The sequence below is a fragment of the Odontesthes bonariensis genome, chromosome 23 (assembly GCF_027942865.1).
Source record: "Odontesthes bonariensis isolate fOdoBon6 chromosome 23, fOdoBon6.hap1, whole genome shotgun sequence".
Taxonomy (NCBI): Eukaryota; Metazoa; Chordata; class Actinopteri; order Atheriniformes; family Atherinopsidae; genus Odontesthes; species Odontesthes bonariensis.
Window position 1 is genome coordinate 13,108,616 of NC_134528.1, and position 72,089 is coordinate 13,180,704.

Here is a 72,089-nt window from a genome sequence, read left to right on the forward strand (position 1 = left end):
ACAATGATACAAAGAGGAAAAGCTGTTAATTATCCGATGAAAAAGCATAGGCTATATTTTTGTTACCTCACTCACTCACTGTTTAATGGCATAAGAGGAAGTGCACAGTGGCTTGAGATTTGAGACAACTTACCTTAAATCACCTTCACCCAAGAGTTTATTTTTTAAACAACAGGTAAGAAACTAGATATCAACTCAAATCCCCTAAGAGTTCTGATTTCACAGGCCCCACTGCATTACATAAATGCATCACTTTATTCACTCAAACAAAATTGCCTTCAGAAGTGGAAAAGGTGATCAGATTCTTTAATTAAGACTAAAGCAATGTAACTGGGAAAACTATTTTAACATGAATGTCAATCTTAGGAGAGATGGTTGATCAATGGCTCAGCGGGTCTCTAAGTATTAGGGACCAAAAATAGCAGAATTTATTTCACTGTTTCATTTCAGCAACTTCCTTTACTCCGTTTAGCATGTGCTCTATTTGCGTAGTACATGAGTATGGACAAAATGATGCCTCAAATCAAATACAGCAGTTATCGAAAATAGCAATCGTATCATTTGACAACAGTTATGGCTGTAGCTGCCTCATTTTCATCAATTCTTCAAACCTCTGACCATTGATACAACATCTCATTGTACAGTATGGTGAACAATTTAGGACACGCAAACCAAGGCAAGGCAAGGCATCTTTATTTATATAGCGCATTTCATACCACAGGCAACTCAGTGAAGCACCATTAATAAAGATCTACCAGTTAGCTAGCTAGCATTAATCTCCTTCCACTGCAAGATGGTGACTTTTGATGGTAAAAAGTCTATAGCTGTTATACATGTTTATACACAATATGCTCAAAATTTACAAGTGAAAAATCACTTGTGAATGTATGAAAGTGCACAATGCAATTTCTTTATTTTAGCAAGCCAAGCAAACAAGCTCAGATATTGGCCTATATAGCTTGAAACTTTCCAAGCTAAATACAGATTTGAATGCTATTGAGGTCCAGATGTTGACCAGTTTGAAGATGTCGGTGTAGCTGAATCCTGTATGTATTTATAAAAGATAATAACATTTCTTAACAAAATGAAACAGCGGAATAGGAAAAAAACATAGAAGTTAACTTAACAGCATGTTACTGCAAGCAAATGCCAGTCAGCTGTAGCCAAAGAAAACACATACCAAGGAGCAAGTGTTTGAACAAAAACTCTTTCTTAAAATATTGAACCAAACATTTAAATACTGGAGGTTAAAGATCATTACAGGTTTCTTAAAAAAGAAAACATTCTGCTTAACTTTGAAGAAACAGACAACAACCCTGCCCTGATAACCATAAAAGCTTCACTGGGATTAAAAAAAGAAAAGAGAAAACAGCATTCATTCAGGGTCTAGAAATTGATGTTCATTTTAAACACCAGCAGTAATAATACATTATTTGAAAATGCCAGAGCAAATCCAATGACGACATATTTAAAGCAATGTAATCAACGATTGAAACACACAGACATAGATTTGAATTGAAAGTTCAATTTTGTACTGTTGTGTGAGGTTCTGTCATTTACTTAGTTTGAAACAAAAACATGTTGGTCATCATCTCACAACACAGCAGGCTATCCATTAAGATCTAATTGATCATCAGAAGGAATGGAAAGAAGAAATGGAGTTTATAATGGTGAGAGAAACCATTTTGTCTCACTCCCATTACAGAGTAACAACATTCTTGTTTAGTTATTATTCTCCTGTGACTATGAAAACAAGAAGTGAGGGGCCACATGCTGCACTTTTCTATTGAAAAACTTTCACTTCTTATAATAGACCTGGGCCAATCTTGTAAACCTTTAGCTGCCTGTAGATAGAGAGACTGAGGAATTTGTCAAAAAAAAAAAGAAAAATGTATAACAAAAGGAAAGGATTCAAATCATCTTAAATCTTGACAGGAAATAACATGTGATTTGTTATCATTCTCTATATAATTTCATACAATCTTTTATCACAGCTGAATTGCTGTGCTCTGTGTATGATATCACAATAATAAACCAAATTAGGGTTACATGAAGTACAATAGAGCCTTCGTATCCAGTAGTTAATGCAAGCCCTCGTCACTCATGCCAGCTCCCCTAAAGCAAAAGCGCATTACAGCTAGCTTTAAAACTAATAAATTAATTTCATAATAATATGTTCAGCTGGGCTCATAATAAATCATTATGGGACTTATTGTTCCCTTGAAACAGTATTGAGCCACTGACCCCAATCAAGTGCTTGTAACAAATATTTTGAGTTACAAGCTGGAGTTGATTAATTTCACCAGATTTACGAATTCTTTGAGGAGATAAACTATAAATGTCTGTCTCTGAGGAGAAAGTAATGAAGCACAATGATGGACAAATAGGGAAACTTTTTATGCATTCCATTCTATTCTGAGTGTTAACTGTATTTATATACGTGTATATAAATACAGTTTATATACACGTAAATACAGTAAATATTTTTGAGATATTTGACAGTTCACCATATAGTATATACAGTATACATGCAATATCACAACAAACAATCCAGAGTTATGAAACAGGGCTTATACAGCCTAATATAAAGAAAGAACTAAATAGTTTTCTTTTCTGGGTTAACATTTTATTTTAGAAATGTCATTATTTTTGGGTCACCTAAGTGGGTATGTCAGTTCTTCCACAAATCCAAGTTAAAATGGAATGCATACACATGGTGCAAGCTGAGTTTCCAGTCAGAAAAATTTGTTGAAACCTACAGTATATACACCTTTTTGAAAAAGAATTGTATATGGACTTTGGTCATATGCCTGGCTCCTCCTTTTTTAAATATGACCTGTATATAGCTCTTAGCTCTGAAAATTCAAGATTTGCCATGGACTACACAATGAGGCAGTGCTTGTGCAAGCTGCCGGAACAATATTTTCTTGAGATTATTCTTCTGCCCACGTTTACAGCAAAAATTTCTCCTCTAAAAATAAAAATTAAATCTTTTTATTTGTGCAAATGTACAAGGTCAATACTTCAACATGGAATTAGGAGAAAACTGATTATTGTGATTGTCCAACTTTTAATGTTTAATGTACAGGTGTTAGTATGATAAAATTCAAACAAAATCAAAATTTTCAAAGTTGGACTAACACTCAGATGTGTTTTTATAAATTCAATATATATTCAATAGTCCATTGTTCCTGTCCAGGTATTTGACCTGGAAGTAAGTTGGGTCAGCACACAGAATAACTAATTTACAACACAGAAATAACTGTAACGAACAGTATATATCTAATTTGTAAAAAGAAAAGCTTACATAATTATCGAAGCTGTAAAGTTGCCCAATTCAGCGCTGGACATGGAACTAACTTTCAGCAAGCTAAAGAGTTTTGTCAGTTGTTTATGTCTGCAAAGTAATAGGTCAACTGGAAAAAAGACCAATTCTAATGTGATGATGAAAGGTGGCACATCACAACCTATTGTATCAGAGTTGTACATCCCCTTTACCTCTGACAGTAGTCCCATTTAATGGCCAAGCTTGGCTTAACTGTGCATGTAAAATAACTGAATCGCGAACGAGTAATTCTTTCGTAAGGTTTCATGAAAGGCCACACATCTATACTCCTTAGATGAAGCTATAATGACAATGACAAACAATAATCAATTGATTATCTTTGTGTGTGTGTGTCTTGCCACACCCCATTATCTCATCTTAGGTGTGCTCTTGAATTGAAATCATAGCAATATTTCAGGATGATACGCAATCAATCTTGCAATATGAAATGTTGGTTTATCTTTGTTGACAGGGACGGTAAAGTTTTTATGTCTGAAGACAAAAATGTAGCTTCTTATGTTGAACTTCTTGAGTCACATACTTGTCCCTTCAAGATAATTGTACTGGTTAAAGTGAATGCTTTTGTGCTGGTTAGAGGTTAAATATGCAGCCTTAGAGAAGCACTGGGTGTCATAGAGCAACAGTAACAAACTCTAAAACAAACTGACCCAAAAGCAAAAGTTAACCTAACATGGAGCTCATAAAACTACATAGAAACCTATATCTAAGTAAAACAGAATGAAAAGCAACTAAATGGAGTTCCTAACCAAAGAAGTTGAGTTATTCAGGTAAGGAGAAGCTGACAGTTTTGCTTGTTCCGACAGAGAATCACAGTCATGTGATTAAGGCGCCTTTTTAAAAAAAAGAGCTTATAGACAGGAAATTCAAAATGAAAACTTTTGTAAATACCAAACTAATTACTAGCAGAAAAACAAATCCTTTAAAAAAGCTTCTGGGTATCTTAATTATCCTATCAATTGTACACAAGCACATTTATATTAAGCTAAGGTCCCTGAAATGTCTGTATGTAATTCATCAAATGTCCCCCAATATGCAGGATTAGGGAACTGATTTGTTAAGTTAACCTTTAATTTTTTTATCAATAGCACTGAAAGTTTGAGGGGTTGAAGTAACATTTGGAGGTACTTTGGTCCTCTAAGTAGTGGCTTTAAATGTATCTGTCCCATGTTAATATCACCATAAAGTTTAGATGAAAACCTATATGAAAACCAAAAACACATTGATGTCATGCTATTTATTAATATAAAACTACAAAGATGACAGCAAACTCTGTGAAGTATTAACAAAGAGAATAATAAAGCTGACATTTAAACAAAGGATTGTTGACACATACTCAAAAGCAAATACAACTGAAGTGCATCGTCAAGACATGTCAAACTACATGAATTTTTCACCATTTCTCTCTCTAAAACAAAACCAAGCAACCTTACATGCAATTTACACATCCATTCAGCTCCATGGGGTCCAAACCAATCTCTCTTGTCTCCATACGGCCAGTCTCTCTGCTTCAACCAGCAGCCACTATCAAACCCATTAATCCATCCGCCGAACATGACTATGACTGATCTGTCTGCCAAACAATCAATTTGTACCCCTCACACTCTCTATTCTGGTGTGGATGTACGAGATATCATGAAATAGTATCAACAGTAGTTCCAGCACACTGAAATAATAGAGTGATAAGGCGATCAGCATTTGACCTTGGAGGACAGCTAATTTATCTCCCCATCTATCTTAATTATTTTCTATGAAATGGATACAGAAGAAAACATGAACATTTCATTTGTTCTCAGATGACAATTCCATTTTTTTTAATCTAAGTATAATGCCATTTTTTTAACATGATGCTGCATTTTTTTTTTTGTCAACAAACATGACACCAGTGAAAAGACTAAATAGTTTGTTGAACCCACCTTTTAGGTCAAAACTAAGAACCTTGGTAATTACACTAATAAGTAAAAATTTCAGCAATGAATAAATCAATACACAAACAAATGATTAAACAAATGTAGAAATATACAAATAAATACACATTAAATTCTAAGTTAAGTTAATTTAACCCCAAATAACACAGAAGGAGAAGAGAAAGAAGAAGATCCAAATGTGGACTTCACACCTGGTGATCAAATGGGAGGCACTGAGAGGACAGTATAACTCAACAACACTTCCTGGTTTGGTGTAGACCATTTTTAGAAATCAAAAATACTTGATTAGGGTTATATAACGGCTGTGGCTTAAACTAAACTACCTTCTTTTTTTAACAGCACTATCTTTACCTTCTTTGATACCATTTTCTGTAAAATAACATGCAGTTTCTCTCACAACCTCTAGGTGTGGCATATTCTTTAGTTATTTATTTACTCTTTTTTTTTCTTTTGTCTTTCATAAAGAAACAATCATATTTGGTAATATAATTCCACTGGAAAATATGTTTTGAGAATATAATTTTGGCAATAGATTACATAAATAAAACAGTGGCACTGACATTATAAGTGAGGTCGATGTTTCTATTCAGGATGCAACATTATATAAATTACGCTAATACGTTAATGCAGTTATCACTCCAGTCCACAGTGCAAGGCTCAGAAATTGTTTTCCAAACACCAAAATCAATGTCTACAAACCTGCTGGATTACTTTACGTTTATGCCAGTTTTACTATTTTCAATAAAAACTTGCCAGGAGGTATGAGGGGACATTATATGGCATTAATTTGCTTGTTATGCAACAGACCTGAATTTAAGCCCCATCAAACCTAGCAGTTTCTAAAGTTCTTTCACTTTTCTACTTTGCTGTCGCTAGCAATGAGATATCAGTATCAAAAAAATCTTTTAATAGGGATAAGGATAAAAACTTCACAGTTACCCATAGAAATTGTCAAATACGTGGTTAGTTTTAGAAATTGAAAAATACATGGGTGAAGTTTGCATAACCTCACTTTAACACTGTGATATACAAAATAGCAGGAAACGTAAAAAGTTTCAGCATGTATTATGATACTTAAGTGTTTTTGGTGGACAGACATTTGCTTTGTGGAGTGAAACTGGGTTGAATATATTGAACAGGTGAACACAACACCTGATTTTCTTTTAATGCAACTTAACAGAATTTCTTCATGTTTAACATTATAAAAATAAGAATCGTTTGGCTGTTTGTTTAGAGATCTTACAATTCATGGTTCTGTGTTGTACATTTTTTCTGAAAAAGAACAAAAATCTCTTTGATTAACAAAAACAATTAACGTCTAATAATAAAGGCATAACAACTGAGAACAAATTCATGTTGCTGGTCTGATTTCTGACTATTTCTATAAAAACAATTTTGATGAACAGATCAAATTAATGGAACTGAATATTTCCAAAGGGGATATGACAGGGTGACCTGTTTTTAACTTTATTCGGGCAATGACATCTGTGGCTCTGCCTGTCCGTCAACAATGAATCACTCAAGGCTGAATCTGCTGTCAGCTCCAAAGTGCTGGTAAGCAGCAGTTGGAGGCACTTGTGGATTGTCAGTCTCAGTTGGACTCCGTCAGAGGGAGTTTTTAAGTCTGACAGACAAATCAGAATGTATGTGGAGCGCTGGCTGTTGGTTGGCTCGTGGTACAGGCTTTAATATGTTCCTTATCTATTCTTTAATATACTCATTCATTAATACTTCCAAATTGACTAGGTTACTAGAGTATTTGATATTAGCATAAGAAATGAACACTGGTTGTAGTACATTTGCTGAAAATACAAAACATTTTCATAGTTAAGACAAAGATGCACCTTTCATCTATACCATACACGCTATAATAGTGTCATCACTGAAACACCAGAAGAGAGACTTTGCATAATAATGAAAAATGAAAAAAAAAAAAAAAGCATTCAGGAGTTTGGACACAGACCTTAACTGTGAGTTTGACACAACCCTGTCGGATGCTGGGCTTCCAGCAGCCTTGCAGATAAAGCAGCTCATAGTGAGCCATGCGAGAATGCAAAGCAGGCCATCTGATAGCAGTGAGCAGAAGGTAGGAAGGAGGCATGTGTCTGGGAGAGGCAGCCGAGGAGCATTTGTCAGGAGGCAGTGACAAAAGGGGGTTGAAGGGGCCTTGCTCGACGCTATTCAGAGACAATTTGTAAGCCCGGCTGTTGAAGCCGGGCCAAAGACTTGCGAACAGCTGGAGCCCTGCCGTGATTGATAAATGTGGGCCTCCAAGAACTTCATTTTGATATGAATGAAGACAAAAGTGCGACAACATTCTGTGAGTGTTTAATATTACCGTCATTAAGTGGAGGCAGTGGACAAACGCTCTGTCCTCAGCTGGGGATACACACCGCCAAAAGGGAGGTCAGAACCTCCTGGTAATTAACATTTTTATGGCAAAAGACCCTTTTTGTAGCAGATTTGTTATTAATTCAGGTTTCAAGCTTATTAAAAGGGCATTTAATCTGCTTTCAAAGGTCTAGATTACACAAAGGAATGATCATTAAAAAAAACTCAGCGTTCGCCTTTTGGTTGAAGAGAATTATTTTGGTCAGTATTTTTGTTCAGATTACTTTTATACGTGGTCAAAATATCATAAATAAAAGTAAACACGGAGTTGGAGAGATGTTACTTTTTTGTAGCTGCCACACTACAAAGAGATAAAGAGGCCGCTCTGATTTAATTCCACTGCAGGACATTTGTCATGCTAATCAACCAATAACCTAATCTTAGCATGTATCGACAGCGCGCCATTAAAAGAGTTTCGTTTCTTCTCTGTCACAGGCTTTTGCAGATGTTGTGACCCATGCTCACATGGGTCAGTGAAAGTGCGGATGACCAGCTATGATCCGTTCACTCGCTGGGTTCACTGACTTTTAGACCTCTTTATTAACAAATGGTTTATATTTCATCACATTGAGAATTGAGAACTTTTAATCCACAGTGAAGTTTTTAAGTGAAATATATGCAATAAAGTAAGTAGACAGATGAAATTCAATCCCTTTTTCTTATTGATATTGTTTTCTTCAAATAAACTCTTATATCAACATAACACAGGATTTCTCGTCTCTTTTATTGGACTGAGAGTAAACTATGCACATTCATCCCTGACCTATTTAATGGCTGGATAGTGCCAAAGACCTATACATGAAAATTGAAAAGTTTTCCATCATTAAGTGATATATATGGCTGTGACCAAAGTCCATAAAAATTGGGAATTGTTCTATTCTAATTTAAAATTCCATTTCAGACACTCCTCGGAGTGACAAAGGAGAACATCCATCCAGTAATACAGTCGAGAATTTGCTGCCAGGATTCACGATGAATGAGTGAATATTGATGAAGTTGAAAAACTCCACCGGGTCTCTGTTTCCACATCACTCCAGTGGAGGATGGGATGGGGGGAAGGGCGTGCTCGCTGAGGGTTTCCATGGAGAGAGGCACCTTCCTCAATATTCAGAATCCCAGTGTTTTGTGCAGAGTCTCAAAAGGAGATCAATCTCACTTTGAAGCAGTGGGGGCTTCATTTGTTTGTGAAGGATGTGAGGTGCTGCCTAAATGACTGTGCCAATTCTTCAAAACCCACTTGCAGTTGACACTCAGTGGCTCTGAATTCATTGTTTTTTGGGGCTCAAGTTCACAGACACATGAGTGAATCCAGCCCACTTTGGAAATGCTTTCTTATGATAAAAGGTTTAGACAGTTGGAAGTCACGTTTGTTATTCATCTGAACTCTAACATGGGAGAGATCAGAAATGGGAACCATACAAAAAGAAAACACTCAACATGAAGTAAAAGGAAAATTTGCTGATGACAGGAAAAGCTAAGAACAATATTTAGATTACAATAGTGAGGTGGATATGCAGAGAAAAGACAAAGACAACTATTAAACACAAGCACTTTGGTCAGCTGAGGCTGTTTTAATGTGCTATATAAATACATTTTTAATTGAATTGAATTGACAACATGATATCTACAGTATATTGATCTGAATAGAAAAAATACATATTTTATATAATCTGCCCATTCATAATATACCGTTCTTCAAACACCATCAAACACCTTGTGTATAGCTGGTGGGCTGCCTGGAAGCGCAGAATTATACAATTATATATGCATGTCAAAAAATCTTTTGGTATCTTTTGTTGGCTTTAAGTCTTAATCGTGTATTTTTTTATATAAAAAACTAAAACAAACAAATCAAAAAACTTTACACATACATTATTGTCATGACAAGGTGAAATGCAGTGGAGTATATAACTAAAGGATCTGAAAGCTAAGTGTATAGTATGTTGTTTCTTTTTTTTCTCTCCCTGTTCTTCAAGTTGTTATCCTGAAAAGTTGATATTTTGTTTTCCAGAGCATTTTTTGTCAAAATCAGATTTTTGGAGAAACAATTCTTCTTGTTGAAACATAGGAGAGATTGAGAAACATTTAGAGTGACTCAAAATGCATCCGTGAAAAGGCCAATTTATGACTCTTTGGTCTGAAAACCACCATGTCTCTCACAATAGTGTATTCACATCTCTTGCTTTGTTCAAAGCAACAATAAAGCAATTTAGAAATACTGCATTACAAGTTATGAAGTTATGCATCAAAATCCAACAAAAGTAAAATGACATCTGTGTTAGCAGCAAAAAAATGGTGAAAGTATTAGATTTGAAGTACTGGTTTGTGCTCTGAGAAATAAACTCACAAATAAGTTTATTGCTTGAAAATGTAATATTGCATTCATCCAAGACACATTTAGATACACACACTGCAACTCATAGATAACTGGTGTAGAATATATTAGACTTTCTGTAGTTTTATAAATGCAGGCATTATGTAAACTTAAAGGGTTAAGAGATGAAAGAAGAAAAAGTTCTGATGCACAATACTGCTTTTAGATTTATCTGATCATTTTGGGGAGATATTGGATCTTTAGAACATTTAGTGAAATGAATCAAGTTGGATGGGTTTTTAACACCTCATACAAATCAGATATGTTACCCTTACACCACATAGCTTTTTGTAAGACAACGTAAAAGTCTGGAAACCACTTAATTAATCTCAGTAAAAGTGTGCTGTATTATAAAAGCGTTTTACACCACTAACCGTATCAAATCTTCACTTTAAACATAACTTAAACTATTAGATATATAGCCTAACCCTAACCCCATTGAATAAGAGATGTAAACATGTATAGAATTTAAAAAAAAACTCTATACTCAAGCCAAGTACCTCAAAGTGTACTAAAGTATATTTACAATGCATGAACAAGTTTCTTTTCACAAAAGGTTTGTGACATTTGAAATAAAATCTTTGTGAACTGTATTTGCTTCTAAATTGAAATATTCTGTAAATTATTCTATGTTCAGGTTTTGACACCCATCTTTATTTTGCACAGCTTTTTAAAAGCATAATTTTTTACAGTTTTGGTGGAAGTGTTGCAACAGTGTGAATCTGCCATGTGGATCCCAACAGGAATAAGAACTCCCTCAGATGCCTGTGCTTAAGTAGCAGCGCGCTGAGCTATTCTTCTCCCAGTTTTAGCAGAGCAATGGCCCATGCGGTTCCCTCACAGTGTGTTTAGAAGAGGACTCTCCATGTCTGCTCAGCTGTGCCTGGTTTACCAACACTATTGATTGCAGGTGATGTTCTGGACAGAGTCCATCTGACCTCTGTTGGGGCTTAAATACATCATTGTCCAGAGAGGGGCCTCCTGAGACAGCAGTTATACTGTGTGTGCAGTGCTGCACCTTACTCGCAGACACACTGATGAAGTGGCAACACACACACACGCACACCCACAAAAAAAATCAACAGGACACATGGATAAGCACTTCTTACTCCTTTTCACTGCTCTGCGAAATCTAAAAATACAACTGGATGACAGACAAATGTATGTTGGCTGATATTTTTTCCAAAGTGAAGCAGTTCTTTTTTCTACGTTCAACTGGACACATAAATATGATTTTTTTTTTTTAAACTAATTCAAATCAAATACATCAGACAATCGTCCCTCACTTGTCACTGTTGTGCTGATCTGTTCTTCTTTGTTGCCTTGCTTCAAATTCTAATTGGCGTTATTAATCAGCAATCATGTTAACATTCTCCCTAATCTGTGTGCCAAGCTTTTGTTCCATACACACCTCAGAGCCATTGATGGAAATCCAGTGAGACATAGGTTTACCTGCCATGAAAGTACCTCAGCAGCAGTCAGAACAATGTGGGGAGGGAAATGGGGAAGTACACTTTAAATTAATTAACATCGGACCTCTTGTAGCACGTCATTTCTGTAAACAAATGTTCTAATAGGTGGTAATTAATTAAATATGACAAGGTTCCTCTCTGTTCCTGATTATTTTTCTTTCTGTTGTTCCGTTTTGATGGTTCATCTCTTGTTAGGATGAGAGGCTGGTGGACATGTCAGTCCTCATGACTATGACAATGAGATTTTTGCTAGGTCTTTTTATTCTCATTGGTAGCAAAAATAATGGAGTCTTAATGTATTAGCATTTACAATAGTGCTTGAAAGTTTGTGAGCCTTCTACCATTTTGCATGTTTCTTCAATAAAGAATCTTTTACTAAGGATAATGATCCAATATTACATATCTGCATGTGGCAAAAGCAATGACCAAATCTATGCTTAAACTCGTATTTTTACAGATATACTTTAAAAAAAGATGTAAGCCTTCACAAATATTCCTGCAATAATTGATGATGTATTGCGACTTTTTTTGTTCTTCCTTTTCCTTCATAACTCTTAGAATTTATCCAGTAATATGGTACAAATGTCATATAACATTCTTTTTAAATGAACATATAAGCAAATAATTTGAAATTTAAATAAAATAATTTGAAAAAACTTAATGGATTTTAAGCATCTAAGAATTCTTCATGAAACATGATTTTCATACATTTATGTAGACATAAAAAAAAATGAAAATGAGAGTGTTTACAGTTTTAAGAGGTAACAAAGTCCTTATTGGGAGGTTGGATGGATGACAGCAACACAACATGTCATTTAGGACAGCAAGATCCAGATCTATCTGAATCTGCAAAATTTTATGTGGCTATCTTCCTGAAAACAAATCATTTAAAAACAAAATAAGAAAATCTAACATATAACTAACTTAAAATAATTTGCAACTCCAGCCATAGTTTGTGACACTCCTCTAGTAGTCATGAGAGCAAAAGCATGCAAGTGTCAAAATGGCATCCATTAATATGACATCGGGGTGGGAGAATGATTGATTTGTAAAGCTAACTATGATCTTTTTCTAACAGTGTCCAAACAGTTGGGCTTCCTAACCCTAACCAAGCAGTTCACAACCTAAACTCAACCAAGAAAGCAAAATATTTTTTGTAACTTGTCTTGTTGCCAAAGCAGCCAAATAAAGCCTGCATTTTAGTGATGGTGGTAAAAAAAAAGAAAAGAAAAGAAAAGAAAAATCTTATCTTGTGCTGTGCAGCTTCATATTGTACCTCATATTGCTCATAGGGGTGCTGGTTGATGAACAACTTATCAGGTTGTGATGAGGACTTGTTACTTTTTACTCTATTCAGTTTTATGCTCCACTTTTACATTTATTCTCTGTTTGGTTTAGTCAGAAAAAACACTTTGTTACGTTTAAGCATCTACTTTGTTAGACTTATTAAAAGATCACATCTTGCCTTAAAAAAAGACCCTTTCACTACGTCCACGACACAATATAAATCTTAACTCAAAAAGGTTACGAGAGTGACACGTCCAACCCCACTGGCAATCATCACAGAAAGTCATGCTTGTTTAAAAAACAGGGCACCACTTTTTGTTTTCCTGATTTCCATTTCATATCTGCACCCCTCACACACCCATCTTTGCATAAGAGCTGCTCATGGGTGATGATTTTTGAATCGATTTGCCATTCTCACAAACGAAGGGCACAAAAGGCTGAGCAATCAGTCCAAGGCTGGCTGCTTTTGGCCCAGAGAAAGGAGAGATGCTCTGCTGATGGAGGGCAAGCATGGCTGATCTGAATCATGAAGAATAATGTTTAGCCTGGCACATGATTAGGGATGTTAATTTTTTTGGAGGGGGGTAGGGGCAAAGGGGGCTGGCACTTGTGATGTCACTTTGGCTATTTGAAGAATCTGGCAGGGCCGACACTGGCGAAACGCTGCTCAATTTGCCGAGGCTCCTGCTCCATTTGCCTGTTAATGAGCACTGTTGTTGGAGGTACCCATGTGTACCATGTCATGAGGCTAGCAGGCAGCACCTTCACCTGACGCTCTGACCACAGAGGAAAATGGCAGCCGCCGTGACAGATGTTTTCACAGTCCTGGGGAGAGAGCCATGGGAGACCTGTACAGTCAGAGGGCCTGGATGTATTGCTGGCAACAACTGCTACAACATGTGTCTGCCTCAGTGTACATGCAGATCGCACTGGAAACAAGGAGTCGGCTCAACATCGACATCAAAAATGAGAGTCTCCCTCAGTGTGACTAAATGATGACAATTTAACAGTTCAATGCATACAACACGAGTTTAAAGAACATGTTTCAGTTTTACAGTTGAAAATGTGTCTCCTTGTGTGGGATTCAGGAGCAGGAGTCCTCACAGGATTGATGGCCAGGGTAAACTCACTACGTCACAGCATGACAACAGCACTTCATTACTAATGAAAGGATGAGCTCTCCACGGTCCACTCTTGTGGGTTTTTGAATGCAAGAGTGGAAAGTCCTTACAGTTTTTTTGGCTTGTTTCTACACCGCAGACTATATTTGGAACTATAAGGCTTTAATATCTAACATTTATTGGTAGCAATGGAAACAATAAAGAGACTCAGGTGACATGCAAACGGTAGATGACAAGGTTGCCTGAAAATTTTCAACGGGCGTAGATGTGGTGTAATTTAGATTTAGATGATTTCCAAAGATTCAGGCTTTTGACCATTTGAATTAACCAGAGGTACAATGTGTCTCCTTGCAATCCTTTTATCCTTTGTATCCAGAAATACCTTTATGTGTTTACTCCAATGCTTAAAAACTGAAGTTTTAAAGTAACTTTATTTCAAACTTTCATTTTAGGATTCAGATGTTGTTTCACACATTACAAACTACTCAATATATGTTAGATATCACTGAACAACTGTTTAAGATTAGCCATTAAAAAAATTACTTTGTTAAGGTTAGGCCTCAAAACTATTAAGTTAAGATTAGGAATACTCGTCATTGCTTGCGTTGAAACAGACATTGTAATAATGTATTGCATCAAAATATTATTTATTGCAGACCCTTTGCTAAGCAACTGAAATACTTTGAAAGTTGTGTTGGGTGGCAAGAGATATAATACAGTATTGGTGTTCATCAGCACAAATGCTAACTTTTCTGTTTCATGACAATTTTCTTGTTTTCCCATTAGACCTGGCAGATTTATGTCATGTTACGCCTCCTGTGACCAATCCTACATTAGATTGCTATCGCTGAAGGGAACTATTGACTTCCATTAATTTCCATATGGCATATTAATCAACTGGCAAACTATTGAAACTTGTTTAAGTTTTCTAATCAGTCACCTTGAACTCTGTCAAGTCTGATATATTGCAGTGAGGGTTTCAAAAAGTCTGCCAACTTATTTCTGTACCATTTGGAAATGACTGGAATCAGTAGCTGCACACTTAAAAGCTGAAATTCATTCCGGAATCAAAATGTTTTCTGGTATCTTTTAGAAAAATGATCCTTTAAACTTCAAATACAGCATAAAACTAAATGAAATGAGATGAAATGAGATTAAATAAGATAAAATTAAGTAAGAACATTCATCAATTATTATTAAATTCAAAAGGGAAATTATAATGTTGCTGTATGGAATTATTTTTGTTAATTAATTAATAGTCAAACTTTTTATGATAAGTAATTATAGTTATACTTGTATGTTTAACCCATTCAATTAAAGGTTTTACATACAAAAGTCACAACATGTAAAAAAGCAAATATTAGTATTTTTGATTAAAGTTATTGTATTTTTGTACATTTTTAATGCAAAGCGACTACTACATGTAGCACATAATGTTCATGACTCGCAAACAAATACTGGGATGGAAAAAAAATTAAGAGTAACTACAAGGACTATGGGAGAGGACTAAGCCTCTGGGCTGAAAGTTGAACATTGCCGTGGTTACTTATTGAGTAAAATGTGCCAATACCTCAGGCATACATTGCAACACTATTACACAGTGCATCATTAAACAGATCCATAAAACAGACATGCTACCAGACTAAATTTTAATGACAAAAGCGCTGATCTGAGATAAGTATAAATACAGTGTAATTCAGCAAGGTTTCATGCCTGGTTAAGCATGTACATCTTTTGGCGGCCCACTAACTGATACTACTTCAGTGCAATATTTCAGAGCACATCAACATCTCAGTGAAATTAACTCTGATGTGTGAGCAGACCCGGGTCGGGTGCTCTAAGCTGTCTCGTGATTATATCGAGATAGATAGAACAAGTTGAGCAGGAAAACTCCCCACAGTCTACAAGCTGTCCTGGCAAATTTAAATACACCTCTGAGAACGAATGGCAGAATCGTTCTCTAATGTTTGCGCTGCTGGAAAATAGGTAATAGATGCAACGCCCCGAGAGTGTTTTCGGAGGCAGTTGGTTTTTCCTGCGTCTGATTGCTAAATCTAGGGTTGATATACAGATGTAAATATGCTGCTTAGAAGCACCCTCCTCCTCTTCCATCCCTCCCTCCCTCTTCCCTTCCATCTGCCAAACAATAGTTGAAAATTCTCAATCCATGAGCAACCATTGAACATTAGTGAAGTGCAAATTACAGATGTTTTACTGTCTCTCCCCTCTTTTTTTCCTCTGTTTTGATCTGTGCATCCCACTGTCACTCAGTGTCGCATGCGCGTCCCTCGCTCTTCTGCATTCATTAGACACCCTGTGCCATCATGGCACCATATGACACTGTCATCATTTGGTAATTAAACCTTTGCTCGTTTAAATATGAAAAGCTGGCAAGGGTGTGATCATAAACAACGTTGCGCAAACCAGATTTTCCAGACTAAATGAGAATTCAAGCAGCATCATGCCAGAGATGTTTTGTTTTTTTTCTGCCTTCACTTGGAGCAAAGCAAAAATGAAAAGCAAAAAGTAGGAAAAGTTGCTCTTGTGCCAAACATAACACTGTGGCACATTAGGGATTCTTCAAAACACGTACTTTATTTAAAGCAGAAAGAAAATACACTTTAGAAAACAAACATTTATGTTCCAAGTCACAGCTCTTTACTCTGGAGTGAAGAATGATAATGTGAGCAATAACACAAGGATGGAAGAAGAATTTTTAAATTCTGCCCTCAAATGACAAGTGCAGGACATAACATCAGCGTTGCACTCTTCTGTCCTATAAACACATTTATGTGCTTGATCATGTTGGACCACCAGACAATAAAATCTCTTCTGTGCCGGAGGACAAGCATCTCCCAGACTCTCATCTACATTTACAGAGGCCTCCATCGCTGAAGATTTAGCCAAATGGCTGTGAAGAGGAGGAATGCCCGAACCATTACAAGCCAAACTACTGGCTTTTTATTACCGCCTAACAATCTTCCTCAGAGCCGTCCTTTAGCGCACCTCCGAGCTCAGAGTTGGTGAGAAAGTGTGTGGGAGGAGGCCATTCAGTCACGTTATGGCTTTCCATAGATCAAGGTCACAATTTTCATGATCATTACACCACTGAAGGTGACAGGAAGCATTTACAGAAGTGATCAGGAGCTTATGTGGGAGTTGCTCATCCGTAGATTTCTGGGGAGAGGAATATATGTGTACACACAGCCCCACACACACCCACAGACACACAAACTAATCAGCAAATCACACTGTGCACCCTTCATTTCTCATGTTATCATATGATCATTACAAAGATGATAACTAGCAAGGACGAAGAGGCAAGAAGAAGAACAAAAACAACAAGACATGAGGGAAAAACCAGAGAAATCAACTTCCCCAGGCTGAAAAAAAAAAAAGAAAAAGAAAAAAAAAATCAACCTTTCTGAGTTCAAAGCCTGCCACCAGGAGGTGACTGCTACATTATGCATTCACATGCCATAGGCTAACGCATGTCAATGGCCCACTGGACAGAAGCTCTGTTTCCCATATTGCTGACATGTGATTGGAAGCTGTTGGCTGTCTGGTTGGGACAGAGGCAGCTGGCGGGACACCTCCGAGCCGCCTCAGGCTGACGTCTGCGGCACACACACTCACGCAGTACTGAAGGCTCCTGATTCTCCCACAGCGATGAACCCTGGGCCTTGTGGGAGGGCTGGCTCATGTGTGCTACCTTTATCCACTGAAAGACGGGCTTCTGTGCAGCTCTGTTGCAGATGAAGAAAATGATGCTTTATTTTCTTTCCCGAAAAAATAAAAGATTTTGAGAAAGGCCACAATTAGATATCACTGGCAATGCAGAATAACATTTCTTGATAAAATCAAGGTTTGCCTTAACAATTACCTGCAATATTCCTGATTTGAACTCCTGACGCCCTTGCCAACCACACATTGTTGAGTTACAACCAGAGGGCCACACATTTAACCATTCATGTGGAAAGTTTGATGGGGAAGAGAAGGGATTTAGCTTTTGTTCCCAGTACAATAAATGCAACATGGAGAATATTTTTGAAAATGACAAGATACAGTCCTATTTTTAATCTGGCACTGCAGGGCACATTTAACAGTTACTTGCAAATCTGCATAATGAATGAGGAGCTACTGCTTTATTCCCCAATTTGGTGTCTTAAAGCATACTGGGAGGTGGGAAGACAAAGTGAAACAGTGGAGAAATTAGTCTAGTTTCTGTGTTAGATTTTGAATCAAATAATAATAATAATGATTATGATGATTATAGAAATAATAACAATGATTGTTTTTTTTCTTTTTAATGTGGTATTTCTTTCATGTTTAAATGCAAATGAGATGTTAATTTCTCTTAATGATTTGTTGTACCTGAGGCAAGGAAAAGCTCACAAACTCAAGAGTCTGACTGCTTTTGCGCTCAGGGTATGAAAAGCAATTTAACAAAGTGTTTCCAATCAAAGTAATGTAACCTGATCTCACTTGCATTTGGATCTTTAATACAACTCAAAATCACCGGAACCACTCTGAGTGTGTGTTGAGTGTTGTGTAATGACGGAACAGATCATCAGCTGAACAGCCAACCTGAAAACACTGCAGATATGAGACGAGTTTAATTGTAACACCGACAGCGCAGGTGGCTGTGAGGTGTTTTTTTTTTTTTTTTTTTTTTGCTGTTACAGTACAGACAGACTGCCAGCAGCAGAAGTTCTTCCTGTGTGGGTTTTATCATCTGAAATACGACCCTGGCAGCTGTAAACTTCCGTACTGACTTTTACGCCTATTCTTAATTTTTGATGATTTACCATCAAAGATCGGTCTGAGCTGGGACATTCAAGCGGCAATATGGTTTGAAATATAAGCCACAGAATGGCATCAAAACGGCCAATTTACTGGCTACAGATGCAAGGAAGCGTTTAAAACAATTGCGATATTTCTATTACTTTTCTACAGTAAATTCAAAACACTTTTTTCCCCCTCAATCCAGGGTGGAGAAACCGAATTTCACGTATCAAACAGCAATTAAATTCAGTCAGTTGAGTGTGATTTTTCACCCCAGTGCAGTCAAAGACGTTCTTATTGCGGACTACAGGAGCCCTTAGAAGTGCAGGATGCAGAGCTCACACTGTATTTGTGGAGTAAAATGACACTGTGGCGTTTTTTAATCGCGCGTGATGTGTATTTTTTATTTTTTTTTATTATTATTTCATTTTTTTGGACATCTGTATGGCTGCCTTCACAGGAAAGTGACACTTATATGGATCCTAGTTAAATTTGAGTTTAAAAGCACAAATGGAACATTACATGAGATGTTGTGTGTGCAGAGCTTACTCTTTAGAAATAAAAGATTAGAAAATGCAGCGATTTTTCGTTTAGACGTGCACGAGGTGGCCAGTGTGTGTGGGAGCATATAGACCAAAGTCTGGGGTTATAATAACTCTGAAATATTAATCCACAGCAGGTTTAACTGCACTGCAGGAAGCAGACCCTAAGAGAGGCGTGTGCTGCCATGGACCACTTTTCTTCTCTTTTTTTTTTTGGTGCTGCAGGATCTTCTTCCACTGAACAATCAAGTAAATAATAATAAAAGCAACGCAAACAAACAAACACAAGAGGCTCTAAATTTATACGTTTAAACTGGGGAGTCGATGGAAAACGGTTGTAACGATCCAATTAATTATGGACAAAATTAAAAGCAAGTGCAAAATCAATCTTTCACGGTGTCGAGGATGGGATCAAATTGATGCTCCATCTGTTCACGGCAGCAAGGATTTGTAGCCCGAAGTGTAGTAGCCTGGCTGCAGGAGTCCGGTGAGGAGATCCAACGTACGAAGCAGTGTGAAAGGAGTATTTTAGTAACTATGTGAGGGTGGAGAAATGTGGAGAGGCTGTGGCCGAAACTTGTCAAATATTTTCTTGTTTGTAAAACCATGAAATTATCGCGAGAATCCTAAACGTTTGATGTGTGTTTTTTTTAATGGCAATTTTAGAGAAAGTAAAAAGGCAGACAATAAATATATTAAATCAGTTATTTATTCAAACATGTCATAATAATCTTCTCGGTATATTTTTTTTTAGAACAAATCTAAAGTTTCAGATGTCTGAAAAGGTCCCAAGTGTATCAAAATCACCTTTAATCTCCTGGAGAAACGCTATAAAACCAAAAGGATTAATATTCAACTTACAACCAGTGGTGTCAGCTCCCCTCTAGGGAAACTCACATCGATTGGTGACGTCGGACTAACGCGAGACAGTCAGCCAGCAGCCTGCACGGGAGAAGAAGAAAAAACAGAAAGAAATGAAACTTCTTTACAAACACTCAGACGCCTCGATCCTCCTCCCCGCTACCTGAAAGAGTGAGCTGATGTTCGGCGGGTGGAGCTGCTGGACCATCGGTGCTCCCTCTTTCCTCTCCTCCTCCTCCTCCTCCTTTTCCTGCATGCCACCTCTCCTCTTTCCTCTGCACAGGCCATTAGGAAGCGGGGTAAAAGATAAATTGCTCTCTGTCAATACATTACACCTCTCCTAATGGGTGCACGCAGGCTCCAAAAACATTTTTGCAAACTCTTGACATGCAGTGGCAGCGTCGTCAACCCCGCAGCTGCGACTCAGAGGGTTTCCATTTTTGCAGAATTTTTTTTTTTTTGCAAATTCTCTGCAGCTTTTCTGACTTTATTGGCCAGGGAACCTGAAATGTGTCTAATCATGAAAGGTAAAAGTTAAAGCGAGAATGAATTGACATTACAGTTTAGTTTGATCCTGAATGGCCTTTCAGGAGCTCTTTGACCCCGTGCTGGAGCTGCTGAATAGAGCGGGCCCCTTCTAAAAAGAGACACCACACGTGCTGTTCAAACACGAGCCACACAAAGTAAACACACAAAGACAGTGTATTCATTTGTGTTCTAAAAACATTTCAGCATTTTGTCTCTCCTCTTCCTTTGCGTGCTTAATTTTTGCAGTGGGGGGGGGGGGGGGGGGGATCAAACTGTGGAGAGCAGGAGGGCATGAGGGGCAGAAAGGAAGGGGGGAGAAAACTGAGGTAGGGGGCGACTATGGTGATGGTGGTGGGCGTCTTATAGGAGGGGGGAGAAAAAGAATGTAGCTTTAAGGGAAATGTGCAGCCGGGTGTGAAATTACAGCCTATAGTGCTACATATTGTACCAGAAGCTCTCTCCAAAAAGAGTAACAAAAAGAGAAATCATCCTCTAACCTGACCAGGAGGCAGCGCGCAAGATGTGGCCCTCTGCCCCAAAGAGTTGGGCCCCCACCCTCTTAACCCCACCATACCTCAACAGCGAACACCAAATATAGCAAAATACCTGGACAGACCTACTGATATCGTAAAAAAAAAAAAAATTATATATATATATGTGTGTGTGTTAATAATTAATACTGTACTATTACCAACATTAAATTACAAATTGACAAAAATTTGGAAACTCTTGAAAAAAACTTCTGTCATTTGAGAGAATTGCTTAATTATTATCTTCATTTTCACTGTAACAATTATAATTAATAATTGATCTTAAGATTATTGAAACGTGGTGAATGAAAAGTCACATTGCAAATATCGGTAATGTTGCAAAACAAGATTTTTTTTTTTTAAAGAAAGAAAAAGCACCTTAATCCGCCTCCAAACACCTGATTTCATCCTGCAGGTGAGGACGTCACCTCGCATGAAACCAGCCAATTACTTCAACGCAATTTCCCCTAAAGAACATGTTTTACCTTTTTCGGGCTACTTGAGTGAGCCCAAACTTTTTTTTTTTTTTTTTTTTTTTTTTTTTTTTAGCACTTCTTATACATCCGCCTTCACGTTTGAGAAACTATGCAGCGCCATCTACAGAAGCCGCGCGGCACTGCAGTGTGCAGAGCTCCTCCACCTCCGACCATCCAACACCACGATCCCAGTTTGGACCCGTGCAATCATCACACCATCAGCCGCGTGGAATAAAGGTCAATACGTCTGCATTTAACCTACGTGATCAGCCCGAGCATTGTTCTCTGTGGCAAATCAGAGCAGGAAACGAGATGAGGAGCAAATTATTTGGGGCCTTGTTTGGTGCTGCAGGGCCCACAGAAAGACAAATGATGAAAAAGAAAAAAAGAATAATGACAGAATATGAAGATAAAATTCAGTTATGATTAGAGCTTAAAACTGGCATGTGAGAAGATGTGTGGAAACTTAGATTTTCTTGGGAAAATACAGTGTTTGTCTGTGTAAAAAAAAAAAAAAAAAAAAGATCAGTCAGACACGAACATTTTAAAAACAAATCAATTCTCCATTTATTCAAAACTTCCTGTCAGCAAAAATGTGATTCGCAGCTGTTGTAATGTCTAATAAATTCACATTTGGAACTCGGACTCCATCCCTTGTTTATCTCCCTCCCCTCCCTGCCGGTGTGTCAGACCCAGAGACCTCCTCATTTGGACCCCCGGTTTTTTGCGTTGGCGAATCACAAAGTGTTGGCATCTATTGCCTTTGTCTGACAAGTCATCCATATAAGCAAAAGGGGGGTCTGCAGAGGGGAGGGGGGGGGGGAGGAGGGGAGGGTTGCAGCTTTTAGAACCACAGACACAGAGAGAGGCTTCATTCCCAGCTCCAAAGATCCAGCCTGACGCATCCAGCGCGCCTCACAGAAACCCGGCGCGTGTGTGTGTGCACGTTTGTCCGCCGTTTTGACGCGTGAATCAAGGCCACCAGGACTGAGGAAATACCGGGCCCTGCCCGCTGGAGCCTTCATTTCTGCAAGAAAGTGACGCGGTTTGCTCGTTGGCACGCTGTGAGAATTATACCCCTGGTCACCTCTTTGAAAGCATACCGATAAACTGAGCACAGGGTGCGTTCCTGAAACAATCCCTCGGTCATGCTGTGCACCTGCCAGACCTCCGCTGCCGGACTGGACTGCTGAAGAATAGAGGGGCAACTTTGGGGGGCAGAAGTTGCCGTCGGATCGGTTGTTGAAGCGGGGGTGGAGGGGCAAACTAAGTCCCTCCATCGAGTAGAATCACCTTTTTTTCTTCACATTTTCACCCCTTGATAGGAAGGCGAAACGGCGACTTCAGTTGATTATCTGTCTTTCCTTTGCTATCCAATGGATATTCACTGCAAAGCAGACCCCTTCACAGCGATGCACCGTAAGTAGCACAACCTGAGTTTCTTTGCCGCTGCAGCTTTTGCTCGCATGCGGATGAAAACTAGAAGGGGAAATATTTTTTATTTCTGCATATTGCAACGACTCGCAGCAGAGCGCGGCAATTTTGTACACGAACCCGGTATCCTCGCGCATCAAAAACGTATGAGCCAAACGGGAAAATATCGCATAACCAAAAAATGAAAAAGAAAAAAAGCTGAAAGAAAAAAAAAAACATATTTCACACCTCATCTGGTGTGTAAATTTCCACCTTGAAAATTTGTCATAAAATATCAAGTTTCCCCACTCACAGCAGCGGTGTGCAGAAATGAAACTTGTCACAGTAAACAAAGAACAAGCTTTAGCAGGTGCTCTCTAATTCACACGTGCATCACCCTGAAGCTTCCCGCGCACCGTGTGTGTATATAGCCTATCTGTGTGTGCGCTTGTGAGTGTGTGCGTGTGTGCAAGCCTAATAAGTCAGGACACATTAGTTACACATCTATTATTCAAATTATCCATCCAGCAGCATCCAACTTAAGTCCACATTCAGTGTGGTTTACTTGTAATTTGGAGAATGTGTGTGAATAATTGATAACCTGTTGGCTTACTAAATAATATGTAATATGAGTAATCAAAGCTCGTTAAATTATTCAAATTACCATGCAGGGAAAATGAAGGGGCTCGTAACTTAATAGCCAGAATGAGCCGTGCAGTTGCTATATGAGGAAAATATCACAAATGTTGAGACAGTGAGAAAGTTGAGATGCTGGAGACACTGATAAAGTAATATTTTTTATGAATATATAAAATACATTTTTGTCAAACGCACGGGTCAGTGTAGGGTGAATTTAAGGAGCAAATTGGAGCACAAGCTGCCTGACAGAGTGTGGCATATCCAACATATTAAAATGATATTCTCGTCAGTTTGAAATATTTTGGCGTTTGGTGCACTTCCAGATAACAGTGTGTTCGATTAATATTTTTAAATGAGTTTTAGTTATTAATCTCTTATTAAAAAGTTAATATATAGGATGTGTTGCTTTGTTTTGAAATCAGGGCGACAATAGATTAAATACTGCACAAAAAAAATGTAATAATTCTGATGGAATATACATTTTTCTTTCCTGAACACAAGTATATAAAAGATTTACCCCCCCCCCCCCCCAAAAAAAAAAAACGAAAAAAAAACGTGCAGGGTCATCTTTGTAGATTTTTATGTTTTGATCGTGTCTCCTCTCTGCTTTCTTTTAAAGAAAGGAACTCTTTCAGTCCAGATTAATTACATAATTACTTCAGATAATACCTAATATCTAAAAAAACAAAAAACATTAATATTTGGTCATTGTGGTGTTTGAATGCAATACAGAAAATAAGGCACAGAGTGAACAACCTTTTGAATAAATGCAGTTTTTTTTTTTTTTTTTAAATATAAACGATATAATGAAAGAAAATTATTTTTAATCAACCACTCTCACGTGCAGGATTTTACAATTCCTCCATTGTGGTTTAACTAGCTACACAAAGGCACGCCTGATCCATAAAAAGGAAAATCATACCAACACCTTATCTGTGCTGTTTGTTGTTTTGTTTTTAATCCTTCAGCATTTGAAAATTAAAAAAAAAAAAAAAAAAAAAAAACTCACCTGCACGTCCCTTTCTCATACGACCTTATGTAATGTTACGTCTGTGTCTGTTTGCTGCTGTTGTGTCCCACGTAGGGCACGGAGGTGTGAACCAGCTCGGCGGGGTGTTTGTGAACGGCAGACCCCTCCCGGACGTCGTGAGGCAGCGGATAGTGGAGCTGGCCCACCAGGGCGTCCGGCCCTGCGACATCTCCAGACAGCTGCGGGTCAGCCACGGCTGCGTCAGTAAGATCCTGGGCAGGTGGGTGAAGACTCTCCGGCCAAGGTAGACCCCGAGAGCTGAACCCCGTAAAAATCAGCCTAGTTTTTCCTTTTTAGGTGGGGTTAATTATGTTTTTAGTCATCCTGAAATATTCATGAGAGCTGGATTCTTTTGGAAGTTACTGGCGTTAGTGAGTTTCATGTGTGCGTAAAAAAATGTTAGAGATCAAAAGTCTCAACTGCGTGTTGTTGGGGGTGGTTTTTTGTTTGTTCTGATGTGCCATAAATGTTGAAAGATGATAATTAGCCTACACGCCTAAACCCGCCATGTGTTTTTAGGATATTTGTCGAAGAAAAGAAAGTTGGACTTTTGAACTTGGTTCTGCAACTTGTTTGTGCTCAAACAATTAATACTAGAGCTTGATTTTTGAGAACATTCTTCATTGCAGATACTACGAGACTGGCAGCATCAAACCAGGGGTTATAGGTGGGTCTAAACCCAAAGTGGCCACGCCAAAAGTGGTGGAAAAAATCGCAGACTACAAGAGACAAAACCCAACCATGTTTGCCTGGGAGATCAGAGACAGACTGCTGGCAGAAGGCGTCTGCGACAACGACACTGTCCCCAGCGTCTCATCCATTAACAGGTAGGATGACGTGTCTAAAGTATCAACTAGATTTGTGGGGTTTTCCTTTTTCTTTTTGGAAATGTAGTTTAGTTAAAACGACAAACTTCCCAAATGTACTACAACACGTTAATGACGAGTGCCGACGTGAGCGCGAATTGAAAATCAGTCATCACAGCAGCCATATCAGCGCGCGGCCACCCACAGCAGAATATTGTTTGAGCAACTTTGTGTTGCCCGGCACGCCGAGACTGCCTGCAGGTCTCTGAGGTGCAATTCAATCTTTCAGACCAAACTCCCTCAACAATCAGCAGTACATCCAGGACTGAGTGAATCTGTCGAGATGAAAACCGATCAATATTCGGTGACCAGATCCCGTGGCGCTATAAAGCAGGCCAATTTTCTTTAGCACATCTAATGTGCTGGAGCTGCTGCACAGAGAGAGCAACGCTGACTTTTTCCCCCTCCTGTAAGATGCGAGACCTGACAACGAAATAGGGTTAAAAAAAAATGATGTAATCGTCTGCATCACAAATCGAGATGGCATCTCGCTGTAATTAATGTCAATGTCACATTAAAACGCAGGAGGAATCTTGCTTTCAATTGTGGTGTTAAGACGTGTATTTTCTGACCATTGTCTCAGGTTAAACCAGCCTTTCCGTGCTGAAATCTTTAGTTTTCTCTGCCAATACAGGAGGACCCAGAACACCCCACTACCACAGCCAGTGATTCCTGGTGATGAACTTTGGTTAAGGTGCACTGTTCCATACAGCCAGCATCGGCATTACATTTTAATGAGCTGATGGGAGAGCGTGGACAGCTCCACACAAGACATCTTTTAAATAGAGAAAAGGCAGAAGAAAATTCATTTCATGCTTCGTGGCTGCTTAAAAAGCCCCATTTAAGGAGGCTCAGACACATGTATGTGATCAATTCAAAATGTACATTAATATCATTAAAAGGGCCCATAAAGTTTTTCAATTCCAATTAAAGCTTGCTATTTTTGAAGCAAGATGGGGGAGGCTTTATGTGTCTTTGTTTATGCGGGAAATTAAATTGTAGACACAAAGAGGTGTAATTCTATCAGTCAAATATGAGAGCTGCTTTGAATTTCTATTATAGTTGAGTGCTTTTCTTTTTTTAAGGAGAAAAAAACTAAGCTTTTCACTGTCTCTTGCTCTGTAGTGCCACATATATATACAGTACACCCCCCCCCCCCCCCCCCCCCCCCCACACACACACACACACACACACACACATACACACAATGGAGCATTCATACAAATTAGACAACAACAGTATTTGTTTGACATTTAGCTCCAGGTAAATATTTTCATTTCTTCAAATTCCTAAAGGGGCAATCTGCAAAGAAATGAATAAATACTTCCTCAGTGGTTCAGTCACCAGTAGACTTGGCTACAGATCATAACTCATAACTCATTAAAGATTGCTAGAAACAGCCAGATTAAAAAGAAAGACATTTTCACTCCAGGTGCTTAAATGCTTACCCAGAGGAAGAGAAACAAAAATGTTGGAGCCAAAGTCTTTTCCAGTTGGGTGGTTCTGACTGGGGCCAGTTGTGGGTGTCTGTGGCAGACAGTTTGACCTGTTGACAAAAGAGCATGCTTGATTTAAACACTTTTCCCCTGCATGCATTATTAAATGTTACAGAGATAGTGTTGTACTACACGTCAGGGCTCCCACAACCAACACTTGCTGCTAGACTTGGGGGGGGGGTCTCGATGATGCTCGATATTATTGATTCAGAAGTAAAGCAATTTTAATATCTCTTCAGGGATTTTCAGCAACAGCCGAGTCATTAATTCATTCTCCTAAATTGCTTATTCAATATGAGGAACATGGATACCAAATAAAGTCTTTGAATTTATGTTGCGCACACAAGTCGTGGGGTCGAATAACTGTTATGGAGGAAAGTGAAAAAAATTAAAACATCAATATGCGCTCCCTGGGAAGGTGTGTTGTTCGGTGGCTTTGCCTTCAAGGGGAGTTTTCTTTGTTTTTTTTATTTGTGACACTGTCAGATTTATTTCTCAGAAGCCTTCTGGCTCCCACAGTAACATCAATATCTAAAAGGGAAAAAAAACAAACACTTAATGTGTTTCTGGACAATATAATCTTTATCTCCAGAAATTTGGAGGACAAAGGAGCAAAGTCTGAAGCCAAAAAGCTGCATGGTCCTCAGCAGACCTCTCCTAAGTAGTTCCCGTGGCATACATGATGAATAGTTTTAAAGTTTACAAATTATTGTGACAGCTCCCTTTCTCCCCAAGTGCCATTCAGATTAAAGGAATCTAATGCTGGCGTAAGCTTGTGCAAGGCAATAAGGAACTATTGCTTTCCTGTCACATATAATTTATAGCTTTCTATATGCATCTGTTTGCCCGTGTGACTAATCCCCAACTTTTTCTCCCTGAGCCCCGATCAATACAACCTCATCCGCATTGGCACATGGGGGCCACTGGCTCTGTTTGATCTGGGAAGCAAAGGTCTGCTATAGAGCTGTGATCGGCCCCTGTGAAGCCCCCAACAGAGGGGGGAGAAGGAGAGGGAGCTGATTAGTGTGGGCCAGGTAGAATCAGTGAAGCTGATCATTGAGGTGAATTGATGTGATTTCATGCTTTGTTTGCAAGATCACTCAGACCAAAAGTGCAATGAAGACTTTTCACCAGACTTCACCTTTACGGTGGAGCCACTGGCCAGATCCATTTGATACCTAAATCCCACAATATCGCTATAATAGCTGCTGAGTTTGGGGCAGTGTGGAGGTCTTCAAGAGGCACCAGTGACATCTGCTTATCCTTTGTTCCCCAGGATCATCAGAACAAAAGTCCAGCAGCCTTTTCATCCATCTCCTGATGGGACATCACTGTCAACATCAGGCCACACAATTGGTAAATCAGCAGTGCACAACAAAACACGTGGGCATTCATTATACAATACAAACTGGCTAAATGATTTTTTTCTGCCATTCTCTCAGTACCAAGCACAGCCTCTCCACCTGTAACGAGCGCCTCCAATGACCCTGCAGGATCCTACTCCATCAATGGGATTCTGGGTATTCCACGATCCAACGGCGAAAAAAGGAAAAGAGATGATGGTAAGAGAGTTTTTCTTTTTTTTCGGAAAAAAAAAGAATTCACAGCAGAAAATGTCTAAAAAGCCAAACAAAAGTATTCTCCTCCAGCTTTACACTATGAAACTCTCTTTGCTGAACTTGCAATTACAGCATTAAAACCTGCTCCAGTTCCAGTGAATGACCTGTATAAAACACCTAAGTCTGAACTCTGTTACATTGCTGTGTCAACCTGCCAAAGAGTCTTTTGATTTGAAGACACGACCTCCGCTGTTGTCTCCTGCAATTAATCTTTATGGAAGTGATTAAAGGGCTTTAGATAATTACATGTCAAGATGATGTAGCCAACCACCCAGGTCAGTCAAGAAAGCCGCTATAGCTCGGTGGAGAAACCCCCCCCCTACACACACACACACACACACACACTCACACACTCACACACAACAAAAGTGGCTCCACTTCTGCTGCTGTTAGTGGATATAAGGAGGCCTGAGGCGATATAGATTATTGGTTCTGTAAGCAATAGGCTTCTATAATGTCGCTCCATAAGAAGCTGATGAGAATAGCTAAACAGATGCACTCATGTTACACTGCGTGCATGGGTATGGAGGGATGATGTGGCTGCTGAAAAGGGGCAGTTATCTCAAACAGGGTGGGAATGAGTGCCTTATTTCTGCAGTTCTCCGGAATGAGAGCTAATCAGAGCACGGCAGCAGTTTACATAGCGTCTTCTTTGTTCTGGCGTTTGTTGGGGAAGCAAGGGGTTTGTGGGATATTGAGTGGAATTGATGTTTTATGTGCGTGCGGGGAGGGAGGGATGACTAATGACCTGTCAGAGGTAGATTTCCTGGCAAAGATATAAAAACCAGCATGACGTGGACATGGCAAATGACATAATCAAGTCTTTCCCTGTAAGAGATGCAATCGCAGGGGCATAATGCAAACGTCTGGTATTTTCAAGGGTTCATTTTCAGTCGTTCGAGGACCTCTCATATTAGCTGGGGTGTAATGTCTAGTCACTGAATGATAAAATGCACACATTTCTATGCAGATTGCTACTGAAGGGCAAAGCGGTATTAAAGGGCATGGGGAGGAATAAGGTATGTGTGCGTGAGAAGGAGAGCTGGCCTGTTTTGTGGAGGTCCTCCAGGTGACAGCACCATGTTTCTACGGCTATTCAGTCTCAAATGATTCCCCTGATGTGCTGCCATCTATGTGATTTAGGTGCTCGCCCAGCATTACGATGAAAGAGAAGAAAGCTGTGTGTACATGTGCGAGTGGATGCGTGCGTTGGTGTGTGTTTGCATCAGGGTAAGACTTGTACTGAGAGTGACGGGGGGAGCTTTGGTTCTTTTATACTCTCTCAGCAGCCAGCTGGTGCCTACCTGGAACCACAGGGTCACGGATACTTTATCTTTCCCAAACATAAACCTCAGGTCTTGGCCACACAAACACACACACACACATAGCTGTAAAAGCAATGTCTTGCCTCCAGCCACAGTTTGTAAGAATAGTATATTACATAGGATGTTACCCTGTAGACACAATTCTCCTGTTGCTGTCTTCTCTTAAAGTGCACTTTTACCTAACAAAACAGCAGAATTTAAAGATAGAGCTCCTGGTGAGTGGAACAGTTCAGTGAAGCTTTAAGTTCAGATGGTGTTTTCCAGCACTGAGAAAGAGTATTTGATTTGATTTTGAGTGTCATGCAAACTTAAACAATTCTGTTATTTTGGAATTAATTTAGTTCTCGAGTCTGTCCTGTGGTGTATGGAACCCGATCCTCATAAACACCAAGGTTAAATTTTGTATGCATTTTTTTATTTCTGCTGTCTGTTTGAGATTAGTAAAACCTGATAAGTATAACACAGAAACATTGGCTTCGAACTGGAAGTAGTTTATAAGAAAAAAAATGTCCTCAAGTCTATTTAATGAAACATTATATCCTCAAATGAGGCTATAGCTTATTTTTGGGAAAAGATCACGGAATGCAAATAAGATTTTTAGGATCTCTTTTCTTTGCATCCGCTCATCTGCTCAAACAGTTTTACACTGAGAAAAAAGACTCTTTATAACTCTCAAAGACATATTTATTTATGGACAGACCCATCTCACAAGAAACCGTGTAACAGGTTCATTTAGCCACATGTCCAAAACATAGAATGGTCGAAACAAAGGCCCAGAAATTGTAAGATGGCAATGTCCTGTTTTATTACCTGTTGTTTTGCACATGTAAGCATACAAACCTGTGACCACGTATTTATTTATATCTAAGCCTAACCATGTGTTTTTATCCCAAAACATAACATATATAATATTAAAGTAATATCTAATTCTCATCAGGTATTTTATGCCTAAGACTTACAAACCACAGCTGACAGCGAACTAGAAAAATTGAAAGTTGTTGGACAATATCTGTACTTGAACTTTCTTTTCTTGCCCGTCAGTCAATGGTGTAATCGACTTCCTCCTACCTCCTTATAAGCGTTTTTTAAACATTTGATAGTGGTGCAATATACCCTTTGTGACAGTTTCATGTAATGAAAAATATAAGAATGGTCAATTTGAAAAAGAAATTGTAGGTATGTAATAATTTTGTTGCCTTAACAGTGTAGTAATTTCACGTTTTTTGAGCACGACCGTTTTACATAACAAAAGCCCAAAAAGTGGAGTGATTTCACAATTTCGTAACCTTTCATTGTAAAACTTCTTGTGTTTGAGCTACGGACTAACATACCTATTTCACATTCTGGTGTGAGACTGTGTTATTGTGGAATTTATCGCATAATTACATATAAGTAATAATTTGTTAGTCTATTTTAAAACTCAAACAGAGCAAAAAACCCACTTGTTATTCATATATGCTGTACATATACGACATCAGTTTTTGGGAACTTTTGAAGCAGACCGCTCTGTTCAGAGGAAAATATGTTTGTGCTGTTATTACAGTGTTTTTGTTGTTGTTGTTGTTTGTTAGCTTTTTTTCCCCTCTGTGATGCCTTGTTTTCTCTGCAGACATATTTTTGCTTCACTCAGTAGCATATAGTCAGTTAATGCTTGGATTTAATTTCTTCACAGCACAGTAGCATGCCTGAGCCCTATTTAAGTTGGTAAGCCTCATGATTATTATGGCACAAGCAGTCATTATCAAGTGTTGGAAACGTGAACAAAAATGAGAGAAGGAAAGAATGGGAAGGGTTAGGGAGGGGAGGATGCAACACCAGCCCTGGTGATATGGATTGGCTGTGCAGCGCAGAGTATTTGTTTTAGGCAGCAACCGTGGCTTTCTGCCAAACAAGCAGACAGCTCCTAAGTTTCCAAGTCAGCAGTGCCCTTAAAAAAGGGTCCCCCCCATTACAGGAGGGATGTAGAGATAATTTAGTGTGACACACGTTATGTACACTGGGTCTCGGCAAGAGGAGCTTCAGGGACACAGGTGTCATAAGAGCCATTAATCTAGTATTGTCACGTGTTATTGCAAATTAAAAGTAGCATGTTACACTTGGCAGCCATTGTTGCAGATGGACAGTGTGGGAGTGCAAGCGAGACCCCTGGAGATGGTGTCTTTGGTGACCACGGCTGTCCGCACGTTTTACAAATTGACATATACTAGAATTTGCCATTCTGCGGAGAAAGGCTATTACCTTACTGATTAACATCCAAGTAGCCCACCGCCCGCCTCACCCCTGCTGCATCCCACCACCCCCACTGCTCCTGATACTGAAGGCTTCAGAAAAGACAAAGGAGAAGCTTTAACTGCCTCTCCCTAAGATAAATCAAAACAGAATTAGAATATTTAAGTACAAATGTGTTTTCATGTATGTTTTTGTCCACATTCTTTAATAGTGAATGAGTGAAAGAGCTGAATTGACCTGAGCACCCAGCTAGCTCTGTTGATAACATGCAGTGTTCATTCTTTCGAAGTTATATCGCACGTCCTTTCAGTGACTCACAAATTCCACTGTGAGAACAGTAGATAACTCTTAATTTCAGCCATTCTGAATACTTTCTTACTTTTTAGAAGGTATTATTTTTTATTTTTTTATTATTATTTATTACTACAACAGGAGAGAAATTTCATGATAAGATGATCGTCATATATTTCAAAAGCCAACATCAATAGGCAGTGGCAGTCAGAATTGATGTGATTCTGTGCTTCAGTAGCTGTTGAATTAATTATTCCTCGTCTCTGAGCGTCATGAGGACTGAAGTGATGCATGTGGATGGAGATGAGTGATGGAGCAGGCCACCGTCACACCCTGCTCTGTGTATGAGCATCTGTTTTGGGGGAAAGGAAGGAACAACGCAGGAACTCGGAGAGCAGCAAAATGTCAGCACCTAAATTCAACAATCCAAATTAGATTAATAAAGACTTTAAAAGCTTGGCAACAATGCAGCAAATTAATGACCAAGAGTAACACCTCTCCCAGTCCCAATCTTGGAGGCAATCAAAATGTTTGCAGGTAAATGATTATGTTTGATCCATAAAAGTCCTCAAACTAACAACAGTTCAGAAAAGCTGTAAAATGGCTTTTTTCTATCGATAGATTTTCTATCAATCTATTGAGCAGTTTACAGCCAGGTCCCTTTAATCACAGATCTTTGGTGATGCTGAACAAACATTTTACATTCCAGAGATGGTATTTCATTCATGTTTACATAATCAAAACATTCAATTAGAAAACTGAAATGCTGCTGAGTTCACCCAAATTGATGCAAATGAGTTTTAATTTGATTCCATTTAGCCGAGAATTGAATCAAGCGGGAAATTATAGAGGTGTATTATTGTGAAATACATAACAGTGCGTTAAGGGAACAAGAGTGAATTTATGTTGACATGTTATTTAAACAAAAAGCAGACTGGGTGAGAGTAAAAGGTGGGGAGTGGGAGAAAGTTCATTCTTCTGAAGAGGGCTTTCATGACCTCTAGGTGCCAGTTCAACTCCCCACGCCGCCAACAACAACTTAGAACCTCAATGTTCATTGACAGGATTTCAGCTTGTTTACCAAAATTGCTCCCTTCCTCTATTTGAGACAGGCTTTCAGAGAAAAGTACTACTCAGTCTACACCTCATTCGTGATAATTGTTCAGTTTTTGTTTGGAGGGTAGTCCCTGAGAGTTATGTTGGCTGAAGGCTCCTGCCGGGGGTCGTGACCTGTGGGTGTCAAACCCGCAGAGAGGAGTCTGCTTTATAGAGCTGGTATCTGATCTGATAGAGACTGCTCCCTCGTTACCAGAGTGTTAATACAGACTGATGTCAAGATGAATACACTCAGTGCCAGAGATGATCAATAAATGACCGCAGCACGGGACAGGCATGTAACACACCAACAAAGCCACCGTGGTCAAAGATTGTTATCACTGCTGCATAATGGGCTGATTTGGGAATGTCCAAATAATGGGTTTGACGTCCTATAAAGAGAGTTGTTTTTAGACACCTCCTGGACACTGAATGCCACTTCAAAAGTCTTCTGATTTATATATGTCTTCATAATGTTGAATATTTGTGACCGCAATTTAGGAATGTAAAGTTGCAAAAATTAACACTCAAAAATTTGGACTCAAAACGTATGACTGACATGGCATCTGCTGCCCAATATACTACACATTTAATGCAACAACTAGTCTGATACTATCTATCAAATATCAATAAATACTTATCAAAAATACTAGACATCATGTCTTCTCCTGCAGTCTTGAGTGCAAACAGGCACACTGGTACTACCAATCTAGTCCAACTTAAAATATAAAACAGACCCAAATTTTTTTTTAATGATAATCACATATGGTCAACTTTAACTGTTAGCATGAATGGATGGAAGAAAACCCTTGAGTGATGTGTTAAATTCTGACTCTGATGCACAGGATTGATCATTTCCACATTAGCAATAGGCCTTTGAGACCTTTTTTTTGGTATGACACAATGATGCTTTTACTTTTCTTTTTTAGCTAGTCTTTAAACTTTTTACTGTTGCATAAACTTGAGGAATAAATAATTAAACAGCTTCATAAATGTTCTAAACTCACACCGGAGTCGTCTTCAAATGTCGCAAACTCATCAGTAGTGAGGAGGGCAGATGGGGCTGTCCTCAGTTTGACTGGGAGGAAGACTGCGTAGGTTGACCTAGGATGGTTTGTCTTGTGTGTGGGAAGTGTATTCCACAGTGGTGAATGACAAATATACTGTGTGTGTGGGGGGGGTATTGATCAAGTGTTGTGGCTCAGGGTAGCTGATGGAAAGTAATTAATGACTCTATTTGCTTTGGTAGCAAAGAGAACAATTGAGTCTGATAAAGTGACAAACAGTAGCAGCAGTAGGTGAGGAGCCTTCACTGCAGCCGTGCAGAAAACATGCTGATTGTTCATCTGATTGTGCTAAAGTGTCACCACTGGAAAAATCAGAGCTGTTGTTTCTCATGCAGCATCTGCATGAGGCTATATTCTTAAAAAGCAACATTTTAAGGGAAAAAAGAAAATACTAATACGGTCACATTCTTGGAGTATACAGCCCCAATATTCTTGTTTCTGCATTTTTGTTTTTGGACAGGTTAGACATATTGTGTCATCTTTGTCATTTTTGGAGTGAACAGAGTCATATTATGCATTCCAACCTTGTACCTTTTCCCTGCTAAGCTAAAGCTAACTGTCTCCTTGCAGGGTGTTGCTGTTGAGTGTGCAGACATGGCAGTGGTCTGGATATTCTCCTCAAACTGTCATATGTATCAACAGTGACAGTTTAAAACAGGAACTAAACAAGTTTTCTATGTTACATTCTGTCACCTCAGTCTTAAGGGCTGAACATAGAACTCCGTACGTTCTCCGCTAGTGCCTCACAGTTGTTGCACATCGACATGCTCTTGTGTTTTGTTTCCACTTGGTGGCAGTCTCATAAATGTGTAACAGTCTGAGCTGTGGACTGTTCTTAGTTGTGTTAGTGCTGTTCTTGTTCCTTTGGCTTGGCTTCTCTATGGAAAAGACAGAAGTCAAAGTGGACAAAGATCCGCTTTGTGTTGGAGTGAAACTAAATGTTGAGATAATGAAGATTGTCCAGTGCTTATTTCATATTTCAAGAAAGTTTAAATAGGAACGTAGGAGGCCCTGTGAATATACACATCCAACTAGCGAAGCATTTTGAATAAAAACATTTTAGTTTAGCAAATATGTCGGCACACTGTGTTGCTCCACAATATGTCACCAGATTTCCTCCTTCACAGCCGTCATAGTTGCTGCAACTGCCAGACAGTTTTATCACTAAAGCAAATGTCATTATAAATTATAATAAGTTGATGTGTTAGTTCTTCTTGTGTGGAATGTATCAACATTTAAGATGATCCTGAAAGCAAAATGATCCATGAGTACAACCCTTTCTGCCTTAAATCTGATACCTTAATGTTCCAAATGCATATTTCCTCATTGTGTGTAGCATTTTTAAGTAATTTTCATACATGGCAGCGAGATTTCAACCGATGGAAAAAACTGACAGTGACCACAAAACCCAAAATGCTCAGTACAGAATATTGGATAATAGTTCTAATTTATTTGTTTGTGCAGTGAAAACCAGTAACAGTTACATTTGTGTTGTTGGCAAACTCATAACTTCCGTATTGTGCAGCTATCAGCAAATTTTCAGGTTATACACACTTGCGTATGACTCACACACACACACACACACACACACCTACACATATTCTCTTTTATAGCTCCTTCAACTCCTCTTTGGAGAGTCGGGTTCATCCTCTGGCCTCAGCCTGTGAAAAAAGGTCAACCAGCAGAATAGAATGGCAATAACCCTCCCAAATGGTACTATCACACAGACATGATTGATCAATTGAATTCCATGGCAGAGAAAAATGTGGGATTAAGTAGAGTATTATACGCACAATGAGTTGAGGCATGATGTTCATTTCAAGTTCATTTCAGCTCCCTCTTGCCACTAGATCAGGCAATCAATAGCGGGCCTTGCATATCATATATCACCACTCTCCCAGTGAGGGGAGAACATAATCTGCCGCAAATTTAGAATGACAGATTTGTAAGGGAGCTGAAGCTTTCGGGGATCCGGGGAGGGGACCTAAAGACACAGCCACTGCAGCCTGGAGAGGTGGGGGTGCGGCGGAGCAGGGCTGGGGAGGGAAGGAGGGAGGGAGGGAGGAGGCTGTGGAAGGATGGTCGGTAAAGGTTTTAAAGCTTTGCACACAACAGGAAAAGCTAAGGCATCCTCCTCTCAACAGTCGAGTAATCAGGTCAGGAGTCGGGAGAAAATTCCTGTGTTTGGAGAGCGGGATGATTGAAGTAGACTGTACAATTTTATTCAGCCTCTTGTTCTCCACCGCTGCTTCCAAATGGAACCACATGCTCAAAGAGAATGAGAGCCGTATTGAATTGTTAAAGGGAAATTGTGCTTTAAAAAACAACACTTGATTTCAGTGAACATCAGGCTTTTTTGGAAAGCAGAAAAGAAGAAAAAAATCCCCCCGACTGGAACAAAAAAACATTATAATGGGCTGGCTGCTGCTTTCATTAGTACACATGCTTGCTACAACATGTGTATCTGTGCAAGTGACAGTGATCCATCAATTACCAGAGGACTTTCAGATCATGATGGTGTTATTTCTGTGCGGGGAAAAAGCTGTGTGATGTAGTCAGTGGCTCACCAGAGCCATTAAGGTGGAGAAAAACCTGCACTCCATCCCTTTGTGTCCTAAGATCTCCCACAGAGGTGCTACAAACAATACATGAGAAGAATATAAAGTGCATAGCTTGAAGTGAAGACCAGCTTCCCGGGGTCAGTGTCTCGAATGTTGCTCTTTCTTCTTGTAGATGGTTCAGATGGTTCTGGCCCAAACAGTGATTCTCAGGGTAGTGTGGAGAGTTTACGGAAACACCTGAGGGCAGATGCGTTTACCCAGCAGCAGCTGGAAGCATTGGACCGGGTCTTTGAACGCCCCTCGTACCCTGACGTCTTCCCTACACCGGAGCATATCAAACCAGAACAGGTTAGTAGCACTCCGACTCTCCATTTCTGCTTTTTCTTTCAAAATTGAGCATGCAGTGTTGACTCAGATGCAAAAAAAACTGTTCTGTCACATATATTCCCAACCTTATCCCGAACCAAAAGCTAATTAGTGGTCTGAGATGGCTAAACACTGGATTACAGTCAAAGCATGTATAGTGCTGGAGGGATCACAAGGAAAACTCCCACACATTATTGATTTTGTGATGAAAAACACATTCTTTGCACCCGCTGTAATTGAGAATAACAGTGAAACAACATGAAATTAATCAATATCTGGATTTTCTTCATTTTTTTGCTATGTTATTCAGCTGCTCCTTCTTATCTCTGTTGTTTATTGTCCATTTCTTCCACATATCTTGTCTTGACAAGACTGGCCTAGTCTTGAAACCTTTATTGTAATATTATGACATAGATGTATGAAACACTGCAAACAGCCTCAATCTAGTCCAAGTCTTGATATTAAAACCACACTTGCCATCCATCCTCATTTAAAAAATTAAGAGGCATTTTGGAAACAGCTACCCCCACGCTAAAAACGACAGCCTGAAACCAGTGCCTATTAAAATCTCTGGGCTTATTACAATGGATAACCTTTATTTACTTTCATTATACTATTAAACAACAAGAGACTATTAATTTCTCCCAACAAACTACAAGTCAGACCCATAAAGCAAAAGCAGTCACCTAATTGAGTTCATTTTAATTTCTCTCCAATCGGGGCGAATTACGCAGGTGATAAATCAGTGGGACAGGCCTCACCTCCAGAAGAGGGCCTAATTTGCAGCTAATTACAAAACTGATTTCTACTGGAAGATCAATACCAAAACGAATTGGAAATGACTTGCAATCACAAAGAACGTCAGGGAGAGTATTAAAAGGCAGGGGGGAAAGGGTTAGACCAGAAAAGAGGGCGAGTAAGTAAGAAAAAAGAAAGTAGGCCAGAAAAAGTCCAGAAAAATCAGCTTTAATTTACAGCAATATTAATCAGAACACTTTCCCTTTCATGGGTGCCTCATTGTTTTTTTTTCTCCTGGAAAATGTGGCCCTATTAGCCAGTGTCTGGGTTCTGTAGCAAGGCATTAAAAATCCATTCTGGAGATGCAAAACTCAATGGATTCACCCCTCCCACACTTCTGCTAGCCATTTGGTCATCCTTTTCAGACCTATCTTTTCAGTTTTCCCCCTCCTGCCCTGTATCTGCATGATAAAACGTCTGTTTGGCGTCTGAGGCCTGCGAGAATAGAGGAAAACATCCGACATTGTGCCAGTGAACAGTTGTAGCAGACAATTAGAGTTTATCTGTGATAGTGGCAGACAAGAGTGGGGTCACAGGCGTCCCCCTGTGGGAGCGCGGCCCACTGAGCCACTCACACTGGGCTTTGGACAAACACTGTCAACACTCAGACTCCGGAAGTCACATCTCATTAAAAAAAACCTGTTAACATCTGCCATCAGTGTCTAAGTGCATATATACAAAAAGAAACATGATGATGAAAGACGAAGAGATTATTTCTGCACTGAGATTTATTTATTTATTTTATTTAATAAAGGGATTTTACATGAAGACATACTTTGTTTGGCCTTCAACATCTGACTTTATAATTTGACATAAGACATTTGGCTTGAAAAGTGAAAGAAACACATTTCATTCACTTCTGTCTAATTTTAGGTGTAAGACCTGCAAGCCGCCAGCAGCTTTGCTCAATACTGCTTGCCGAAATAATCTTTTTATTGTTATTTAGGTGAACTAGTTTTTCAAACCAGAATCTGAATGCAAGCAATAGGAAACCCTTAGACAAGTTTGAGGTAACAAAATGTGCAAGCTGTAAAAGTGATTCTATTCAGAAATAAGAGGTAATGAAATATAAAGGTGGTTTAGACTCCAAATCAAAATCAAAAGCTAAAATAAAAATAAAGTGAATGGTATTTCTCAAACAGGACCACATGGTGTGTCTGTAACAAAGCAGAACTGCTTTCTCCCTTGGCTGATCAGGGGTAGGACTGCAGTCAAGCACAAAAGGCCAGCTGACGCCTTGGCTTTTCACTCATCTCAAAATCCCACTTCCTCTCAGACAATACCAAAATACATTCATGATATGCTTGAACTGCCACCTTGCAGCAGGAGCACACACACAATGCTCTCATACAAATTTATACTCACACAGACGTGTGGAGAGCTTAATGGAGGAGGAGAAAGGAGGATTTCCATCTAGGTATTGTTTGGTTGTGTAATGATTCAACTGTCCTTTTCCCAGGCTAATGAGTACTCGCTCCCTGCCCTGAATTCCAGCCTGGACGAAGTCAAGCCCAGTTTATCCTCTAGCGCCAACCCAGACCTGGGCCCCAGCGTGTCGCAAAGCTACCCTGTAGGTAAGATCAACTGCTATACAGTACGCCTTTATGCTGCCAAGCCACAGCTTCAGCTGAGGGGGTGTGAACAATGTAAACGAACAAGAAAGCCAATGCTAAACATGGCAAAGGCAAAATAAATGTGTCACAATAAAGACAAAACAAAAAGTTAAGTGTGAAGACTTTTTTAATACCATTTCACTCTGAGCTGAAAAGGTGGTACGATGATGCGATAAAAGCTACGCAGCTGTCCTCTGTCTGCTTTTTGCTGAGCAAGCGGGGCATTAAGAGAGATTGGGAGCTGTTCAGACACCGCTGGACAAGGACCTTTGGGTGTCAGCACATCAGAACTATGACTGTGTATCAGAGCAAGGTCTCAGGAAAAAAAAAAAAGGCCACCTTGCAGGGCTGAGTGCTCGTTGGCTCCTGATGCGTTGCTCCTACGATTTGTCCGCCAGGAGACAGTTTGTGTGTCTCAAAGCACGAGTAATGTGCCTCGGTAAATACGCTCTGGCATTTCTGCCGCCTAACTCTAACACCATGATCATTTATTTCACCCTCCTATCACTCCCTCTCCCTGTTTCTCCCCCCTAGTTGTCTCCTCTCCTTGTCACAGTTAATGACTGCCTGGCTAATTGAAATATTGTTCCGTTGTTGCAGTGTTATTACCAAGAAGAAGGTTAAGTTTACTGAAAGTTTATGATGACTGCCTGGTGCCTGAGATTAATATACAGAGCTTTTATTAAAATTCATATAATTATGCAGCAGCCATCAAAGGCAACGAGGTCTGCGTGGGGGGAGGACAGGGTGATTGAAAATTGCCGCAGCCCTCCTTCTCAAATGATAGCTGAGCAGCCTTATGAGAAAAGAAAGAGCCCTTTTCTCATTTAATATGTGGGAGGTAGATTTCCCCGTGTAAGGCAGGCCTCCTGAGAAGAAAGGTGTGTGTTTGTCCTTTGTGCACTGATGGCCCTGTAGAAAGCAGGCCTGGCTGTGCAGGCAGCTTTGTTTGCACCTGGGATATTTTAGATGGCCTCTGCAGAAAGGCTCTCCTTACTGCTACACAGGTGCAAAGAGACATGTAGAGAAAGAACGATGGGCTTGTGTGTGATCTCGTGGGTGTGTGCGTGCGTGCATGTATGTGTGTGTTTGCATATGAAAAGCACCAGCTTCTAGATTAGTAAATAAGTTTATTCCATGCCCTTGTCTGTGGGTAGATTTCACAGGAGGCAGAGAAATAAAGCGTACAGAGGTCAAACTAATGGAACAAACATCACTCTGACTTCCACTTGGTAATTACTATTTGGTTTGTGGCTCCTCTGCTTGGTTTTCTCTCAGTGGCTGCCTATGTGGATAATAGGTGATATTCAGGTGTGTGGTCTCTCTAATGGCTGAGTATTACAGTTTACTTGCCAGCGATAAGCTTACCAGAGGAATTTTAAGCCATGCAAAAAGTAGTAAATTATCAGCAGTATTTAGGCTGAGATCCAATTTCAAATTAATTGTGTCTTTACACAGGAAAGAACTGGAGATTATGCTCATCCTTAAAATGTTTTTAGAACACCAATTAAAATGTCCGCATTTATTGATCTTGTTGATGTCATGCCCTGCTAATTTGCATAATCTATTAAAGATGAATGATTCATGAAGTGCTCAATGCCAGAGATCGGGATTTTCAGTGAACTGAAAGAGTTCAGAGATAAAAATCTTTTATGTCCTCTGCTTATCCTATTAAGGCTCAAAAGTACCTGCAGAGCAGGCTCAAATAAGAAAGGGATTTAAGGGCATTGTGCACATCATAGAAATTCAGAGGCAAGAAGCCACTTCCATTAAAACGTTTTTTTTTTTCTCTCCGCCTCCTCCACATTAATACTGTATTACCTGCTAAATAGTCCCTCTTACCCCATAAAAACACCAAAGGGTTCCATGAATATGTGGAAAGGACAATTGCATATTGTGAGGTAATTTCTATTGTTGATATGGGAAGTAATTTCTTTGATGAATTCCCTTCGAGAGATGGATTTCATCTCAAGTGCTTCTTATTCTTGTTCATTCAAACTGCTTAAAATTCAAATAGAGTGGGCCGCGGGTAAGTCTGTGAATGCCAGAAGGAGGAGCTCAGAACTTTTTTGTGTATTTTGAGAAATAAACGGAGCGATGGCCTTGATACAGCCAATTGTCCACTATTTCAATAGAGAGTTTCAGTATTTTTTGAAAGTAGAGAGCCCACCTGTTTTCTTGATGCTGATTTAGACTCAAGAGCCATCTTGAGGCAGTGAGCAGATTCCCTTGGGTTTTTGGTGGGAGTTTTACACATCTCTGCTTAGTGACTGCATACTGAACACTCTTTAAATACATTCCCTGCTGGGCCTGTTAATCGAGGCCTCTGAAGGCTTGAATCTCCTGTGTCAGTGACACCTCTCCTCCTCAAGCAACGGTTTCTGTACACCCCTTTACCAAAACCTACCAAAACAAAACTTCAAAAAGCAAATTAAACATTCAGTTAAGGTGACGGTGAGTGATCTCAGGGTGAGCTACACAGAAAGTATAAAGACCTGCCTTTGTCCAGTGAGCAGCGAGCAACGATCAGACAGTGAACCCGCAGCCATGATGTGTGGCCTCATGACAAACCGCTGGCGTGTCTCCCCACAGGGGGAAGCGCAGGCTTCGAAGTTAATGCTCATTTCGTCTTCACAAAAGCAAACTAACCTTTGAGCACACATTTGATAATGAATGACTTTCAGTTGGTGTTTGGGGAATTAAAGCAATTTGGCTCTCCAAACATTCTTTACTTAGTTGTAATTAATTAGGGTGCTGAGGTTTTTTGGCTGGTGATAAATTGCCCCATTGTGCATATACCCCGGAAAATGGAGGTCAAAGATTTTTGGTTGTTGTTGTAGCAAACATGAAGGTGTCCCTGTCATGCTAAATTTAATACTCTTGCAACCAAAAGAGTCATTCACAAATGACTTTGTTCATGTGCCAAATAAAAAAGGTCACCCTGCTTTTCTGTTTGTGTATTAAGAAACTGAGCTGATGTCAGTGAAAGAACGTTGCACCGTTGTTGTGGGTCAAGACAAAACCCATGAATTAAGTCCCTTTATTTTATGTGATAAGATAACTGTGGGCTGTTTTCAGGCATTACTGCGTTACACTAATAATCCTGTCATGCTCAAACCTCAAACTATCCTCTCAACAGTCAGATAATTCATAGCAAACTGTATTCCCAGCTCAGTGGTAACTGCCACAATCCACTTTTCAAATTGAGACGGAAATCAACAGGCTTTTGTAAGAGCCAACCAAAAAAATCTTTGAATTGACTTTCACAGGGGAGAGAAAAAGAGGGCAGAGGAAAATAAATAGCTTGATTTGCTGGCGTTCAATCTAAGGGGGCTGTCAGAGGAAGCAAACAATATAAAGAAGGCCATCTTTTAATGAGAATCTGGACACACATCTCTGTTGTAAAAACAACAAAGGCTAGGAAGCAGCTAATGAGGCTATCATTGCTGTACAGAGAGTTCTCAGAATCTGCGCCTCTCTGAAAGAGGGCTTTAAAGGGGACATAAAGCAACAGGCACAGAGCTATTGGCAGTAAATGCCAACCGAATGTAGAAAAACAAAATTCATCCCAGGCTGTAAGCACTCTCCATATACCTTATACTTTATATTTGCTTTTTTTAATACAGTTTTTTCATTCTTTACATTAACAAGGGTTCAGCGTCTTCTGCTTTGAAAAGTTGATTCTGAACATTGAGCAAAAACGTTTGTGTCTCATTGATGCTATTTAAGGTCGGAATGAAGGCTGTTCAATGAGGGTGAAAGTGTCCAATGAGGGTTAAGTTGAAGGAATTGATTCCCTGATCTATTTCACTGGATCGGTATCAAGGCTAATACTGATAAAGAGACAGACTCAAATGAACTACAGTTGCTTTGTCGCTCAGTCCCCTAAATGAAACATATAGGTGAAAATCTAGAAAAAATATCCTGGAACTGATGTAACTTTTCTATGAAATACATTTCTTCCTTTTTTTTTCTTTTATTGTATTTTGAGGAAATTAGATTAAAGCCTCACGACAATAAAGTTAACTTAAGAAGTTAATGAAGAGATAAGAGTATTTACTTTTATCAAACATGTGAGACATCTGTAGTTTGTGCAATAATAATGAAGATAAGCTCAGTGTTTGCGGAGACAGTCAGACAATAGTGACCACTGTCTACACGTACACACACACACTCATACACAATGGCCTCACCCCTGCTGGACCCCCCACTACAGTACTCCCACAGCTCCTTTTGACTTATGGGCACTGGCTTGTGGCTAACCAATTCTTATTATAAATGAAAGGTCCAGCATTACCTCACTCTTCTCTGTAGAGCTCTTTAACTGGCTGCCCTCGAGTCTCAGGAATTTAACCAGAGACACATTTCACCAGGCGCACATACAATGTAGCCATCAGTGCTGACAACAGTTGTTCAGCATGAGATGGACTCGTTTCTTCATCAAACAGTTTGTGATCACAACCGAAAATATACCTTTTTTTTGTTTTGTATTTTCTGAGAGTATTCTCGTACAGACGGCTTTGTGATTCCTTTGATATTGTACACGTTTAAAGAGGATTTTATAACTTTCGATATATCTCTCGTTCCTTAAACAACCGTCTGACAAATATCTGGCAACTCTCAGGACTCTAAGAATGTGGTATCCTATGAGGAAACAAGGACATTTTAGACAAAGACATGGTGTTGAAATAAAAACACAAAGAAACTACCCTTCAGTAATAGTTATTTGTAAGTAGATCTGTGTTGTATTGTAAGCAAATGGATTTCAATGTCAAAATATCTTATTGTTTAAACTGGCCCCAAATAAGGTAGCTATTTTGACTTTTATGACTTTTGCTTTAGGATATGAATAGAGTTTTCATGTTGTGGCTGACCAGAAGGTCATGCTGGAGCTAATTCTAAATACTTTGATCTATGTTTGTTGTTTCTATAGCCATGCATGTTAACTTATTGGCATTATACAGTATGTCTCGTGTTTAAAAACTTCACAATTTACAAGAACTAGTTCAATGTTCAGGTCACACAGGGTAAAATTGAACCAGCTAGATCATTGTTCACCATTTCAAGTTCTGAACTAAGTTTGCAGTTCCGAAATAAACTGCTTGTTGTTCATCTTTCACTTTTTTTTTATTATTAGGGTTGCCAACTCCCTGAAAAATAAATAAGGGACACCTCATTAGAAGCCGATTGCCTTTACCTTTCCTGGCCTGGTGAATTTTTTAGCCCCTTTTTTTGTGAGGGAAACGATTTTTTAACTATTTAACTCGAACCTGAATTGAATTAGATGCATATTTTTTGAGTTACATGAACACATGGAAAACAAATTATTATTCAGGAATTCACTTTAATACAAAATAACAAAATTAACTGAATAAAATAAGTATCTTTCTTAAAGGAGAAGTACATTTTTTTTTTAAACCTGGACCTTATTTCTGGCATAAAATACGTTCGTCTAATCACCGATAAAAGTTTGGTGAAAGTCGGCGTCCTTCGGAAGATATTTAGGTCACTGGAGATTCGTTTATATCTGTTTATTATCTGTCTTTATTTCACCGATACTTTACGACCAATGAATGAATGAACACGTACTATTGCACTGTTAAGCGTTCATTCATAAGAGCTGCCCTGTTGTTGTTATTTTGTAGCAGAGTAGTGCAAAAACTCTACATTAAGTGGTTTCAGAGAGTTACATGGTTCTGTAAAAGCATTCATAAAACAATACAGCAATGTACTACTATTAGAAAACGTACTTTGTACTTTTGAATACTTAAGTATTTTTAAAAGTAAGTTCTTCAGTATTTTAACTTGAGTAAAATTTTGAACTTGTAATTGAGTAAGATTTGACCATGAGTATCAATACTTTAACTCAAGTACTGGAGTTGAGTACTTTGTCCACCACTGCTTAAAGCAGTGTCTGCTTACTGTCACCCATGCGTGCTGCCTTGTTGTCTGCTGCTATCTTCTCCGCGAGCAACAGTACCTCCTCGACCAATGAGCTGACAGCGCATTCTCGGGTGTGAATATGCTGTCAGCTCATTGGTCATAGAGCAGGACAGGGACTGGGAACAAGTTTACCGTACATTTTCATATAAAGCCCCGTTATTAATTTCCATTGGCATGATACTGACTATTTTTAGACTCTCACAGTAATACGGGACAAAGTGCGTCCCTTTTCAGCTCAATACAGGACAGGTGCTGTTGTTTCTAAATACGGGACGATTCCGTTTTTCAAGGGACGGTTGGCAACCCTACTCTGAATTCCTTACATGGTAGTACACTGTGTAATGGCGTGCTATGGAATACAGGACATGGGCACCATGGCCAACTGAGCACAAATATTCATGTCTCCATTTAACTGCTCTGTTACTAACCATCAAGATTCTCAAAATCAAATTGCGGAAAAAAAACACACGGTTTAGTGCATAGCCTACTTTATATGATCCTTTTCGCACACCAATGAAAGCATGTAAATCAGGACAGGCCCAGTGACAAACACAGCAGTGTCAGAATAAACCAAATATAACTTGAGCAGCAGGTGAAAAATAAAAAAATTAGGCTTCAAAATGTCCAACAACAACAATATGTCATACATCTTAAAGAAACCGAAACAGTAGGTGTGTAATAATCGTCTTTAAATCTGAGACACTAACTCTTGATACAGTTATTTTTTTTCACATGCGATGATGCAGGTTCAGTCCTGTTTAGTCAGTTCTTGTCATGTACTAAAAAGACCTACTGCAAGCTCATTTGATATGATCTCAAACAGAAGCTCCATCCCCTCAACTGAAACTCCTCCCCTACCTCCTCCCTGAGAGAATTCCGTTTTACGGACCTCCTGTCCGACCAATGTTCCTTTTTAACAGATCCACTTCATCCACTTCAGACTGTCTCGCCAAACTCTACAAACAGGATGCCTTCCAGCTTGTAGTAACATCTCCACTAAAGCAAAAATATTTCTCCCTAAGTTGTACATGTATGGACTGATTTTTTTTAAATTGTGCTGTCATCAACAATGTTTGCTGCAGGAGAACAGTGCTTTTTGTCAATATCATTTGAACTATAATAGATGTAATTTGCACTTGACACTGTATAAAGCATGAAGATCGTCTGTTGATACATTTTGTGTTCCGTGTAGTATTTTTCTCTCTGTTCATTTTAACAAAACCTTTACTTTGTTACAGACTCACAAACAGTAAAACTGAGCGGTCAGGCACTATGGTAAATCATGAAATAGGCAGGAACGGTGTTACGGTGAGAGTTTTAAGGTGTCGTGCAGCCTGCTTAATCAAAAATAATAAGAGGGGAAACTGTAATCCTAAAAGACAGAATACAGGAGTTTAATCTGCGAGAAAACTTTTAGTCCTGTATGAAATTAAAACAAGAATTCTTGTGCTTGTTCTGACTAATGATTAATTATTTAAATTACTAAAAAAGACTTTTCCTCAAGGTAGTCAATAGTTTCTCTGTTTTTCTCTGATTTGCTTTGCCTTATTTTTATAAAGTCAACAACATGGACAACTGTTGTCTTGTAACATTGTGGAGTATTTCATCTACTAGTTCCTCATTAAAACTCAATTGGGAAAGGAGCTTCCCTTTGAGTCCAAGTTGCCCTCACAGCTGACAATATAGCATGGGCCTCTCTTGCCCCAGCCGCTGTGTAGTTTGGGGTTATGTGCTGTGGTCCAAATGTCCCTGTGGTCAGGGAGGACAGCCCAGCCGTCACTCTCAATTACAGAGCTGAATATCTGCAGCCAGACTAGTGACGCTCTGCAGAGGGGCCTGTGTGCTCTGCCTTAGCAGCCGCCTCACAGTGAAGAGAAGAGCCATATGGGGTTCTCTAAAGGCTGCCATACATAGTCAAGTTTGAACTGGTTAATGAGGGGACGTATTCATGCAACGTGAATTCAGTTGCCTGAAAGAAGCAGTTGTGGGTTTGTTTAGTTCACCTGCTAAAGAGGCAGACTGATGCTTTGTGGTATTAATTAACAAGTTTATGTAACACTTTGCTGTTTGAAACTTTTGACTCTGGCAGGTTGAGTACCTTCTACAGAGAAGTCTGGGTTTTTGTGCCGACTGACTTGTCGTGATTGTGATGAGTTATGGTGAATTTGTTGAGTTGCACTTGAAAAAAAAAATGCTAATTTGCATTTTGAGGATGGGACACAGAGAAGAAAGAGGAGGGAAAAAAGTAATGAAGCATACTTTATGTACTTTTAATTGCCATATATTTGTTTTACACTAGAGGGTGTAGTCAGCAGCAGACCAGTTTGTAAAAGAATGAAAGTTTTGTAGATTTAACCCCTTACTGGAAATTTGCTTCTTCTTCAGATGCTTCAGTTGGGAAACATTTCTTAAAATTTCTTAAAACATCTGTATCAGAAACAATGAGCCAAAACTTTCACAAGTCATTTAAAAAAAAAAAAGACAACCTGCCCCATGGGTTAATGATATGTAAGTGGAGTTTTACATTGTACTTTTAGTCAAAAGAGAAAAAGTTTATTTAAAAAGAATGATTAACACCTTCCTTCTTTCACTTAAGTTGAAGGTGGAAATACTTCCATCCAAATAGTTTTTATTTTAGTACAGTTTTAGTTCAGACTCACAATGAAACCACCATGAAACTTTTCATGAAATGGGATTTCTGGCTCACAGTGATCAGGATACAAACTTGACCGCAACACCGCTGCTGACAAGTGTTCCGTGTGTTTTGTTTTGTCTTTGCAGGGCGGGATATGGCCAACACAACCTTACCTGGATACCCCCCTCATGTTCCCCCCACAGGCCAGGGCAGCTACCCAACCTCCACGCTCGCTGGAATGGTTCCTGGTGAGTCCGAGACAACATCACAGCTGCATTTAGTCTATTGAAGACATGGCATCACCCTGAAAAATAACACATGGAAGCTGAGAAGCAGAGTGTGGAGACTCTAGTGGCTAATTATCCAGAGAGGCAAAGAATATTGACTTGGAGATGAACAGGTGCACACGTCTTTGTATTAGTTGTTTGTGTATGATTGTATTAGACAAGCTGGACAAGTGATCAGAGACAGGGGAGAGAGCAGTCTCCACTCCTTCTTTTTCAATCCTGTTTTCCTCTCTGGCTTGCAAGGTCCCTGAGAGGATGTTCTCACCACCCTTGAGAAATATCAGCTCCAGCCTTACCCAGCCTCTGCGCTCAACAGCCCCTGCTTAACCTGCGGTTCAGGTTCACAGCAAACAGTTAAGGGTCAAAAGGCAGAGGCATGGGAGACCAGTAAATATTTAAAACGCTGTCTCTCTGAGGAGGGCATGCCTGTGTTTCACGAACAAGAACAGGGCAAAGATGCAGTATTGGTGCAGGGTTTTAGCCTCAGCATCAGCATCACATTTCTAGCAAACCACAGCCGGCATTTTGCTTTGATGCGATTAGACCACATGGACAAGAAAACTAGTCAAGTGTGGGGTGTGTTAGCGTGTCATTTACAAGTCGCACAGCCCATCACAGACTTTCTTTTCTTCTATTACACAAGACTGCCATAAAATGTTTCAGTATCATCAGCCAGGGAGATTATAGTTATTTTACTTTATTTGTTTTTTTTGCCTGGTGATTAGCTTATAATCTTAAGAAGAAACACACCACATTGTATTGATTAGAAGATTAAACAAGTACAAATTGTTCTATACAGTTGAGGTGAACCAAGACAGGAGAGGGTGTCAGATTTGTTCAAATGTTTTTTGTTTAGAATAGTTTTACAATTTTGAAGATACAGAAATATTCTTTACATATTTCAATGTTTCTAAATACACTGAAGTCTATTTAACAACTACCAGTACAAAGAAAGGGAGCCATGAGAGAACCCAGTGACTGTGCTGTCTGCTTTTATATTTGATTTTTGGCTAATAAATCCATTAAATCATGTAGGTGGAAAAAAGTCAAGTCAAACATACTTTTACTTTCCATTTGTTCTTATGTGGCACAAAGCAAAAGATGAGCACCTTAATCCCATGGCTTGTGATTTTGTATTACAACCGATTCATCCTATACACAACCACTAAGATTTAGTGACAGGAGCAAAACACTGTTAAAGCAAAGCCATTTCTCACCAGCCTCATATAAAATCTAGCCTTTATTGTCTCGTAAAAAAAAGAAACGTGTTGAATCAACAGGAGTGCTCACTGACATGTTCCGAGTTACTTCCCCTGCAATGAAATTCTGTTGCAAGAAACACCAGAGCTCAGACCAGAGGGCTTTCAGATAGGAGACGGTAAAAGTCCCACAAGAAAGGCAGCAGGATTTATAGCAGAAAATCAAAAATGTATGCATGAAACTGTTTATTACCACTCCGTATTTATTAGACTGGTTTGGAATATGCTGCAGGAAGAAGAATGGGTAGATATCCATAAATGGGCCAGGGAAAGCCGCCTTTAGTGTCACATCCTGTATTGTTCAGTGTTGCATAACTTAAGTGAAATGAAAAAGAAATAAATTACTTGCTTGACTGGTCGCACATCGATGACTATCATTTCCAGCCTCAAATTGCATCCTGTTCTGAATGACGAGAGATGACTGCATGTGAAGGGGTAATGGTTTGATGCATTGAAATGCTAATTGATTAGTTGTTTTGTTTTGCAGGGAGTGAGTTTTCGGGGAACCCCTACAGCCATCCGCAGTACACAACCTACAATGAAGCCTGGCGATTCAGCAACCCAGCATTACTAAGTGAGTACAGTGAGTTGGACACTTGATTAGAGCAACTAACTGACCATTTTGTAAATTCTTCTCATTAACGGAGATTGTGTGGCTACAGAATTAGAAGCCGCACCAGACACAGCAGGTTTAGAATTAGTTTATCCAACAACCTTACATTCAAACCCACCCAAACCCTAACAAATAAATCCTGTGAAAGTGTCCCTTAGACTGTTTGGTTCTGGATACTATCAGAGTTGAGGTTAATGTTAATGCTGCTCTTTTCTCACGTGATTTGGAATATCAATCATCCAAAAGAGAATTATATTGACAAAGCAAAAAGTGAAAAGTAACATTTGAAAACACAAACAAATGTGTATGCTTGGAAATCAGCGAACAGGGTTATGTTACAACAATAGTCCCATCTTATAAAATCCCTTTGGGTTTAACAAAGTAAAAAAGTATTTTTTTCTATCAATTTCTTATGATTTAATGTAATCTTTCTTTTTCACTTTAGTCTACTTTAATCCCAAAGAACCAATAGCTCTACTTTGTCAATTTTGATCCTGTCCTCTGTATGAATCATTGTTTTGAAGTTGCTGGATTTTTGCCTTCAACGAGTAGCTTTAGCTTTAGGTTTTTTTGCCATGACAACGTGCAGTCACTAAGTGCATCTTTTAGACAGCTTTCACAATATCCTCATCATAAATTGAGTCATCTGCAAACCTTAAAAGTCATCTTAAGATATCATTTTCGCCAAAATTTATTGAAAAAGCTAGCAAAGATAACATCTAATGTAACTCATCACATTTTGACATGTTGTCAGGCCAAAACATCATCAAGTAGACCTGTTGCTATGATTTTAGCAAACAGCAATTAGAAATGAAAAGCATGTCAAACAAAATTTAAATAGTAACAGTGTCACATAGGATTCAAATCCAAACTCAGAGTTTACCATTTAAATGTAGATTCTATCCTCCACATTAAATGCTGCACTAAAAGAGTACTCAGTGGATTAAAATGTAATGCCAAGAGTTTTAGCCATGTATGACAAGCAAGACTGACAGCAAGAGTGGAGTGGCCAGCAATTATTGTTATTTCTCACATTTTTGTCTGTGCAACTGAAATGAAACAGTTGTTTTTGATGAAATTTTGGTTCCATGATTTAAAGAAAAAAAAATCAGCGGTTACTATGCTGTCATTTGTAAACTTTAGGTAGACAATTCCTGACACACAGGCAACACTATCGAGGAGTTGGCTTTGCAAATGGTCGATTGGTTTTTAACATCATTCCAAACTTCATCTTATACTAAAGTTGATGCATTTGGTAAATGGCAGTTAAAGCTGCATTTCAAATGGTTGTCATTTCAAATGCTTCATTCTTCTGTTAACTTTCAGGTTCCCCTTATTATTATAGTGCCGCATCGAGAGGCTCCGCCCCTCCCACTGCTGCCACTGCCTATGACCGTCACTAGTTACCATGGAAACCAAATCAACCTGCAGGACCATGGCCTCAGCCTCCATATTGCCCCGGTGTGAACAGCACGGTCCACTGGACACTGAGCAACTCTGCATAAAATGTTCCCGGCTCACACGAAAAGAAACTTCACCATTTTTTTTTTGTTGTTGTTGTCGTTGAGATTTACGACAACTGCTGCCGTCTCTCATTGCAGCTTTTTTTGGACACTCAAAGCCAAAAAATAAAATAAAAATAATAACTAAAAAAAAACTTCAAGAATTCATCACAGACACTGAAAGACGCTTCACACTCATGATGAAACTTGTGAAAAGAAAATGACAAAGGAAAAAGACTCAAGACAAAAATATCCAGAATTTATTTTCCCTTCGCGCAGTCACACTTTTATCCCATCGTGGATCAATACTCTACATTCCTTTACTTGATAGCTCTCAGCAGGGACACTGTCCAGAGCTTGAAATGTAGCAGCAGCCATTTTTCCTTTTTCAGTTTGTCTCCCACTTGATTCAAATGGCAACGCAGAGAGATCTGGGAAGATTAGCAGCAACAGATGCAGGCTGTGGCAGTTGTTTTTATCCATTTCAACAGTCACCGACCAAACATCCAGCATGAGTAAATCGATCGCTTTTGATGCCATGAGAAGATTAGGACATGATCTCTGTGATACACAATCAAGTTGTAAAAATGAAAATTAAATGAATGAAGAAACATCAGTTTGAGAATAGAGGGAGCCATGATAGTATAGCACCATGGCCCACTATTTGCAAGGTTTCAATAAACTAGTAAATATATTCTTAAAATGATTTTTTATTTCATTTTTTTATAATTCGTAATGACTAAACTGCAGACTGCTTGGCTAGTGTTTTACTATTTCTTTGTTTGTCAGGCTTTCATCAGGCAAAACCTTTGTGGGTTTTTCTTTTTTGTTTTTGGTTGATTTTGCACTATTTTGGAGGTTTGCAACACTGGAGCGTTATTATGCAGAAAAATGATGTGCATATTTGCTTTATTTTTCTGAACTGACTTTAATAAGTCTCGGTCTGAAAAGGCACTTGCAGTTTTACAGTTAATCTTGTAATTCAAGCCCATTACGTCACTGACTTGATGTGCACTATACTACTGTTTGTTCTCACTGCTCACACTTCTATTTAAGTTTATTAAGTCTTTGGCATCCAACCACAGAAAAAAGATCAGCCATCCCAAGTCGAACCACTAACATCTTTTGTCTAGTTAGTAAACGTCCAGATTCACTCTGATACGATGATTCTGACGACTCCAATGACATCAAAAAAGCAGGGCGAAAATTTCAGCTAAATGCCTTAAACATGTTCCCTCCTATGTTTTGCTTTCTCACATGTTTCAGGCAGATTCATTTTTTAATCAAGCTGAAATTATAGTTTCTTCATCTGTCAAGTGAATGTATTTGCATTTGCCAAAGACTTAGTTCTTGTTAATGTTTATTTACAGGCCACTGATATGCATCATAAGAGCAGTATTATTATTAGGAAAAGCCCACAATGCTCATGAGGAAAAGTATATGTATAAATTCTATGCAGTGCAGAGATGGTCATCATATGCATACTCAGCTGTAAACCTAAAGGTAGGTGGAGTTTATTTAATGTTATGTTATTTACAAATTGTTCATTTTGTAGAGGCATTTTTTTGTGTGTGATGTGAAGACACTTCTCTGTAAATACAGTAAGGAAAAAATGTCTTTCATGTTCATGGGTATTATCACTGACATTATGCTGGTATCACTTGTACAATAATAAAAGTGTCTGAAATCTTTTATGCAAAAAGGCTTACATGGTGTGTCTGACTGAAACGATTAGTTCATAGAAAGCAACATTTCTGATAAGTGCTGCTTTTCTCTGTTTTATATCACCACAATTTCACATCTTCAGATTCTAACAAAGCCAACTTGAAGACACTATTAGTCTTGAAGTCTTACACTATTGGTATGGAAGACGTATTTCATGATGTATACTGTTACGTATTTATGAGTTTGTTTGGAAACAATGAGGAGATTTGAATAAGCTCTTTTGTTTCTTGTCACAATTTCACGTTTGACCCACAACGTTAAATATTAAAAGAAAACCTCTATTTCAGTTGATCTTTTGAAATGTTGAGTAATAGTGTTTTTTTTAGAATAATGCTTTATTTAAACCCCAAGATAAATTGCATTAGATTTGCCTAAAATTCTACTGTCCCACAGAATATTAACAGCTTTTCTTGAAATGCATCAGTAATAATCATATATTCATATATTGTTAAAGTATGGCATTGTTGCATGTGATTAAATGCAATCTGCTTTCTCATAAAACATCTGAGAACAATTGAATGGCCTATATGTTCAAACAGTGGCTGATCTGAATGATAAACGGTCTTTTTCTTTTAAAAAATATATTTACTTTTCAAGTATAAAGAACCCTTTATATAATGTCTGAAACACAAAATGATGTGTTCGATTGTGAAACAGTTAATTCACTGAAGGATAAGATTTCTGATAGGTGATTCATTTTTCAAGCTGTATGTTACAAAACACGACAAAATAACTGATATGTGCTCCGGAGGAATTGTTGCTTTCCTTGTCTAATATCTGAATGCATTTTCTTTACAGTATAGAAATCACAGCAATCTTTTAAGAAAAAAAAAGGCCTGCATGGGGGATCGAACTGTCAGAGCTGAATTGATGGAGTTAATCGGTCTGATATAATGTTGGAATTTCTTTGCACTTTTGCTCAACTAAAAATGCTAAAAATGTAAGGTTGCTTTTTATTACTTTGAAATAGGAGCTGACGAAAAAGAAAGAAAAGAAAAGTTTATCTTTAGCTTGCTGAGCACATGTGTTCAATAGCTAATGCTAAGGTTGTCTCAGACATTAAGAAATAATTCTAACAAACATGGACTAGATTACTGCAATTAATACAGCTAATTAAGAAAAGTATAAACATTCCACATAACTCAGCTGCAGTGGCAGAAACCATTCATTGTCTGTGTTCACAGTTACAGAATTAATTGGAAAAATTTGGAGCCTAAGTTGTTTCCTCCTGGCTGAAGATATTTCTCTTATCATTAATTACTACTAAAATAACTGAAAAGGGAGTGATTGTTAAAACCAAACTTTTTTGTTTTCAAACATTTAAGGGCAATCTTTGACAAGAAAAGACAACAAAATAATTTCATTACTTAAAGCCACATTTTGATACGTTCACCGTTTAGTAAGTGTTAATAGACAGCTTTCAAATGTTAAGTAAAGGGTTCAAATATCATGTAATCTCTGCACATTTGATTTGAGATGACCCCTCCTTTTCTGTGTGTTGTTAATAAACACAATAAGTTAAGGCACCTAACGGCAGTTTCGAGAAGAATGTCTTTACTTTTTAGGTATAAAGATCCCATGGCGGAAAGAGACGAGTGAGAATGCCTCTGAATGTTTTCTAAATGAGTCGGATCACTGAGCAGCACATAAAGTGTTTAACCTCTCCTCGCTTTGTAAAGCTGAATTAATTTTTCTAGCAGTGTGCCTGAATTCAATTTGAGTTAAGTTGCAGTGAGAGATTTATGCATAAAATCCCTCTTAGAGCTTCTTTTCGCTCTTTCTTCGCTCAGTAATCCCTCCACCACTGCCGTCTTGTATGACTTAGGTATATCATTATTGATTTACAAAGAGTGGACACTGTCCTGATTGGAACTAGGTGATTTGCAAAGGATTTGGGCAGCATGAGCACACAATAAGACAGCATATACATTTGAAATTATGTCAGCAGGGGAATGTACAATGCAGTATTTCAGACCATTTCTTTTTTCAAGTAATATTTTCAAACTTGTTGGAAATGGCACAAATATAAGTTTAACCCTTTGGGCTTCCATAGCATATTTTAAATATCATCATTAAGGTTTCTTTTCTATCCCTCTATCACATATTTTCCTCAGATTTTCAACTCTATAAAATGAACAAATAAGCTTCTCTAAAACAAGCTGAGGGGAGCTGTGTTGTGGTGCACAATGATACCTCTGGGTCGTCAAGTTGAGGCTTTTTTTTTTTCTTTGTAATTCAATTTCTCTGCCTGTTGTTTATTTCATGGCTCCCCCCGTGAAGCATCAAAAGCTGATGTTCTGTCAGCCTTTAACTGTCGTCTATGTTTGTCATTCACAGCCCTTGTTAAATGGGGGAGGAGGAGGGAAAGGAGAGCTCGTTTCTCTCCTCTTCTCGGCTAAGAATTCCCAGAAGCAGAATTGTTTTATTTAGATGGAAACTTTTTTGTCACTTCCCTGTCTAAATTGGCATATCTGGCTCTCTCTTCTGAAACCAATAAAGTGTGAACCTGGATGTATCTGTCAATCAAGCTCAAACTGACTGCAGCATGCCAGATGACAGAGGCATCCTCTGGAATATAAATATATAAATACATTGCTTACCGTATATATGAAACTGGTAGGGTGAGGTGATCTGATTGGCTGCAATCAGCACCTGTCACCGTTTTTGCACATCAAACACACTTTGTGAAAGGAAAACAATGACTGTTTGCTGTCGTTTATTAATGAAATCTAAGTTTATTGCAAGATGTAAAATTGTCTTGGATCTTTAAAAAAAATCAAAAAGTAAAAGTTCCACTGAGCAGAAGATCGAATCGTAAGATTTTTATTTTGATGAAAACTTAGCCGGTGATCAACTTTATGTACAGGTGCCGAAATCATGATTTATTGTAGATTTTAGACATGAAACTTTAATTCATTTGAGAGAAAAATTACTTTCTTGTGGCTCGCTATCTAACTGTGACATTATTGTTTTTCTCCTCAATTAATGAGCCGTAATTACTTTAATGTGGAGACCTCATTTTACAGATTGCTGCCGAGGCAATCCATATATGCCTAAAAGTTGCACAACTTGAAAATGTACATTATGTCAAGGTACACTTGCAAAACATATTTCATTACCCTAAGTATACAACAGGGAAAGTTTCATACCGATGCATGTAAAATGCTTTCAAGTTTTATTTCTACCTGTATTCTGAGGGACCTATATTCAACGAGAATTTTGAATCTTCGTCCAAAGTGTAACTTTCTCCTCCAAAAATGACCAAAAACTGTGCACATTTTTAGGTAGATCTGGCATAATATACTTATTTTAACATGAAATTTGAGAAAACGTTTGTTATAAAAGTTCTTAATGAAATGGAGAATTTATTTGAAAAAAAAATAAAATAAACACTTTATCAAGCTCTACATGTGGTGCACTATGAGTTTAAAATGCAGTTTTGACAGTAATTAGAAACCCTTCGAATAACATAATAGTGAAGTTCATCATGTACAACTTCAAACCAGAGTGTCTGTTGACCAGTTGAGCAGCTCTGCACTAATACATGCTGACTGAGCACTCTTTCTGCACGATTTGTACAGTGGTTCTATGAATATGCCGCAGCAACTGAATTATAATTTGGTTACTGGTGTGTCAAATGTACAATAAATCCTCAGGATGTTATCATTTGCGGGGACATCCGGAGAAGATGACGAGGGAAGGCGGGATGGGAGGGGTGTGGAGAAAATATGAAAATGCTTTTCACGTCTTCATATCTGAGTGGTGGTTTGGACGTTGTGAAAAAAGGGAAGGGATCTGTGGCTTTATGTGCTGTATCTAATTGGATCTGGCAATATATAATCTGATTCCCCAGTATCCATCAATTCCTGTGTTAGACCTGTTTGCATGGCCATGTCAGAGGGGCAGCCTTGCTTGTTATGATGCCTGAGCAGCAATTATGAGGTAATTTTTTACTCTTGCTGTGCGAGGCCATCCAGAGGATACTTGAGGGGAGGTTTCTAATGAGTGAGCATTGATTGATTGGACATAATAAGAGCCCTGCTTGACTGAAAGTGAGTGCGAGGGAAAAAGGGGGGAAAGTCAAGGGGGACCAGAGGGGTTTGGATGACAGAATATTTCCAAATGAAGCAAATGACCAGCTAATAGATCTGTATAGGTGAGCGCCACACCTCTGCCAAAACAGGGCTGGCTCAGTCCAGCGCCAAACCTCATTTACCCTTCACCGGTAAATAATTACCCTAAAGGCTATTGTGTGATACATGATGCAATTAAAGCCTAATACAATGCAGCTTGCTTAGTGATCCTGTCAGGTTCCACATACTGTAACAGGCACTGGTGGTCCTGGACTAACCTGACTGGGCAGTAATGGGGATATCCTCCCAAGCAGACAGAAGAGCTCCCTAATCAGCTGGATCTGTCAGGCAGGCGTGTTTGTTTGCAACCGGGGGACAGCTGGGAAATATTCCGAGAAAAGTGAGGAGGGGAAGGCAGAATTTGATGCAGGCTATTCCTGTGTGCAGAAGAGGGGATAATGGAAGCGGGTGGAGGAGAGGGCAGAATCATCAACCCCCATCCTTTCCCCCCTGTAACCCCAGCTTCTCCTGCAGCTCTCCTCACCCTCACCTCCCCTCCTCCTCCTTCTCCTCCTCCACCACCACACTCCCAACACCCCAGTCACTGTCAGGCCAAACACATGATGAATTGCCCTGTCAACAGAATTCATTCAGGGACCAATTAATTCAGCAGAAATGAACTAGAGCCATCAGTCGCTGAAAAACTCAGAGCAAAGAGAGCAAAGTAGCTCTCCTCGAAAGAAAGGAAGACAGTGTGTGCGTGAGGAGGAGAAAGAAGGGGAGAATGAGGGAGAGGGTGCCAGGGGAGTGCAGTGGAAGTTAGCCTGACAGGAATTGGTCATTTAATGCTTTAGCGCACTGGAGACAGCCCCTGTCATAGAGGAAGCCATGACAGGACTCCCCTGGTACTTTATTTATTAATTATCCAGAGCAGCAAGGGGCATTTAACTGTCTCACTCCAGGCCTGTCAACTTGACTTCTTGTCATTTCCTCTCCATAAACAATTCTTTTAGAAAAAAAACAAAGCAGGAGAAAATGTAATTATTTACAGAGCAGAGTAATATTTTTGTTGCAACAGCTGTAACATTCAGACAAACATTCAACTGTCATACTTAGAGTTGTTCAGAAGTCTTTGAGGACTTTTGTTTGTCATCAAAGATACAATCTATTGCCTTGTCATTTCACTTACATAACGTCATGACACATAAGCAAAACAAATATACACGTCCCTTCAAGAATGCACACTCATAGCAGAATACCTGCTTGTGATCCAAGCTTGTGGATAACTTGAAATCAGTCAAAGAGCAAGTTTCTTTTTTCAAACTTACTTTTTACAGATCTTTGCAAGTAAAAATAATCACATGTTGGGAACCACTGATTAGTGAAAAGGGACAATAACCCTGAAATCAAATAACTCAGAGCTGTAGGGGCTACTTAACAGGCTTACTGAGTAGACAGGACATTCATTGAGCTACCGGACAGCAGTTACAGTTCAGCTATCATGATCTGTATTTACATTTCTAAATTTGACTAAATAAAATCTTGTTTATATAAGTGTATGTAAAATCTTTGGCTTACTTGTTATTCAGTTAACCACGGAAACAGTGCTTTCCATCATGTAGTTACATGGTTGTTAGAGTGTATTTTAGTCCAAACTGCCAACTTTTTTGTTTCAGCCGTATCCATTGGTTCCTAAATCTATCCAAACTGCAAAAAAAGATATAAAGCCTCTGAGAGTAAAGTTCTGCAAGGTTTTCCACCTCTATCTCTCTTATAAACATGATCACATGGCAGTGCACATAAATAGCACACCAATTTTTGCGTTTCACTTGTTTGTATTTCAAGCTTTTGGCATGTCATTTGATGCCATTAAAACAACATGCCAAACGGTTAGGGTTAGAGTATAAGTACAGAGCAAGGTGTTATCCTCCTGCTGTATGAAAACCACAGAAAGTGTGCTAATAACATACAGTAAGTGACTTGGAGTGCAATAACTCCTGCTGCTTATGAGAACAGGCTGCTCCTATCTATTCATGTTGCTTCTTTCAAACTGGAAACACTTGTCTAGTCAATTTAGAAACACTTTTATGGGTTATGTCAGATAGGAAGACCAAGATTTGAGTCCTCAATGACAACGCATTAAGGAACAGCAAATCTGTTCTCAAAGTGAATTTTCGTCTGACAGAAAATAGCCATAAAAAAGACATCAATTCAGGTATACACAGGGATATTTAATATAAAACTGGAACATATAAAGACATCATCAGTATGAGAACTATTGTTGTTCTACAGTTGATATAGTTCTTTTTTCTCTGTTGGAAACCCAATAAGTATGTGGTTGACCTATTCAGTCAAAGATCTGATCTTTCCCTTTTGTGTTGTGTTGATCAGGTGGTAAATATTTGATGGAACCTTTTCTTTAGCACATTATGCATCCTAGTGTAACAGGAGGATGAAGCAGCAGCTGGGAGGCTGCTTATGCCATCGGGTATTCCTTACCGAGATCAAACAACAACTGAAAGCAAAACAATGTCAATCTCCCCCACAGCATTACGAAGCACTTTAACAGAGGTGAAAAGCATGGAAATTTCATGAAGCAAAACAAAAAAATGAAATGTCGTGGGACTCACAAACCTAGGGACACTTTTTACACTGTAGTCCCTACGCTGGCACGAAAGTGCCAACACTAACTGAACAGCAGCACCCAGCTGAGAACCAATGTTCCCTCAAGTTTGAAACAAAGGCAATGAAATCCAGAGGAAGCCAGAACTAAGGAGATATGCTGCAGAATATAATTAATTAAATGGGACTAATTAGGAACATGAGAGCAGGTGCCAGGCTATGGGCTGACAGCATAGACAGCCAGACAACAGAAAGGGGAAAAAAAAACCTATGGGTAAGGGGTGTAACGTGACAAGAGGAGGGACAAAGCAACTTTCTGTGTTTTGTCATATGAAACCTCCAAGGAATATACGTGACAGAAATTGTAGACCCAGACACCATGGGGGTCTCTTCCTTTGTTTAAGACAGATTTTCATTTCACCAATTTGAGGTTGATGCAAGCAAGAGATTTTCCTCCTCATTATTCCTGCATGTTGATTTAAAGAAAATAGAAAAAAAAAGCAGAAAAAAGCAGTGCAGCTAAAATACTAGTACATGAACATGTAAGATAGATGTCACCCAGACAACAAAATGCATGTAAATGGTCATTCAGGGTTTATATCACAGACTGTACATTCTCATGTAATATTGCATACCGATCCAACAGAAAAAATGTCATTTTTGACAATATTTAGATGATAAAAGTAATTCCAGCTCACAAGTTCCTGACTGACATGAGTACACATCACATCATGGCTGTTAATATAAAGGATTCCGTTACATACAGAGCAGTCAATACAAGAAAACCAGATATTTTGCTGCAAAAAGCACCGTTCTTTCCCCTTTCCTCCTCTACCAACATTATGGAAAGTCCAACTTGTTCAGCCACAGAAGCTCTGAAGGGGCATCGGTCTATTTTATCACAATTTGCTCGCTAACCAGTTACAAATGTGGCATGTGATGACAATAATGAGGCTTGATGTCACTTAGCCTTTAGGTTGTGTGTGTGTGGAATAGCAAAGCAGGTTGTCAGGGTGCTGCAGGTTCTCCACTCTAGCACTGAGAAGCCTCCTGCACAAGAGGTGACAGACACCTCGGTTAGAGGGAGAGCCGCCTCTCTAACAGCATTATAAATTACTGTAGATCCTATTTGTGTCAGTGGAGGCAAGTGAGGGGAAAATTCAACATCAGCCTATTTATTCATTTACTTATTCCCTGGCTCGGTGCTGCTGAAGAGGAGCTCTGTGGTGCTACTCTGCCTCAGAACAAATGCTGTGTGTTTACTGGGACACATGGGCATATCGTTTTAGAAGCGCTGGTGATATCAGAGTCAATCAGGCTGGAAAGGGGAAGGCATTACAGTAAAGCAGTTTTTTGTTTTTTTTCAATGTCGATGAGGCCTGCACTTTTAAACAATCATAAAGTGGAAATACGCCAAGCATTCGTAAACAGCAAGTCTATAAACAGCTACCTTCTTTGTTTGAAAAGTAGCAAAGAAATGCTAAGGACAACATTTATTTAGAAAAGTATATTTATATGTGGGAATGTGACATGTATGAAATAAATGGAATATGCAGATCATAAGTGTGTTTCCTGATCAATCATCTCTCTCCTTAAGATTTGGGTCTGTTAAATGTAATAATCTTAGTCAAGCATGACTTGAAGTTTAAGTTTATGATGCAAATGAACCTGTCTCAGTGTATTTATTAATATTAAGGCCCAATCATGTGTTATTCTTACGTCTGTAATCCTAACCATAGTTTCATTGATTTCTAAACCTTAGCATTTAACTGACAGCAGAGTTGTAAAGTAACAAGTTGTTTGACAACTCTGTGTGCAAGCTTTGTTTCACATAATGCACTTCCGAATAAACATGGGCATGTAACATTTTTGCAGCAAATTTAGAAATGTTGCATGTTTTGAACATGTAAAATATAGGCATGTTACGAAGAGCATGTACATTTTCTAAACCAAAAAGTTTAGGCATTTTACCATTTTAGAACGTTTAGCATGAAAATGCAGTGCTTTGTGCTTTGGATCAATTTAGCTAAGACACTTTCTGGTGAGAGACTGCACTGTTTTGTATCAGTCAACAGTCTTGTGTTGTTCAGATGACAAGGAATGGATTTGATTAAACAAAAAAGCCATTTAGAGCAAATAACACCACAAGTGATTTAAAGAAACAAAGTGACCACTGCTCAATGTTTTTTTCTTCTAAATTCAAACACACAGTCAAAGAAAAGTTAACACAGACAAAGACATGCAGTTTTTTCGTTAATTATCAAGGGATGGCTTGGACTGTGCATCATCATTAGTTTGACTAAATAGCATCGGTCAGTGACTCAAGTAGTGGTAAATGGCACAATTAGCAGGCTGAGCAGGGAGAGGTATATTCAATTTGAAAGCCTTCTTTCTTAATCTATCTCCTGTGATCATAAGAACTGCTGAGCTATGGGCTTTTATGTTCAATGACATTAATCAGGTTAATTCCAAGTAAAATGTCAACATTGTAATCAAGAACTAGCACACACCAGCAAAAAGTAAATGTCTACAGATGCTGAATTTGAATGTGCAACAGCTTTCATCTTCTTACACCCTTAATGTTTTCTTCTTTTTCCTGCACAGATTATTTCATTAGCAAAGTGCCACATTTGCTCTTCAGCTGGGCATATTTGATTAACAGCCAAGAAAACAAGAAGCACAGATTAGTTTGAAACCTACGTAGCAACCAGCAACAATGAATGGCTTAGGTACAGACACCCACCAGGGAAGTGTTGACATGCTTCCTTAACATGAATCTGCTGTTCCTTGTTCTACTTCTCCCTGTGCCCCAGTGCTTAATCCCTCAGTGCACTTGCTCTGAAGCCCCAGCAGGTGCAGTGGGAATCTATAAACACAGCTGGTGTTTCTCAGCGTTGAAACCCTCAGATGTACCCTCACCTCGTCCCTCACCCCACCAAAAAAGCCACAGTTTACCCAGAATACCATGCATAACCCAGATTCATGATGCTAGCTCATTCTTTTATGAGGGCTGCTGGCAGGACAAGGGTTAGTGTCAACTAATTACAAGTTCTTAGTGTTTCCATCAGGGGTTTTCGAAATTTGTTGAGTCGAGCGAGAGAAGTAAGTGGTATTTTTCCTTTTTGGAGAATAATTTTTTTTTACAGTCAAATCAGTTTAAACCAGCATATTCAGTGTAAGGGGCAAACATAATTTAGCAAGATTTGGAGAGAGATCTCATTTTGAGTTTCAGCTAAGCAAATTATAACTATCATAGTCACTACAAAAAAACAAAAAAAACAGGTTTGTTTCAACTGCAAAAAGGTGGATTTATGTGACCTCCTTCTTTGCATCATGATTGCAATGGCTGCATCAAAGCCTTATCAACAGAAACATATTGCTTTGGGGCACTTTTTCCTGGTGAGTTTAGGTTCTTGGTTGCCCATTTTCCTTAAGAAGGCAATATGTTTATTTAGAAAATGATGTTTAGAATAAAATGTTGCAGGGAACAAGGTAAGTTTTAACATGTGACTACCAGGTGATTGACGTGACCCTATGATAGGTGAGATCATAGTACCTTCAGATTCTCTGTCAGATCCACATTTCACTCCTTTGCAGCCCCACACCCTCATCCAAAAATAACCACTTTCAAATCCCCCCTCAAAAAGATATATATACAAAAAAATAAGGTAGAGGTGAAAATGTCAAATTCAAATGACGAAATTGTTATCTACAAATTATTCAATGACTGATGTCGTAGGGAGACTAAACAGAGACATGGATAGACTTTTTTGGTTTGATTTTTGCACATTTCAGAACATATATTATACTTAGCATCTGTAAATTGTGCTTAACATCTGTGTTTCCCAGTGTACCGGGATTTTAAACCTGGTATCTGTGGCAACACTTCCATTTCTGGTACAGTGGCAACAATGTGATTTAGGTGATTAAGCAATGGTTGGTCAACGCTGAAGAGAGCACAACCAACATGATCAATATGTAGTCAGCTAAGTCAGCATGCATCGGGTGAATATAAATTTCATACATTTGAAATGTAAAATGGGTTTTAGGATCTTTTCAGTTTGTGGTGTGCGCAGAGAAAAGGAAGTAGTCAAAAATGGACTAGATGTAGAAAGCATAAAAAGAAGAGTGAATAAGTATTAAACATTTTGGAAATAGTACTATAAAACTTTCAGTGGAAAGATGTTTCCCAATCACTTTTATGTGTTGATATGTCACTATGTGCCTCTCCACTGTTAAGGAATCTTGATGATGACTCTTGGTATTGGTTGCCTTATTCCCACTGATTTAATATTCAACTTGGCCTTGCATTTTCACTCGTTAAAGTGTGGTAGTCTATACCTGCCAGGGAACGTTAGCCCTGATTGCTTAGGAAATTCACCACTGCCTTCCTGTAATGAAAGTGGACAGAGGTTAGAACAGCTCAATAGAAGAGATAACCAGTCTTTGATCCAAACAGCCATGCAGAACATACAGGCAATAGCATCAGAAAATGTACTGTCAGGAATTTTGGATTTCAAATTACACCTGATTAAGCTGACGTGAGGAGGAAAAAAGAGATTCGTGGACTTGGACGGGCAGCCACTTGGTCACAAGTACTGTCAACTTTCCTCAAGTCCATAGACAAGCTCAAAACAAAAGATTCTGCTAAACACCAGTTGTCAAAAGAAAAAAAGAAAACACAAGCTCTCGTGATTATGAATTTTATTGCATGCACTTGTCATTCACTTCCATCTCATGAGCTACAGAACTGTGAGAACAGCCCTTACTGATCAAGATCAGTGAGCAGTCTCATGTCTGCAGATGTCTGTTGTGTCTCTTATGGAAAATGTCTAAACATCAGACTGCTGTCTTGAGACGGGCATCAAAGAGAGGTTTGCTCGAGACTAACTGAAATTTGAAACATTAACTATAATTATTCTGGAGGTACTAAACATACTGCATAATTTTTACAAAGCCTGCTTTTTGGATTGAAACCGATATTTGATGGTTGTCAACTGTAAGAAGCTTGCTATCAATTTCTGATCCAGGATAGAAGATACACATATAGTTTTATTTAACCCTTTATTAAAAAATTTGAGACATTTTCTCAACTAATTTGTTTAAAAAGCAGGAACTAGGAGGCATCTGATCTGAAAAAAGGGTGGCTAAGGTTAGGTTAGCTTGCTAAAGTTAACGCTGATGTAAAACTTGGCATTCTGGGATTTTTTTATTTGTAATTATAACTGTATCACCTATAACTATCAGTCGCTTATTTTAAAAAGATGTGATTTGCAATTATATTTCCTGATTTCCGGCAGTCCTTTTTTGTACTTTTTGTAAAGGAACTTATGTATATCATCCTCCAAGTAAATATAAAACAGTTTTTGTTCAAAAACATAAGTATGTAGAGACTATGCAAACGTTTACAGTTACATACTGTATTTCAGTGATAGCAGAACAAATGAAAGCAGAATAAATTGGACAAATTGTATGTGCCACATTATAAACAAAATCAAAAATTATATTAGTTGTTTCTTTTTGATACATCTGCAGCTGTAGCTTTTCTACATTTGGAGCCAGGCCCCAATTAATGCATTAAACCATATGATGCAATATTTTCTTTTTTCTTTAACATCATTCGCTGATTTATCCACAGCACTTGCACATTTTGCATTTTTTTTGCTCGTTTGGGAGAGGTAGGGCACAGTACCAATCAATTCAAAATTAAGATCACTGTAAGAAAAAAAAAATAACACAACATAGTTATTTCTGACCATTTTTGATAAATAAATTCACAGGTCAAATACACCCAGGCAAATTCAGATTTGCGAACAACTGTTAATTTTGTTGTTTTTTATTAAAATGTCTGGTTCTATGCAATAAAATCTGTATACATTTCTGTCTCAGCTGGGAAGAGGAGGATGATAATTAAAAAAGGAGGTTGATTTAATCATTGATTTGATCAATCTTAGGGCTATGTATTTTCCAGCAGATTGGCATGAGAAACTTTTCCCTTGATTAGATACGTCATTACTTCATGTAATTAATATGCTTATTTAATGGGGATTTTGACAAATCTTCTTGTCTGACATTTATTTAAAGTCTGTAAATTGATACAAAATATTGTCTCAAATCCCTCGGTTCCTGAATATTTACAAGGGTCAGCTAAAAACAGCTTGATCAATCAGAGATGCCACCCATTCATAGACTGATTCTACCTTTCAGAACACCTGAGGGGGGAAATGACTTCCTCATTGCCAGGCTAATGGTGTTCATTTCTGTTAATCTATAGCCCAGTGTTTTCCAATTTGGAGGGTGTATCCTCTCCACCATCTATTATGCTCCAGGGCCAGGGAGGCCACTTTCTCCCCATCTTGTGGCACTTGAATTAAATGGAAGCAACTTGATTGCTGGGAAGCACGAGGCTATGTGAAAGCAATTAAGACACTCCAATTCTTAGCCAAAAGACGGAGCAGCAATGGCTCAGGAGATAATTAATTTGTATATAATGATATTCTTTAGTCTTTTTATTAACATTTTGTTTCATGACTCCTCTGGGCTCTTTTGTGCGGAGAGTACACACGTCTCTTAGCATGTCATTGAGATGAAAACAAATCTGTGGTTAATAGGTCCACTGTGGACAGAAGAGGTCTGTCAGGGGAGTGAATGGGAGGACTGGCTGAAGAAACCAGAAGAAAAGGTTTAAACACTAGTGATGGAGTGAGCAGAGCTTCTCTGAACTCTTCTGTGAAAAGTTGCAGGTTCTATGGTTATTTACAAATGTGTTTTTTGAGAGCTTCACTTCCTGAAGGTTAAAGTCACCCAATTTGTATCATCTTATATGTTAATGAATGGAATTCTGTTCATTGCGCATTTTTGGAATCAGTGTTTTACAACACTCTGTTTTGATGGTGCACAGAAGGAAAAATGTATTTCTTTTTTTTTTTTATTGCAAAACGTTAAATATCGAAATAAAAGTTCCCATAAAGCACTACCCAGGCTCCGCCCTCGCAGTGACGCAACACCTTCGGCTCTGCTACACTTACTCAGGCAAACTGCTCATTCAGGTGGATTCGAGTTCCCGAAAAAATGGGAACTCCACCCACTTTGTCGGGAAGCAATCAACTTTGAGCAGCGCCAAAGGCCCATAGTAGAGGCGTGTTCAAGGTAGTGACGTGGTTGAACTGCCACTCAACCCATGGATTGTACACGGAAGCGCTTCATTCAATATCAACATGGAGCAGCGTCAAGCTTTTGACACTGCTGTAGATGCTGTAATGAAAGTGTTCGACGGGAGATTCTCGTTAAAAATCGAGCAAAGAACAGCCCTTGAATCATTTCTTGACAGGAAAGACGTTTTCGCCTTGCTCCCTACTGGCTTTGGTAAGAGTTTAATCTACCAGTTAGCCCCACTGGTAGCTAAATCATACGTCAGAGGAAAGAGTGGTGTGATTGGCTTAAGCTTAGGCACAGCCTTTTCTGGCCACAACCAGTAGCAACCCGAGGGAGGCGGGTTGACCAGGCCATTTCGAATCGTATTCGTTGTTGTCTTGGTCAGACCAGAATCTCGAAGAGATTTGAAAGTCTATGTTAATCAGGCTAATAAAGCACAGTTTGCAGAATATTCATCTTTTGGCTTAACTACATGCTTATTTGAAAGCAGTTGCACAGGGACACAATTATATTGAAGCCATCTAAACAGTGTCCTAAACATAAGAATATTTTGCAGTGACAGTCACTGCAAAATATTCTTACATACCAGTCAATATTTACCATCAACATATTTAATTTCCAAATCTTAAACAACTGTTTATGAGTCCTAAATCTAATGGCCACTTAGTACCCATCTATCCTGTTATTTTCCTTTTGGATGGAAGAATGTCCAAACAAAAAGATAAATTACAGTGAATGTAATCCCGGCATAAATAACGTTCCCTTAAAATTTCATTGGCATTGGGTTACACTGTTATATGTGCATATTTATAATACAAGAACACAAGCTTGTTTAAATGCTCAAAATTCCACCAATAAAATCTCATTGTTCTGCATTGTAATGCTAGCTTAAGACATCAACATACATATCTAGGTGGATGGATACGACAGAGGTAAATGAGAAAATGCCTGTTTTTCTTTTGAGGACGGGGGGGGGTAACTGAGTTCTTAACTTAATTCACTTGCTTACTATAACATGCTTACTATGCACCAGGCTGTAACTGGAGTACAGTTCCAGAAAAAAAGAACAACAGCATAAAGGAGTTTCAAGAGTGATAATCATTTTCTAATCACGTGTGTGATGGCTTATAGACACTAAATGTTTGAGAGCAAACAATTTTCTCTCCAGCTGGCCTCTTTATAGATCATGAAAATATACTACTTAAATCAATGGGAGACATCCCACACACAGTGGCAGCCCTGCTGTTCAATGATGGCTTTTGTACTGGGGATAATCTACAAAGGTCATCAATCATGCCATGCATCCTCCTCCTCACACACAAACACACACACATACAGGCTGATGTGATGGATTCAAATAAGACAGGTTCCTCTTTTACACAGGGAGAAAGTGTGGGTCCTTTGGAAATATAGGTTTTTAAAAAAAGTATCTAGGTTTTCACAATATTGAGGGAACACACTGATCTAAACAACAAGGGAGTCAATCAGGCAAATTGTTCCAAATTCACTCTTAGGCATGTGGTGAGATAGGCATTTTCACAGCAAAAGACTCCCTGGTTGAGCTGGAAATGTACAATTGACCCTGTCTGCCTTTTCAAAATGGTGCAACATTATAACCTGGGGGAATGTGTTGTCATCCAAATGAGATAAGTTTATTTTCTGCGATGTAGCATTTGTTCCATCAGGCAGGGAGGCTATAAAGCTAGAAGGATCAGTGGGGAGTCGAGCTCGGCACATGTGGTGCGAACGAGGAGCCCGTCGAAAAGGCTTGGCCACCGCCCAAATCTCTCCTTCTGCCTTCTGTGCGGGCCCAGCCTTGGAAAGCAGGAGGCCACAATATTGTGGAACAAATTTCCTCTAATCTGAACGTGCTGGTCCAGGTCTCCGGTGGGAAGTCTGCTCTCCTGTGCCCTCCCCGCCTGTCCCACAGATCAGCCCAGTTTACCCTTCACAGTGCCAACACACTGCAAGACGGACAAAATGTCGGCAGGGGGGGTGGAGCTGTCAGGATCTCGGCCTTTGCGGTCATGTAGGCTGCTCATGTGTGCTCTCAGCAGGCCAGCGCCTTGCCCTGGGGAAAGGAGCTGAGTGGAGAAGGGCTGGCACAAGACTGTCCAGCTCCCACCTGCATCACAGCCAACAATGAAACAACTTTCACAACTCTTTCTTCTATCAGTTTGAGACCAGTTGTTGTTGCTATTCAAATCAAATCAAACAACAAATAATGAGCGGTTTTCTTGTGCTCAGATCATACCAAAATGACAAAACAAATTTATGTTAACAGATGGAACGGATGAATATAAGTGCAAACTGTCCATTTTCAGATTTATAACAACTAGAAAAATTACCAACTGCAAGAATCCAAGACAGCCAAGTGAGGATCCTTCTGTTGTCAAGGACCACATTTAGATTAAATGTGGTGCCATAGGCACTGATGGCAACAGGTCACGTGCTCTGCTGGGGACTGTATCCATCAGTTTCCAGTCATCTTACAGCGGCATGCAAGTCTCCTCGGCTCAGGATTGATCGAGACAGGAAAGAGTGGGAGTGATGAAATGTATAGAAGATAATTATTTATAGTGGCGATGCTATGAAGCTCCTCCTGGCACTCTTTGCAGGCAGCTTGTGAAAGAGTAAACATTGTTCATAATACAAGTTTTACCTTAAAACTTTAAAATGACAGCTTTTGGAGGAGTTTCAAACACTTATGTTTAGGCCTCAACTCTTTCTTCTTTTTATGAGTTCTCCCAGTCAGTATACAGAGAACAAGGCAGTAACACACCTGCCAGATCAGTTAAATAAAGTCATTTGTGTGACTTTCATAGGCAGGGCAAAGTATTTCTATTTCTGTTTTTTCTTGGACCCATTGTATACCCTATAATATCATAACGAAAGACAATTAAATGTGGCAACCATACTCAGATTTTTTATTGTGATGACTGCAGTTAGGATAATGCAAAAACTACAGAGCTAATTTTCATAGAACTGTATTGAGAGTTGGGGCATGGGAAACGAATAAAAAAAAAACAGAACTTTATTTCTATTGCCCTCTAGTGCTTTTGTTAAAAGGGTCTATAACTGGTGTCGTTCACCATACAAAACATAAACAATAACCTAAGTTTTAAAAAAAATACCTATGAGTAACTAGGGTATAAACTTGCTTTAAATTAAACGAAAAACTAAAATTAGAATAAAGAACATACATTATTTAGTGTTCATTATTTAGATTAAACCAAAAAAATTAACATGGTTTAAGGTCATAATCTTTACATTTTCAATATTTACTTATTTCACAGCATCAGTGGTTGTTTTAAAGACAACAAAATAAGACGGTCAACAATAGCAGACACAGAAGTACAACACTATAGAGTGAATGTTGTATATTTGTAGCTTTAAAACCCTTTAGCGAGGGATGTGAGTTCAAAAATTTGAATATGGTTTAATGAAATAAAAAGAAAATAGGTAAGCACAACAGAAATAAATATTACTTGAATTATAAGTAGAAGCTAATTTACATTTCATAAACATTACACTCTTGAATCACATTTTTTCTACTTTTTCAAAGACACACAAAGGACTGTGACACAAACAATTTCTCTGTCTCAATTTCTGTCCAACTAAGAAGAGCCTATTCTAGGATATTTTCCAGCTACAAAGCCAAGCTTAGCACCATAAAGCATCTGAATATACCCCAAGCCATTTTCTATTTGCAATAAAGCCTGTTTGAAACAGGACAGAACAACAGAAAAGTTGACTTGTTAACACAGAGAGAGGGAGGACTTGTATGGTCTCAGATGAGCAGTCTGGGGCATTTTCATGCACACTGAGGGGTGGACGGGCAGAAAGGAGGAGGGGATTGATTTCCATAGCAACAGTCAAGTCCCCAGCTGTCATGTTTGGGCTGAGATAGGTGCTGTGAGCACAGGGACCACTTAACCCCAGCCACACTTCAACTTAGGAAGTTAAAATGCTGCTGAGTGTCTGTGCTGTGCCTCACTTAAAATGCAAACTCTATACCCCTGGGAAGATAAGGGAATGTTTCTGAATTAACCCGAGGATACAGGAACTATGCAGAAAGCCTCCTCAGAAATAATTAACCATCAATGTTTTGGATGTCACTGGATGATGTATGAAAAAAAAAAAGAAAAAAAGAAAACAGACAGTGAGAGCATCCACCCAGGCACACAAATACAATGACTTCCCAGTTTATTGTTGTGTGTCCCTTGAAA

The 72,089-nt window shown here is 38.8% G+C and overlaps 1 protein-coding gene across 1 annotated transcript; it reads left to right on the forward strand.

Annotated features, from left to right (window-relative positions):
* Window positions 1-22,797: 22,797 nt before the first annotated feature.
* On the forward strand, window positions 22,798-52,186 carry pax2b (paired box 2b). The gene is made up of 11 exons (XM_075458236.1): window positions 22,798-23,057; window positions 23,419-23,421; window positions 24,775-24,940; window positions 25,350-25,547; window positions 28,359-28,438; window positions 28,525-28,644; window positions 37,442-37,617; window positions 39,893-40,007; window positions 48,771-48,872; window positions 50,658-50,744; window positions 52,110-52,186. Exons 1-11 carry the CDS (start codon window positions 23,015-23,017, stop codon window positions 52,184-52,186), a joined length of 1,167 nt encoding a protein of 388 aa, XP_075314351.1. The 5' UTR covers window positions 22,798-23,014.
* Window positions 52,187-72,089: the final 19,903 nt, after the last annotated feature.

What these genes read in the sequence shown, in the direction of transcription:
- pax2b (XM_075458236.1), top strand. Translation starts at nt 23,015, where the DNA reads ATGGATATTCACTGCAAAGCAGACCCCTTCACAGCGATGCACC. An exon ending in AGCGTCTCATCCATTAACAG is followed by an intron (nt 25,548 to 28,358) that starts GTAGGATGACGT and finishes TTTGTTCCCCAG; the next exon opens with GATCATCAGAACAAAAGTCC. An exon ending in GTCGCAAAGCTACCCTGTAG is followed by an intron (nt 40,008 to 48,770) that starts GTAAGATCAACT and finishes TTGTCTTTGCAG; the next exon opens with GGCGGGATATGGCCAACACA.